The 58,294-nt window shown below is 37.6% G+C and overlaps 6 protein-coding genes and 1 pseudogene across 12 annotated transcripts; 3 read left to right on the forward strand and 4 right to left on the reverse strand.

The window, feature by feature from the left end:
* Positions 1-12,023: 12,023 nt before the first annotated feature.
* Positions 12,024-18,598, reverse strand: LOC125596303 (protein BONZAI 1-like). 3 transcript variants are annotated; one of them, XM_048771489.1, is made up of 19 exons: positions 18,447-18,598; positions 17,570-18,207; positions 17,408-17,483; positions 15,389-15,585; positions 15,254-15,301; positions 14,923-15,071; positions 14,758-14,806; positions 14,556-14,612; positions 14,266-14,451; positions 14,018-14,152; positions 13,858-13,919; positions 13,674-13,770; positions 13,484-13,598; positions 13,318-13,394; positions 13,090-13,227; positions 12,832-12,996; positions 12,640-12,753; positions 12,446-12,542; positions 12,024-12,333 (listed from the first exon to the last, which is right to left on the reverse strand). In XM_048771489.1, exons 4-19 carry the CDS (start codon positions 15,542-15,544, stop codon positions 12,236-12,238), a joined length of 1,743 nt encoding a protein of 580 aa, XP_048627446.1. In that variant the 5' UTR covers positions 15,545-15,585; positions 17,408-17,483; positions 17,570-18,207; positions 18,447-18,598; the 3' UTR covers positions 12,024-12,235. The 3 variants fall into 3 exon arrangements, with proteins under 3 accessions (XP_048627446.1, XP_048627445.1, XP_048627444.1); XM_048771488.1 differs by lacking the exons at positions 17,570-18,207; positions 18,447-18,598 and having other exon boundaries at positions 13,484-13,589; positions 17,408-17,504; XM_048771487.1 differs by lacking the exons at positions 17,570-18,207; positions 18,447-18,598 and having other exon boundaries at positions 17,408-17,504.
* A 60-nt stretch (positions 18,599-18,658) lies between these two features.
* LOC125596304 (protein FLX-like 4) lies at positions 18,659-19,946 on the forward strand. 2 transcript variants are annotated; one of them, XM_048771490.1, is made up of 3 exons: positions 18,659-18,858; positions 19,100-19,648; positions 19,718-19,946. In XM_048771490.1, exons 1-3 carry the CDS (start codon positions 18,665-18,667, stop codon positions 19,854-19,856), a joined length of 882 nt encoding a protein of 293 aa, XP_048627447.1. In that variant the 5' UTR covers positions 18,659-18,664; the 3' UTR covers positions 19,857-19,946. The 2 variants fall into 2 exon arrangements, with proteins under 2 accessions (XP_048627447.1, XP_048627448.1); XM_048771491.1 differs by having other exon boundaries at positions 18,751-18,858; positions 19,083-19,648.
* Positions 19,857-22,720, reverse strand: LOC106421851 (annotated as a pseudogene).
* A 543-nt stretch (positions 22,721-23,263) lies between these two features.
* LOC125596302 (protein MEI2-like 1) lies at positions 23,264-29,435 on the reverse strand. 3 transcript variants are annotated; one of them, XM_048771485.1, is made up of 15 exons: positions 29,048-29,435; positions 28,659-28,727; positions 28,257-28,421; positions 27,875-28,109; positions 27,291-27,688; positions 27,041-27,199; positions 26,823-26,939; positions 26,605-26,750; positions 26,351-26,433; positions 25,862-26,254; positions 24,735-25,389; positions 24,531-24,615; positions 24,349-24,417; positions 24,091-24,270; positions 23,264-23,885 (listed from the first exon to the last, which is right to left on the reverse strand). In XM_048771485.1, exons 3-15 carry the CDS (start codon positions 28,335-28,337, stop codon positions 23,733-23,735), a joined length of 2,754 nt encoding a protein of 917 aa, XP_048627442.1. In that variant the 5' UTR covers positions 28,338-28,421; positions 28,659-28,727; positions 29,048-29,435; the 3' UTR covers positions 23,264-23,732. The 3 variants fall into 3 exon arrangements, with proteins under 3 accessions (XP_048627442.1, XP_048627443.1, XP_048627441.1); XM_048771486.1 differs by lacking the exon at positions 28,659-28,727 and having other exon boundaries at positions 24,735-25,302; XM_048771484.1 differs by lacking the exon at positions 28,659-28,727.
* An 8,535-nt stretch (positions 29,436-37,970) lies between these two features.
* Positions 37,971-42,486, forward strand: LOC106421955 (signal recognition particle subunit SRP68). Of its 2 annotated transcripts, none has more exons than XM_013862787.3 (14): positions 37,971-38,140; positions 38,266-38,377; positions 38,499-38,565; positions 38,647-38,757; positions 38,959-39,154; positions 39,341-39,426; positions 39,513-39,708; positions 40,003-40,114; positions 40,305-40,432; positions 40,602-40,808; positions 40,908-41,017; positions 41,396-41,525; positions 41,681-41,830; positions 42,027-42,486. In XM_013862787.3, exons 2-14 carry the CDS (start codon positions 38,284-38,286, stop codon positions 42,246-42,248), a joined length of 1,809 nt encoding a protein of 602 aa, XP_013718241.1. In that variant the 5' UTR covers positions 37,971-38,140; positions 38,266-38,283; the 3' UTR covers positions 42,249-42,486. The 2 variants fall into 2 exon arrangements, with proteins under 2 accessions (XP_013718241.1, XP_013718242.1); XM_013862788.3 differs by having other exon boundaries at positions 38,044-38,140; positions 38,270-38,377.
* Positions 42,487-42,679: 193 nt separating this feature from the next.
* LOC125596301 (ADP-ribosylation factor GTPase-activating protein AGD1-like) lies at positions 42,680-54,002 on the forward strand. The gene is made up of 18 exons (XM_048771483.1): positions 42,680-43,337; positions 43,786-43,862; positions 43,969-44,069; positions 44,148-44,218; positions 50,061-50,123; positions 50,199-50,243; positions 50,330-50,395; positions 50,480-50,527; positions 50,635-50,730; positions 50,828-50,869; positions 51,006-51,209; positions 51,273-51,404; positions 51,481-51,792; positions 51,870-52,184; positions 52,258-52,385; positions 52,472-52,568; positions 52,631-53,127; positions 53,204-54,002. Exons 1-18 carry the CDS (start codon positions 43,293-43,295, stop codon positions 53,316-53,318), a joined length of 2,454 nt encoding a protein of 817 aa, XP_048627440.1. The 5' UTR covers positions 42,680-43,292; the 3' UTR covers positions 53,319-54,002.
* On the reverse strand, positions 53,790-57,274 carry LOC106421952 (pentatricopeptide repeat-containing protein At5g61990, mitochondrial). The gene is made up of 2 exons (XM_013862785.3): positions 54,195-57,274; positions 53,790-54,049 (listed from the first exon to the last, which is right to left on the reverse strand). The coding sequence occupies exon 1, from the start codon at positions 57,224-57,226 to the stop codon at positions 54,293-54,295; it is 2,934 nt and encodes a 977-aa protein (XP_013718239.2). The 5' UTR covers positions 57,227-57,274; the 3' UTR covers positions 53,790-54,049; positions 54,195-54,292.
* Between the last annotated feature and the right edge of the window lie 1,020 nt (positions 57,275-58,294).

Here is a 58,294-nt window from a genome sequence, read left to right on the forward strand (position 1 = left end):
TAGGAAACTACAGTCCGTCGGAATAATTCGACCGGGAATTCCGAGGAAAACTGTGTTCCTCGGAAAAAAAACCGATGAATTCCGAGGAAATTACAGCCGTTGGAGAGCCGTGGGGGATTTATGGGATTTTACAAAATTCCGAGGAAATTCGACGAACTAGTTTTGTCCGTCGGAATTCCGTCGGAATTTCCTCGGTATGTCGGCAGGATTTAAACTATAAATACAAGCACTCCTTCCTCTTCATTCACTTCATATCTTCATCATCCCTCTTACTCTATTTACACACGAATTTGATTCATAAAAAATATGTCTTCTTCAAATTATTTTCGTTCTTGGATCGATCGACCTCATTGGATCCGAACACGAGATTGCTTACGGAAGAATACCAACGAGGTATAACTGAATTCATGGGGTTAGTTCACCGACAACCGGAAGCAAAAACAGGTATGTTAAGATGTCCTTGCTCTAATTGTAAAAATAGAAGGTTATTAAAGAGTGGGATGTTTGGACTCATCTATATTTGAGTGGGTTTACACGAAGTTACAAAATTGGTATCATCATGGGGAAACTGATTATGAAACATGGTAGTACTAGTGAACCTCAGCCAGCGGTTAGATTAGAAGAACCAATTAGAACGGATGTAGATTATGGTGTAGGTACTGAGCAGATGGTAAATGATCATTTTAGAGGGGAAGATTTACCCAATGCAGAAGCTAGGAGATTTTATGATATGTTGGATGTTGGAAAGCAACCATTGTACGAAGGTTGCAGAGATGGTCATTCAGCTTTATCATCTGCTCAAGATTGATGGGCATTAAAACATATTATAATTTGGCTGAAGACTGTGTGGATGCGATTGCTGATTTTGTAAAAGGTATTCTACCCGAGGATAATGTAGCTCCTGGTTCATACTACGAGGTTCAGAAACTCGTAGCTGGTCTTGGTTTATCGTATCAGGTAATAGATGTATGCAGCGACAACTGCATGATGTATTGGAGGGCGGATGAACAGCGTGTTACATGCAAATTTTGTGGAAAGCCTCGTTATAAAGATACGAGTGGAAGAGTTCCAGTGCCATATAAAAGGATGTGGTATTTACCTTTGACGGAAAGGTTGCAGAGGTTGTATCTGTCTGAACGCACAGCGCAACCAATGAGATGGCATGCGGAGCACTCAACAGATGGTGAGATCAGACATCCTTCAGATACAAAAGCGTGGAAGCATTTCCAATCAAAGTATCCCGACTTTGCGTATGAGAGAAGAAATGTCTACCTTGGATTATGTACTGATGGTTTCAGTCCGTTTGGCAAGAGTGGAAGACAGTATTCTCTATGGCCCGTCATTCTTACACCATACAACCTCCCCCCAAACTTTTGCTTGCGACGAGAGTTTTTGTTTCTCTCGATTCTCGTTCCCGGACCAGAGCATCCTAAGAGATCACTTGATGTGTTTCTTCAGCCACTAATATATGAGTTGCAACAACTATGGGCTCAAGGTGCTGAAACATACGATGTTTCGTGTAAAGAAAACTTTTAAATGCGGGCAGTACTAATGTGGACAATAAGTGATTTTCCAGCATATGGTATGTTGTCAGGATGGACAACGCATGGAAGGCTATCATGTCCATATTGTCAAGATAACACTGATGCTTTCCAACTAAAGCACGGAAGGAAAACGTGTTGGTTTGACTGTCACAGGAGATTCCTACCACCTGATCATCCATATCGTAGGAGTAGGAATTTCTTTACGAAGAACAAGAGGGTGTTTGACAGTCCACCTCTGGAAATTTGTGGGAAAGATTTGAAGATACAACTAAGAGATTTTGGTGCAGAAAGGACGCCAGAAGTCGGTGGACATGAGCGTTTTCCGGTAGATGCTGTTGGAGAACTACATAACTGGCACAAAAAAGTATTTTCTGGGATCTGCCATACTGGGAGGATCATCTGCTAAGGCATAATTTAGATGTCATGCATATTGAGAAGAACTTTTTTGACAATCTCATGAACACGATCCTTAATGTTCAAGGTAAAACAAAGGATAATTTGAAGTCAAGACTGGATTTAGTCGATATATGTGCTCGTTCAGAACTTCATGTTGATGAGAATGGTAGGGCTCCTTTTCCCATATACCGACTTGATGCAGCGGGAAAAGATGCGTTCTTTGATTGGATTTCAAACGATGTGGAATTTCCAGACGGTTACGCATCAAATTTGCGTAACTGTATCGACAGAAAGGAAGGAAAGTTTACTGGCTTGAAAAGCCACGATTGCCATGTAATGATGCAGCGCCTCCTTCCGTTCGCCTTCAATGAACTATTACCACGAAATGTTCATGAAGCAATTGCAGGGATAAGTGGTTTCTTCCGCGATTTATGCACGAGATCAGTGACTCTTGAAGGTATTGAAAATTTGAAGACTAACATAGCCGTGATTCAGTGCAACCTTGAGAAGATATTTCCTCCCTCATTTTTTGATGTTATGGAGCATCTTGTTATTCACCTGGCAAGAGAATTGGAACTTGGTGGTCCTGTGCAGTATAGATGGATGTATCTGTATGAGCGGTATATGTTCCATTTGAAGAAGATGGTGAAAAATTTAAGTAGGGTGGAAGGTTCTATAGTCGCACAGATGATCAATGAAGAAACTTCAAACTTTGCCAAGTACTACTTTCCAGCAGAAGTTCAGACCAAAAACAGAAGACCTGCTCGGCATGATGATAGAGGCGAACGGGCAACATATCATGTTACGGTTCCAGACATTTTCACAGACGTTAGACGACTTAGCGGAAAACCAAAGGACCGTCGACTTACTGAGCAGGAGCGCAGTCATTTGCAAACATATTTGCTCACCAACTGCGAAGACGTTCTTCAATATGAGAGGTAAATAAATGAGCTTACAAATTTTTATTTTAACAAGTTGAAATTTAAATCTTAATTAATTACATTATTGTCATCATATACAGGATTTTCATGGCAGAAAAGCGGTTCGAGTATAGATACGCCACAGAGGACGAACTAGAAGAAATGAAGCAGAGAGAATTTACTGGATGGATGTTTACTTATGTGAGTGCTTTAAACAAATTAAAATATATTTTATCACATATTTATACTAATTCACATTTATTGATATAATATATATATATGTGCTATTAATAGGTGTCTGCTGGTTTGGCCAGAGGTGAAACATTTGACGATTGGATACGTGAGATGGTCGTTGGACCAAACTTTGTTGTGAAGTCATATCCGAGATTTTGTACTCGAGGATATGCATTCACAACTCAGAAGAGGAGACGTTCGAGTACGACTTATGATGCTGGCGTTTGTTCTGCATCAGGAGATGATGTATACTACGGACACATTCATGAGATTTTGGAAATCAAGTATTTGGGCATGGTTGGATTGCGCTGTACTGTTTTCTATTGTGATTGGCACGACAACACCCCAGATCGAGGTGTGAGAACAGATGCATTTGGTGTTACATCAGTAAATTCGAGGCGAAAGCTGCAATATTATGATCCTTTCATTCTTGCTTCCCAGGCCGATCAGGTAATTAAATGTTAATTATTCAGAATGATTCATCATCATGTGTATTAATTTATAATTTTTCTAAATGTTACAGGTTTGTTATATCAAGTACCCCCGGGTAAGGAACAGAGATGATCCATGGGTTACTGTTAGAAGACTCAACCCGAGAGGCCGAGTTCAGGGAAGTTCTGAGCTGGAAGACCCACTACAACCAAGCACATCCGGCAACTGTAGTGCAGCAGAAGATTTAGCTGGAGTTGGCCTTGTAGTCGATTTAACCGACTTTGGAGAGGAAGGCGTCGTTCACGTAGAGGATGAACCAGTGATTGGAGAGTTTCACCAAGATCCAGATTCAGATTCATCTGGTGATGATGACTCGGAAACAGACTACCATTGAACTTATTTTTTTTTTTTTAAGAAATACCGAGGAAATTCCGAGGAACACTTGATATAACCTCTTTCCTCGGATAATAGTTATTTGGTTTATCTAGCAAGGCAAAGCTGAATACGAATTAAAAGCTACACAAAACACAACCAAATAAAACAAAGAAACCATGTAAAAGAAATACGAACTCATAATTAAGAAACCTAAAAAAAAACTCAGTTCAAAATTAACAGAAAATAAGACCATAAAACGTTAGAATAGAAAAGAAAATAAAATAGCCGGTGATAGCTCCTACTCCTCGTCTCCTGCTCCAGATGTTCCTGCATCGTTGGGTTCTAAGGTTAAATAGGAGGGGATGAGAGTTCTAAGGTTTAGATCCAAAAAGGTCGGGTTTTGCCTTATAATTCTGTTTTCCGAACACGCATCGATCGATGCATTTTTGTTCTATAACGCATCGATCGATCACAATCTTACGGCCCGGTCCATCTTAGTAATCGATCGATTTGTTTTTGTTCAAAAACGCATCGATCGATGCGTTTTTAAAAAAACATACAAGATTTTCCGAGGGCATTCCGAGGAACAATTCAGATTCTCGATCGATCGATGGAATACTCTCATCGATCGATCACAATCTTACGGCCCGGTCCATCTTAGTAATCGATCGATTTGTTTTTGTTCAAAAACGCATCGATCGATGCGTTTTTAAAAAAACATACAAGATTTTCCGAGTGCATTCCGAGGAACAATTCAGATTCTCGATCGATCGATGGGATACTCTCATCGATCGATCACAATCTTACGGGCCGGTCCATCTTAGTAATCGATCGATTTGTTTTTGTTCAAAAACGCATCGATCGATGCGTTTTTAAAAAAACATACAAGATTTTCCGAGGGCATTCCGAGGAACAATTCAGATTCTCGATCGATCGATGGGATACTCTCATCGATCGATCACAGTCTTACGGGCCGGTCCATCTTAGTAATCGATCGATTTGTTTTTGTTCAAAAACGCATCGATCGATGCGTTTTTTTTAAAAAAATTACGTTTTGAAACCCCAAACACTAGTTCGTCGGAATTTCCTCGGAATATTCCGAGGAAATTCCGAGGAAGAAGAGGTTTTCCTCGGAGTTCCCTCGGAATAATCCGAGGAAATTCCGAGGAAATAGGGTTTTTAAACTGAAAACAACGTTTTGCCATTTGAATAACACCTATATAACCCTTATTAAGTGTCTTACGTTCATTATGAAGTCAAAAATTTGTTCCTTACCGTATAATTAACACTTTTCCGATTGTATGAACGAAATCTCGCAACATAAGAGAAACACTTATACCTTTTAATGAACGGTAAAGGGAATACTTTCAATTAGTTTTGAAATTTGTTATTTCATGGTTTATGCTCATGCATACAAAGAATCCTCAATGGTATGCATTACAATTGTATAAGAAATGAAATACGGCAAAAAAAATTGATGTTTTGAAACCCCAAACACTAGTTCCTCGGTATTTCCTCGGAATATTCCGAGGAAATTCCGACGGATATTTTACTATCTGTCGGAATTTCCTCGGAATATTTTCATTTTACCAGGCAAATATTTCGCGAAAATTGAAATTAGAATTCCGACGGAATTCCGACGGATAATGTCCGTCGGACCCTAGGTTTTATAACCACGAGCCCCTTCTTCTTCCCCATTTCTCTCTTCTTCCTCTGCGCGACTCCTCTCTTTCTCTCCGGCGATTTCCCCCTGAAATCCGACGATATCTCCGGCGATCTCCCTCTTCTCTTACACAAATCATGTAAGGACCCTATCCCACTCTCTTAGGTTCTATTTGTTAGGTTTTTGTGTAGTTTTGATAGATTTTTGTTAGGGTGATTGGTTAAGATTGTGATTTGGTTGTATAATAGGTTTAGAATTGTGATTTGGTTGAATAATTTGTTTTGTTGAATTGATTTAGAATTTTTTTATAATTTTTTTATTTTTTGTATTTATAAAATTGATTTTTGTATATAAAATCGATTTTTGTATTTTACAAAACGATTTTTCTATATAAATTCGATTTTTTGGATTTTACAAAAAAAAATTTCTATATAAATTCGATTTTTTGGATTTTACAAAAAAAAATTTCTATATAAATTCGATTTTTTGGATTTTACAAAACATTTTAAATATCTATAAAACTTTTTTTGTCATTAAATACTATTATTTGGGATTTAAAAATATTTTTCATATATATAAATCTTTTTCTGTGATTAAATTATTTGGGATTTTTTTTTAATAAAAAAAATTAATTTATATATTTCTGTATTTATTAAATATATTTTTTTAATTTACAGGTCTCATGATGATCAGACCCGGCCTCGACAGCGTCGTGGTCGTGGTGGTACGGGGAGCCAGTCTCGGGATTCCAGCCATTTTCAGGATTCCCCTTCGCCCCACAGCTCCAACCATACATCTTCCTCTGCTACACCCGCTCATGCTCCTCTCGCTCCCGCTGCTGCATCCGCTCCTGTTCCTCCGGGTCCTCCGGGAGTGATGAGGGTTGCGGAGTTGGTTCAACAGCCCGGTCGTGACCATCTTCCGTATCTCACTCCATATCCACATGGACGGGGTCAAACATGGTAATTAAACATTTTTTTTTCTTTAAATTTGGATTCATTATTAACCGTTTGTTCTTTTAATAAGGTTCAACCGATCCGGGAACGGGATCAGCGCATGGATCAACCGTATGATGTACTCGGCCCTCGACAGTGGACATCCGACTTTCACTCACTTCCCAACCGACAAGCAGGTTCTGTGGTTTCGTCAGTTTGCGGTAAGTATTCTAATTTTTTACTTATATTTTTAATCTTTAATATAAATTTTCTACTAATTGTGTTTTTTTTTCAGCAAGAGTTCAACTGGAATTCCGATGAGACGCTCTTTATCTATCACCACTTCGTCCATAAAGTAATGGACAACTATGGGAAGCAGATCCACGAGTGGAAGAAGAAGTGGGAAATCAATAAGGTTCGATTTAATTTATTAAACAATTTTTTTATTTATTAAACTATTTTTTAATTTATTAAACTTTTTCTTTTTTTTTAATTAAAAGGTCCCAAAGTCGATGAACGACACGGTCTGGAAGGAGTTGTGTGCGCATTGGGATAAGGAGGAGACGAAAGAAACTTCTTCCACCAACTCCACCAACCGCAGGAGCGACCGTAAAGGGAAGGGCATCTACAAGCATAACTTGGGTGCTCAATCTATTGTCACTCTCGGAGATCGCATGGTAAGTTCAACCGCTTTGTCTTCAATTATTTGAGTTTCAGAATTTAAATTTATTGTGCATTTCTTCTAATTTCTAATGTTTCTTTAATTTTATGTTTTTTTCAAGGCGGAAGAAAATGATGGCGAGCCGGTTGATGATCTCGCCCTAATGAGGAGGGCGTATACCAACAAGAAGACCGGCCAGATTGATGACGGTCTTGTGAGGGACGTGGTCGACCTGGTCCAAACTCAGGTGGTAGACGAAGTGTCTCAGCTTCAAACCGAGGATGACGCTTCGACGGCTTCGACCAACTTGTCCCGGTTTCGAATCAACGAAATCGTTGAATCCGTAAGTTCTTTTTTTTTAAAGTTCAATTCATTTATTTCTTGGTTTAAATTTCTAAATTTGGCTTTTTTCTATTCAATCGGTTCCAAAGAAGAAGGGACGTTTGGTCGGTTTGGGTCGTCGCACCCGGTCGGTTCCTCCTTCTTCTGCACCACCGTCCTTTGTTGATCCAGAAGTACTTACGGCTCAGTTGAAGGACAAAGATGATCGTATATCTTTGTTGGAGACCCAGATGGCGGCTCAACAGGCGGGCTATGAGGCACAGAGGAGGCTGAACCAGCAAATGATGGAGATGATGCAGAGGATGTACCCGAACGAGGTGTTCCCAGACGTGCCAGACCCGTAGTTTTTTTTTTCCCCAATCTCGGAATGTTTTATTTTTATTTGTGAAACTTTGAATATTAATTAATATGATTTCAATTTTACTTTTAATTTCATATTTTCGAATTTAAATTTCAGAAATTTTATTTTTTCAAAAAAATTAATATTTTTTACATTCCGAGGAAATTAATTATATTTTTCACTAGATCGATCGATGTGTTTTTGAACAAAAACGCATCGATCGATCCGTTTTTTTTTTTAAATATAGCGAGGGACATTTCCCTCGGAATTTTCCGAGGGACAACTCCCTCGGAAAATTCCGAGGAACGGATCCCTCGGAATATACCGAGGGAACAGTTCCTCGGAATAAACCGAGGAAAAAGTCCGTCGGTATACTCCTATCGATCGATGTATATATGTCCAAACACGCATCGATCGATGAACTTCCGAGGAATTATCCCGACGAAGTTCTCCCTCGGTATATTCCGAGGACTTTTCCGACAAATAAGGGATCCTCGGAATTTCCTCGGAAATTTATTTCCTCGGAATTCCGTTGGAAAATTCCGAGGGATTTCCGAGGAAAAAAGAAATTCCGAGGAATTATTTCCGACGACGTGTTTCGTCGGAATTTCGTCGGAATAACGATATTCCGACGAAATTCCGACGATTTTTTCCCTCAGAATCCTTGATGTTTTCTTGTAGTGCATCCTTCAGGTGGTGAACTGCTAAATCCCGGCGATATTCCGGTGGGCACCTGGCTGAGAGGAAATTCTTCTCCAATCTCCTCCTCCAGTTGTCTGCGGCAATTGGGTCAGCTCCCCCGCTAAACAGTTCCATTTGCATACTTTTCAGTTGCTTCATCATGTCCCAGTAGGATGGCACGGCTGGTTGATTCCCCACTGGTACAGCCACGGGTGGTGCGAGCCCTTCTCCGGCGGCTGCACCGTTACCAGGAAGCCTACCCCCGTAAGCTTCTCGGTACCGTCGTAGTTCCTCCATGGCCGCAGCATCCATGGCGGCCTAGTCTTGGCCCGGTGCCTTGCCGTTCTCTTGGTTCAGTTCCACGTTATCCCCGGCTTGACTCTCGGTCTCATCGGTGGCCTGTGATGCGGCCCGTGCAGCACGTCTCGTGGCCCTCTGGGCCGTCGTGGTGGGTTGAGCTTGTCGGGCGTTTCTGGGAGGCATCCTGTCATAATGGTAATAGTTAGATAACTAGAATGCAGGTAGTGACTTAATACCTAGTCGAGAAGGGCATGGGTCAGCCGGAGGAGTGCGATGGAAATAAACATAAAAGTTCCCCCCCCCCCCTTTTTTTGAAATTCTTTCCGCCAGCACCCATCCGGATAGGACCGGATAGGTTTAACCTGGCTCTGATACCAATTGTAACACCCATCTCTTATTACCACACTCGGGTATTTTGAGAACCAGCTTAAGGGCACACATGTCTAACTACCGACATATCCGTATGCCCTCTCATTGGTCCTTAACTAGATAAATAGAGTAACAACGTAACAAGGTTCATCAAATCCTTTTATTCCTCAAAATCTTGCAAAATGTATTCGACTCAAATCTTAAAGAAATGGTTCTTGAGAAAACAACTGAAACAATAAATAAATTCAAACTCCCAAACACCCCTGGCTGGCACCACTCCGTGCCTACTCCTGCGCCTCCTTGTCCGTACCTGAAAGGAGAGGGTGAGTATTTGGGAATACTCAGTGAGGACGGGTTCCAGGAACCCGTTAACTCATATCAAACACAAATAATTCAGCAAGCATCAGTTGCAAGCTAATAGGAACTAGCAAGCAACATTCACAAACACCTAGACTTAGGACCTACACAGCTCAAGCGGTTCCCTCCACCCCTTTTCTTGTTGCTTCCCTGTGAAGTCGCCTGCCCTGGTAGGCCCAACACCCGGTTCCTAGGGTGTGGACCGCCTTTGCAATGTATTACGACCCCTTCCCGCCAAGACTCGGCGTGACTCAATCTTACTGGCCCCTTTATTCTTAATCTGCCATTTTTACTGATGCTATGGCCCCGCATCTCCGCCATTTTTGAACGCTACGGCCGCCGCGTTTCTTTCCCCATCTTTCCCAATGGCTCTTATCTCAATCATTATCTTTTTCCCTAGTTCCACTAGGTTCTTTCATCAATCAATCACGACATGAAGTCTCATTCAATCATTCTTTTTAATCAAGTCATTATCACATTCAATCAACCCTAGTTCATACTAGTTACTTCCTAATACTATACTAGATTAGGAATCTTGATAAGAGTTCACAGACGGGTCCTCGCCTTAGTTCTTGGTGATTGCAGATCTGGTTCTAAGACGTGAAGGAGAGAGGGTCCTCCTCCGGATCTTACAGATCTGATCGGAGATGGTTACACGAGACGGAGTCGAGAAGGTGACGGCTCGGCACCTTGGATCGGCGGCTCGGGCTTCGCGGGTGGCGATCGGCGGCGGCGCTTCCTCGGCGGTTCGACGGCGGTGGCGCGAGACGGGAGGAGGTCAGCGGCAGGTCTAGTTCACAGGGCTTCGCTGTGTGTGGGTGTTGTGGCTCAGCTGCAGAGAGGCTCCTCCTTTTATAGGAAATGGGATTAGGGCTACTTAGGGTTTCCTTTTGTTGGACCTTTTGCACTTGAGCCTGGGCCGGGGTGTTACACAAAGAAACTCAGCGGTTTAAGTAACAGCGGGACAACGCATTCCAAGAACCATCTCATGCGTTGTCTCGAAAGAACCAATCACTACATGTCTCAGCTGCTAACTCCCAAGAGAAAGAAGAAGGAGAATCCAGCAACAGTTGCTACTATCAGTCTCAATGAGGGTCAGCCAAAGACGGTTACATTAGGCCTAAGTTTGATCAGGAGCAACATAGTGACGAGATTGTTGCTGCGTATGATTATATTGCATGGTTTTCCGCTACCTATGGTTGATCATGTTGCCTTCAAAGTGTTTTCAAGGAATCTTCAGCCATATGAACTTGTAGCTTATAGAACCATTAAGGAGACATGTATGAAGATTTACATTAAAGAGAAGAAGAGGGTGTCACATGCTTTGAGTAATTTATAGGGTAAGATCAACCTTTCCGTGGAGATGTGGTCATCCCGGGACAATGCTAACTACATGTGTTTGGCCTCTCACCATATCGATGAGGAGTGGAGGCTACAGAGGAATGTTGTCAACTTTATCACCTTGGATCCTTCTCGTATGGATGATATGCTCTTGGAAGTAATCATCAGGTGTTTTTAGGAGTGGAGTCTTTAATGCACATGCTTTATATTTGGAGTTTTTAGTTTAAATTGTCGTTATGCGTTCATTAATCAAATATTAGACATTGTTGCTCTGTTTTTAGGTACTATGCATCACCTTGGATCAATCTCCAGAGCAGGAAAACTACTCTAAACCTGTACTTTAGGTTGACAATACATATATCTTAGTGTGACTTTTCATTTCATGTAGACAATACATATATCTTTTGATTTTTTTCTTGATCAGAGCGACGAATCCATAACTTATTGTTTGGTTTTAACCTAATGCTTGCAGTTTTATAAATAATTTTCTACTTGCTATCACAATTAAAGTAGAAAAAATATTTAAAATAATAATGTTTTCATGATTTTTTTATATTTTAAATATTTTTTTAAAAATGTGAAATATACTTATGATATCTAAAAAAGTAAAATTTAATGTTACGATTGCAAAGGCTCATCAAAATTTAAGATGTTTATATATTTTAAATTCATTTATTTACCCGTCTATAGGGCGGATTGTCCCCTAGTAAGTATATACCGTTAACTGCAAAATTTAGTACTACTTGTCAACCGCAAATCATTACTGTTGAATGTCTTTAATTAGTCCGTTGAATGTCTTTAATTAGTCTCATTCATGAAGAGACGAACATTAAATTCATTATCATTCCTATAAAATAACAATGATTTATAAAATAACATGATTTAAAAAGAACAATTTTTTATTTTCATTCTTTTTCGTTCATTTTAGAGAATTATAAAATAAAATTGTTGTTTACCAAATTTGAAAAAAAAGAACAATCATTCATTTTTATTTATTTTTATTTTTAGGATGGCTACCAGTTAGATCTTTAGACTAATTCATTAGACTTAAACGATAAATTGATAATTTAAGACCTTTTAGGCTATAGCTTCCTCGGGTTTGTAAACTATAGCTTCCTCATGTTTGTAAACTGTAAACGTAAATCATTTGCATTTACAATATTCAAGACAAAACAAACCCAATGTGGTATTACAAGTCGCTTCATTCGAAACTTTTTACATTCAGAAAAAAAAAAAAAGAAACACAAAGAAGAAAGCCAATGTAATTGCACCGTGTAGAAGAAGTATATATTATTATGTACACTTTCCTTTGGCAAATCATTTACACAAACGATCCATCATATATTCACAGAGGAACAGGCTTCATATTACGGATTCTCATATACGTCAAAAACTGTGAAGGCAATTCTGCAAGAAGCGCTTGTACTACAGAGACCTGTCCATCTGCAAAGGAACAACACAAACTCATTAACACCCCCACCAACTCAAAGGAACTAACTAAGCCTTTGTCATACGGTTCTTGTGGGTTAAATTCAAGAATCAGAACAAAACTCACGTTGCACGTCTCGTAGTGCTACAAACTGAACGATATCACGTGACGCCACACGCCCGCTCGAGCTCTCCAGTCGTTCACCTCTGTCCGCGTCTAGTATCTACAAGACCACACCAAAACCAAACACACAGTTTACACAAAAATCATATATAGTTGTAAGAATCTTACTATGTCTTCTTCTTCCATAGACTTTTTACCTCCATCTCTTTGAAATCGGCTCCTCCAACTCCTACAATGAGCATTGATAACGGCAAATCCGATGCACTGACTAGTGCATCTTTTGTTTCTTGAAGGTCTGTTATTACACCATCCTGAACACAAGTTTTTTGGTTATAAACAAATGTTTGATTTTGTTCTGATGTTGGTTTATATTTATTTATAATACTCACTGTGATGATTAATAAGACGTAATATCTGCGTGAACCTTGAGCTAGAGACTGGCTGGCTATCATTGCAGCAGAATTTATCACCGGACCAAAAAGGGTAGGCCCTGCTAGAGAGACGTTGAAGAGCGCACTTGTGTATGAAGTCATGATTCCTTGAATCCCATCCACCTGAGAGATAGAAAGAAAATAATTAGATTTGTGAATACAAAAACATAAAAAATTCTAATAATATTTGATAAACGAGTTGAGTTTTGGTTTTACCTCAGAGTATGAACTGCTTCCATTGAGGTTAAAGCAATGTGAAACTGGAGAGTCAATTGGACGAGCTCCAAATCCCCAGGCAGGGAAACGTTTGTCTGAGTCATAAAACTGCAATACTTCTCCAACATCCACTATTGCCTGTTTCAATAATAATAAAAAAAAAAGAATTGGTTCTAGTCAGAGTGACTGCTAGTTAAGAAAAATGAAATAACATGATCAAGTCCTCACTCTCTGGTAAGCATTTAAATGTCCTGAAGGATCAATGTAGTGCAAAGAATCAGGGAGGCGTGGATTTCCATTTGAAGCTGCAAGGACAATAAGAGATATTTATATTAGTGTCCAAGAAGCTTAGTTTTTAATGATTATCTGCAGTGGTGGTGTAAGACCTTATTACCTGTGAAATCGACTGCTACCATGAAGCTTAGTTCAAACCCAGAGGCCAAGTATTCCAGGAATGTGTGCTGGACAGTCTCTGTAAACTTGTCCACAAAAAGCTGGCTCTTTAATACCTTTAAAAATAAGGAGAAATGTTATCAGATAAACTTGCATGAAAAATGCATTTAGCATGTTTTGGACCTTCATACCTTGCTTTGTCCAGCACCAGTAGTAGGCAAAGATAAGTTGATTCCTTGGCCAGTCAAATGAAGTTTCTCCAAGTCTGAAAGCGATTTTTGAACTTTTCTGGCCACCCAAAATAAACGAGTACTTATGTCAGTTAACAGATAAGAGTTACTCCGAAAAAGAAATAGTCTGAGCTCTAATCTTTACCCGATGAGACTGTGTTTTCCATTGGAATTAAAGTCTGAGCATTCTATTATCAGTGGGCTGTCCTGCAAGATTATAGGGAGAAAATTTGAGACATCTTATCTCAGACAGAGAAATAGACTTTCTATTACATATTCATGGATATAAGATTATTCTGATATACCTTACTCCCGGCTTGTTGAACACTTAGAAAGAGTGGTTTCCAGATAGGGTTAAGATTGTTCTTCAGGACTTCAGTTTTAGACACTGGGATTGGAGTTCCTTGCTCCACAATCTTTGATACCACCAAAAACGGATCCTAAACATGAGCAATAAAAATGTAATAAACGAGTTATATTTTATTTTATGTCTAAACTGTGTTATTTTAGGTAAAAAAAGGCTTAGGAGGAGAATGAATCCACAAACTCTTACACTTTTTGAGAAAAGATCTTTAGATTCCAAACTCGAACATCTGAATACAATCTCCGTCGTAATCTTAGAAGCAAGGGACTCCTCAGCATGGATAATAAGCTTCCCATGGTGATGCTGAGTCTGTGCAGCAACGCCTTCTTTACGCTTTAGCTCTAATGTAATCGTCTTAGTTGATTTTGTGATTATCTGCGTGGTTAAATAAGTAAATATTTAAAGTCCAACACATGCCAAAACTCAGGTCTATCAGACAAGTAAAAGGATAGCATTTAAATTAAAGCACTAGTTGATACCTCAGACAATACACATGTTGCCTCACCAAGAAATTGCTGTTGGTCAAGCTTAAGCATCTGAAAAGTAAATCTTCATCAGTAATGAATGAATGTTGAGACACAAGCATGTGGGTGGTGGTTGTGGTACCCACATTTTAAAGAGACAAAAAAGACTCATCAGGAAAATGGAGGAGACATAACAAGATGAGGTAGAATTAGTTACCTCCTCTTTTGAATTTTGATACTGAGTGTCAACATCATACACACGAAACCTGTGTAACAAACAAACAAACCAACAGAAGGTGTCAAACTACTTTGATCAAGTAAAGGTTTTTTTTTTCTTTTTAAATCTCTCTCAGCCACATATTTTGTTTAGAAGCAATCTTACAAGAATGTCTGGACAGTCTCGAAATGATAAGCGAGTGTAAATTTCTTAATCCATTTAGGAGCTAAGGAGTTCAAAACAACTTCGCTGCGGTACACTTCCGAAAGTGTCTCATCTTTTTCCTTTCTATAGACAACCACCATAGGATCACTCTGCAATAAAGAAAATTAATATAAATGTGATGCCATGGCAAATACTAAAATAGCTCCATCACTGATAAGACCTTTGGTTAAGATATCAAATGACATAGCTTTGAGGCCATTGCATAGATACACTGCCTTCAGGCAAAAACATCAAATTAAACAAAACTAGAGGAGCCATTACAACGAATTACCTTGGAAAGCACGTCACGGTCTCGCAAATTGGAAGCACAAAACGATAGCTGCAAGAACAAAAGACAAGACATTAACAATTATGAAACCCTCAGATAGAAACAGAACGATGAGATAAAATGATGTAAAGAGGGAACCTCGATATGAGAGAAGAGACCGTTGAAACCTCGAGACTTGAGATAGTAATCAACGGCGTCGTTCGTAGTGCCGCGAGCAGAGGAGATAGCAGCAGTTCCACCAACGCCAGCTATAGCCCCAGCTCCAGAGGAAACATCGGAGCAGCAGTTTCCCATAGAAACGGTTTGGATGAACAACACACAGACAACAGCTACACCTGTTTTTTTTTTTTTTTTCACAAAGAAGGAAGACAGAAATATTCAGACGCAGTAAAATGGGACCCCACTTATGCCAACGCGGCCTTTTATTTCGAATGACTGGCTCCCTCGTCTTCCCCTTTTAATACTTCTGTTTACACGAAACATCCTAGAAACTTTCAGCTACTTTCTCAGAAACTCTCTTTCTCATAAAGAGTCTTAGTCAATTGTCAAAAAAAAAAAAAACTTATTAACGTGTTTATTAATTTTAATCAAACGTCAAGTTTGAGTTACTAAAAGAAAAGATTAGTTTAGAGGATTCAGCTTTTGTTTATTTTTGATTAAGGGGTCATCATTAACATTTTTTATTTACCAGTCTTGGTGCTTTTATAAATTCAAGGTGCCAATGTCATGGCACATGCTAATTGGTTTGATCACAACATAATTTTATTCTGGGGAAATATGATAGCTCAATACTAGTTGATCTATATGATCTACCTTCCATTTTTTAGCAATATAATACTATTGCAAACATTCGTTGTCTGTTTACACCAATCGAATCATTATTTATTATGACACATCATAGGCTTGTGGTCAATAAACGATATTTCCTGAATAAGTGTAACTTTGACACTTTTAACATAGACTAAGAAAGTAGCGGAAATATATGTAAGTTGCTATTAACTACATCTTTTTAATCAATAGTATTTGAGATAAATAAAATTATTTATAAAATCAATGCAGTTTGTCATTAATTTTCAGCTGAAAATAACTATAATTTGCATTGGAATTGTAAAATGACACTTATTATGAAACAGAGAGAGTACTAAGTAGAACCGTTGATTTCCATCTAAAGTACATAATTAAGAAAACTATAATAGGCATTTTTCTTGACATTATTGGGTCAAGAAATTTTTTCAGTGTAATATCTATATTCTTTTCATTTTATGCCAACTGCAATTATCATTCTTCTACTGAATAATTTTGTACAGAAAATTATTATTTCACAGAAACTTTTGAGAAATTTTCAGACTACATTTAAAGCTGTTGCTTTTGAAAAATATTCAGACTAATTGTTTGGTGTAACTTGTAGTAAAAAACACGACAATTGCCATTAAAGTGACGGTAGGAAATAGTTAGGGACTTTCACGTTAGAATATTTTACATATTTGGATAATTACTCTGAAATCTTGGGACTTTTCACGTTATTTCATGACAATTCACCTAGGCAGATTTGAACTTGATTTTTCCCCATTTATGATCTGTGACACAACAGCAACAACAAAAAAGGCAGGACCAGACCCTAAGTACATAGTGTACCTAAGCAAATGTAAATACAATATGGGGAAAGAAAGATAGAGACAGACCTCTGAATCAAAATATTTTTCTTTAATTGGAGAAATAAGTTAGAAAGAAGGAAAATAATTCTTTTTAAAAAAGATAAGAGAAGACAAAGAGGAAAAGCAAGAGAACATGTCATGTGAATTACAATGCAAGTGCTCAGTCATCATATACATAGTGTGGGAGACTTTAAGACCCCCATAGATTAAACTCAAAACCAAAACAAAAAAAAAAACAAAAAAAAAAGCATTTCTTCTACCAACAGGTCTTCGGGTTAATCTTAGAGTCAGTAAGCATATTCTTAATAACAAATCCAAAATATCAAACATAAAGAAATGGTTTAGGAGAGCTTGTGATAAAAGAGTTTTAATATGTTTTTTTTTATTAATTTGTATCTCAGTCAGAATTGCACTTATGAGTAGGGATTCGAGCACAGAAATTAAAACCTTATATGGATAGCTTTTTTTTTCTAACTTACAGCAAAGGAGCTGGAGACTTTACCTCTTATGTCAGTTTTTCCTTCTTTTCCAGTGAGTTGCACTAGTTTGCGTCCACCACGCACAAGTTTCCCCAGATCCTGCAAAGACGTTTTCAGCATCAAACAGTTTCCCAACTGAATATAAAACCATGTTTTTCAACCGAGTTTGAAGATCCACTACGTACAGGGGCATGTGTTTTAAGATGTTTGATTAGGCTTTGTGGTTGTATCCTATGTCTGATGGTAATAAGACTGATTCACCGCATTCCGATCTGCGGTTGAGGAATATGCCTGGCTTGCAGCATGCCAATCAGTTGTCCGAGGCCAGGAGCCCCCTGATATAGAACCTTGCGTTAAAGCTTGCTGAGTGTATCAATCAGCTTGAGCATGTGATTCTGTTGTGAATCCAACTGTTTGAGCAAGTTCTTGCTTAAAACTTGTGGCCGCCTTTGTAATTCTCTGATAGATAGCAGACTTGAAAGGCAGGATATTTCTTGTCCAAAAGCTTGTGGTTGTATATCCTCCAACTTGCCACCATAAAGAAGTCTCTTCTCAAAGTCATAGAGGAAAAGCTTCATCCCTGGTTTGATTACTCTCAACAATGACTCTTCCTCCTCTTGGTATCCCAAAGACACGGTAACGGTAGCAATCAGGTTTTGTTCTCCCGTTACAGATAAAGATGTAACCAGGCAGCTCTTCATGTTCCTCTTGATCCCATTTTCTGATCCAATGGATGAGTTCCCACAAAGACCATTCCTTTTATACTTAGCACTAGTTTGCACAACATCGGAGAACTCCATCTCCATCTCCATAGCCTCTGCCACTGTATTTCAGAGTACAAGTAAGCTTCCTTTTTGTGACAAAGAGAAGCAAAACAATAACATATATATATATATATATATATAGGAAGACAATACAGGAGGAAGCAACGTAGAAAGAGGCAAGACTGGAACTGAAGTTTTAAAGCTTTAAGCGACTGATGTAAAATCAAATCTAAATGATAAAACCCTAATGTGGGTGCACTGAAAATGACGCGAGAGGAGCATAACATATTCGACTTACCTGAGAAGGTAAATATTCGATTTTGAAGCCCGACGACAGGGATTGGATACGAGGGCAACTGAATTCAGACAGCGATCAGCGCATTTGTCTGCTCTCTTTTTTTAATTCCAGATCATTAATTTCAGGTGTGAATCTGAAATCTGAAATTTGATTCTGCACAAGTTTGTTGTTGTTGTTCATGAAAGATGGTGTGACTTTCGCTCACGTGACAACCATGGATGAAACTAATGGGTCAGAACCTAATGGGCCTTGATGGATTAGCATCAGCCCACTTTGTGATTGCGCTGCAAGAGCAGAAACAAATAATAAATTTAGTTGGAACAAACAATCAATCAAGCCGAGACCAAAGTTGGTGGTGTAATCCGATCCTAGTCTTCTTGTGTTCGATTTCATCTCTTCCTGTGAATTTCAGGTAGGTTCGTTCGTGTGAATTCGTTGTCTTCTTAGCTTGTTAGGGTTCTGCTCTTGTTGTTACCTTGAGAACGCTGGTTCTTAGTTTCCTCTCAGCTTGTGTCAATCCAAGGATTTGCCATTGATTTGTGCCCACTTCTCCTATTGCCACTGAAAGTAGCTAGCTTCTTGTATTGAATTGTCAGTTTACTCTGTCTTTTCGGCTAAAACGGAATACTTTTAAAGCTTTTTCCCCCTTTCAGAGATATGTCTTCAAGGGAGAGGCTAGGTTCATCTAAGCATTATAGCCGAGGCATGTCAACTAGTGGTTCATCATCATCCCGGCACCACGAGACCATCTCTTCCGCTTCTGACCACCGGGTTTCCCATTCCGACGTTCTTGAAAACAAGATTGCAGCTCGAGCTGCTGAGATTGACCGTCTCTCTAGTGACAACCGCAAACTTGCTGCTAGCTACGTAGCTCTCAAGGAAGACCTATCCCTTGCTGACCGCGAAGTCCAGGGACTGAGAGCTCACATCGTCAAGACAGAGACAGACGGCGAGATTCAGATCCGAGGTGCACTCGAGAAGATTGCGAAACTTGAGGGTATTGTCAACAACAGGGATAACATCAGGAGGGAGCTGCAATCAGCTCACATTGAGGCTCATACATTAGCCAGAGAACGCGAGGAGCTAGCTGCACAGGTGAAGGCGGCAGTAAAGGAGTTGAAGAAGGTTTGCCTCGAGTCAGAGGGTCTAGAGTCTTCAGTTCAAGAGCTTGAGCGGTTGAAAGAAGAGCACCAGAGATTAAGGTAAAACGAAACGTCTTTTACTTGTCATCATCATCAGTTGGTCTAATCATTTTGGTTTCAATGGAACAGGGAAGAGTTTGATGCAGAGAAGAGCGGTAACGTAGAGAAACTTGAGCAATTGAAAGAGATGGAGAGTAACATAATCGGAGCAGTCAAAGCTATTGAGAAGCTGCGAAGTGAGATCGCAACCGCAAGGAGTAGAGCTTGAGACTCAAAAGAGGGTCTTTCTATTTAGCAAAAGAAACAAAACTGTGTTCCTAATTTTCGCAATATATATAACATGAGTTTATCTTTTTCACATCAACAGTCTCATAGAAAGGTCAAGCAACTAGATCGACTTCATCGCGTTGAGGGTAAACCACATCGAGCCTCATCAGTCATCATACTCTTGTACTGTTCAGGCACTGGTGCACCACCTCGCACACACAACTCCACAACCGCAGGAGCTTTCCCATAAAACCTCTGCAAGCTATTGTCAAGAGCAGAAGCATCTGGATCCCGAACATGCCACACATAGTTTGGACCGACCACATCATCAATAGAAGCTTCCTGCCACGCGTGCATTCCATCTTGTGGCTTTACACAACCTCACTTTGTGTCCCTTTGGACCCACCTGATCCACGCTTTGTATCTCTCCATCAGCTTCCTGAACCCTGAAACCATTTCAAACCATCGTTGAGATTCCTTCAAGCTCTTCTTCTCTTCGTCACGACAATCATCTTCTTGTAAAACTGTAGCCGTCGTAGGAAAATCATTGACGTCCTTCAATGCTGTTCACAGGTTTGGATCTTCTCTTCGATGGGAACTTCTCAATCTCAACCTACTCCTGCTTGTATGCATAACTCAAGAAGCGCAGAGATTTTAGGGACGGTAAACCTCTCGACGTAGTGGACAACTCTAGGTTTGACAGCACGGTCATAAAGGTGAACAAGACCCCACAAGATCTCATGACCTTCTTTGCCAATGTGAACCTCAAAGCAGAACCTGAGAACAAAAGAACCTTCATTGAACACTAACGTCTGTGATCATTTAAAGAAAACACATTACTATAACATAAACATGAAAAATCATAAACAAAGCACACATAGTTTCACAGGGTTATTGAGAAAGTAGTCCCCATATGATTCCACACTCTAAAAAGCTAATACGCATTGTATCTGCTCGGAGATGATACAGAAGAGTGAAGTAACCTGCAGCGATGAACCTCTGAATATGGTGATGAATGATTGTAGAGAGGCCGGAGAGTAACGAGGCGCGGCAACGGTGAACTCTGTGAGCCACGTGGACGAGTTCCGGCACGAGTAAGCCGTTATCCGGCGGATCTTCCAGAACTCGACAGGGCTGTGATTTCCTCTCCTCCTTGGCGCGCCGAATCAGCTCCTTCATCGGAAACTGTGAGATTTGCACAACCAGCTTTCTTCTCTGCATTTTTTTCCCAATAGAAGAAGAAGGGGTTTAAACCTTAAACCCTGAAGCTGTTTATGGTTTTATGCTAGGAGGACCCAATAGCCTAGCCTTTTAAAAAAGAGAAAGAGCCCATTATGAAGACAGAATCTATATATATGAAGCTGAAGAAGACATCTGCATATAAGCTTATGACTAGTTCTTGTGCTGAATTGTGATGCCCAGATCTTTGTTGATAAATATGTCATAGGTTGTTGGTAACCGGAAGAATGTGGTCAGATTCTGTGGAGACAGGCCAGAGATTCTGTTTTATGAAGCTGGTCGGTCTGTGATGGCCTAACCGCTAATATCATCAACATGGGATAAACCTAGCATTAAACTGCTGGGTAAACGGGCTTATTCATTTCCGCACTATGAAGCCAGAAAAAATACATACTCAAACAATATTAATGTGCCAAAACATTCCTAAACTAAATAAGAGTTTGAATTGCATATCTAAACTCATAATAAATAGGTAAAACATGCCGATAGCCGGTTATATGATGATTTAGACTATTTTTTTAAATTTTTTTGTAGTTTAGTCCCTATAATTCTATTTTTTGTTAATATGCCTTAAATAACTTAAATAATCAAATTTATCATAATTATAATTTTAATTTGAAAAGTACAATTTTATTTTTTTTTACCAGATTTTAATTAAATTTAAATAATAAATTTAATTATTTATTTAGATAGTTATCATATACAATATATTAATTAATTTTTTTTTTGATGACCCTGGTATCCGGAGCCTCGTTAGGATCCGACTAGCGCCAATGACCGTCCACCTGAGCTTAGCCGGGGAGCCCGCCGAGGCATCCAGGAGGGCTGGTGATCACCCCATTTAAATCCCACCAGTGACCACACGTTAGCAGGCTTATCCGTATTGGGTCCGAAGGTCCCTCAAGATAATCACCTCCCAGCGGCGTTCGAACCCATGACTTCCCAGGTTGAGTTTAACCACTGGACCACTAACACCCAATTAATTTAGTTATCAAAAGTATGTTATATACCTTATTAAAACATGAGAATTAATTATAAATAATCTTACTCATATGTAATATTTAGAAGAAATACCACTCAATTTATATTTATATTAAAAAAAATTTACAAATATAATCATTCAAATTTTAATCAACATAACTAAAAATACTCTTTAGAAATTTGATTTTACAGTAGAGATCTTTAATAATATTACCCTTACTTAATAAAAAGAAAAGAATGGCTAGTTAACCAAAAATAGTTTCGAACGCAGCATCTCAAGAAAACAAATATCGCACAAAACCACTAGACCATATTACATTATTTTTATTTTGCTACAAAACTAGTATGTAATATTAATAATACACAAAAAGTTTACAAAACTATTTCCCAATTAATTCTCGTATAATTACCAAATAATTGATTCGGCACTAGGTTAGGGTCAAGCGCATACATTATGCCTAGTGTAATTAACATTGGTTTTGATAACTACAAACAAAAATTACAAATTTTTAATTTTATTTATATTATATATATCACGCAAGCACATAATAAGATTTGCAACTAAAATAACCTAAGAAAATATAAAAAATATTTTATAAAATTTAAGAACTAGTGAGATTAAATCAGGCTTTAAATTATGATACTGTTTTTATGTTGTTTTCTATTTATTTAAATTTTTTGTATCAAATATTTTAATATGAAATAATAATAAAATAATATATTTATATTATTAAATCTATTTTATTTGATAAAAAAATATTTCTATTTTATATATCACCATATATTAAAATTTATTTCCAATTTTGAAATTATAAATAAGACCAATTTGATGATTTTAATTATTTGTGGTACTTTACAAACAAATAAAATGGCAAAAACTAAAAGATAATAATTTAAAAAAATAAATCAATATATTTTAAAATGGACTGACACGTGTCAGTTACGAAGCATGTTTTAGCTATTTATTATGAGTTTAGGTATGCAATTCAAATTCCTATTTAGTTTAGGAATGTTTTAATACGTTAATATTGTTTGGGTATGTATTTTCTCTGGTTTTATAGTGCGTGCATGAATAAGTCGTTCTTCACCGTCTCTCACTCACTTCTCTACAGTTTTTGACCGCTCAATGTCTCTTAAAAAAGAGTTGCATTGTGTTTCAATACATACAATCATGTTAAAACAAAAAGATTATGAAAATTTATATTATATCCAAAAAGGAAGCATTCATTAAAATCTCCAAAAAAGTTGCAACATGAAATGGCCACAAACAGCCAGCAAAGAAGTTGAATGTAATCCAAGGCTTGTTACATACTACATTGATAGCAAGAAGACAAAAATCCTTGAATAACCCCAAACAAAAACAAAAAAAAAGTAAAGAGAAACTCTTGAAGATTTCTCAGGGGATATTGATAATACAACAAAAACTGGTGAAGCAACCTGTGAAGGTTTGAGGTCAACAAAGTTTAATGATCTCTCCAAAAATATATCTTCACCGCAAAAACAGTTTTGTCAGGGTAAATTTAACACCCCCGATTTACAGAACTCTAGGGTGTGCTGATGATATGATTATAATAATATAAAACTTTTGTTATATCTTTAGCTCTTCATTTTTCCTTAACTTTCTTTTACCTCTCTGCTTGGTTTTTTTGCTCATTGGTTAGTTCTCCTTCAAGAAAGGATCGGTTCCATTAGGAGGTTCTTCTCTGTTTTCTGAAACGGAAGCGATGCTAAAGCCGTTGTGGTTATCAATGCTACTGCTTCGTGGCTTTCCTGGTCTTGATCGTATGTTGGTTCCCATTGGAAATGGTTCCTGCAAATAATAACAACAAAGGTGACAAATATGAAACAAATCAATCTCTTATTGAGTAACTGAGCATCACCACATCTTTGAACTTATGAGATCTCACTAAGAACCCATTTCAATATGTGCAACCAAAGGGAGAGCGAAATTGAGTAACTACTACGAAATGAAAACCTAACAAGATGATGTTATCTGATGTGTTACTAACATTCACCTGATCACCAGCATTTGGACCATCGGTGTGGAAAAGAATAGGCCGGCAACGTTTGTCTTCGTTCATTAAGCTTGAGTTCTGGAAATGGGCAATAAGTGCTACTTTTCCTTGGATTCGAGCATATGTCAGAGTTGCCACCTTCTCGCTGTTAAACTTTTCCCACTTTTTTCCATTAAAAGCCTGCAAGTGTTTTTAAAACTTTTAACCAATGCTCTTCAAGAGAAAAAGCCAAAAAAATATATAAAAGGCAGACTGTACCTTATAAAATGGTACAATCTTTTCAGGTTCAATAAGGTTGATGAAAGCGTATCCCACATTGCATTTGTTCTGAAACGAGAAGGTAAAATTAGGTTAGTGAAAAAACACTGATACTGCAAATACCAAAGCCCATTTTCTGCATAAGACTATTATATAAAAGGTTAGGACGGACGCCTGCTTGCCTTGAAGTCAATTGGCAAATAAAGGAAATCATACGTTCCTTTACAATGCTCGTCAATGGCGGAGAGAAGCATCTTAGAAGTATACCTAAACCATAGCAGCATTTAAAAGAGTTCAGAATTGAAAAGGAATACAGCAAACAACCTACGAAGCTAACAAAAGATATGTGTAACAAGGAATGAAGGAGAGACACTGAATCCACTTACTTATTTGGAATGTTTTTAAGCATCAGTGTTGTCCTGACATCATCCCCACGTAATATACGGTCAACATCAAGCTCAAACAGTTTCTTGTCAGCATGACTAGAGCTAGACTCGCTTCTACGGTGTGAGAGATTCCTGTATCGTTCATTAGGCGAGTCAAACGAACCCGCCATTGAAACCATTGGGTTCCTCCCGGGGAAGAGATGAGACAACTGTTGGGGAGATCGCAGTACAGCATTTTGGGAATTTATATCCATGCGATTCCCAGCAACATGGGAAAAGGACTTATGAGAACCAATTTCCATTGGATGTGAGGGTGAAGAGCCAGGAAACCCCATGCTACCATGAGAACCTATGTGGAAGCCAGGCGATTCTAGAGATTCAGCTACATAGGCTTGTCTTCTATCCCAGAAAGGCGAGTTTAATACCGGCGCAGATCCAATGTGGTGGTGCACAGGGGAAGATGCCATATTCACCATAACAGGAGGTGCTCTAGAGAATACGGTAACAGGTGGGCGCTGACTAGTAATGCTGTTGAGGTGAGACGGCGAGCTAGGCCACATCATGCCACCTGAAGGATTTTGTTGCTGAGTATTAGAATTGCTCCATAAATTAAGGTTAGGGCGGCGGGAGTTTTGGTTCATGGGAGACCCTATGCCTACAGTCAAAAGACCACAACAACTAAAAGTGAGAAAAAAAAAACAATATTATGTATGACAGTAGAAGAAATACTTCCCACAATCTTCCAAAATTAAAATTTTAATAGCACTCAGTAATTGTGCAATTCTGTTGACATACACAACGAATGTTTCAGCCACTTTCAAATTCAATTTCAAACCCAGCACAGTGATCTGTCTATATGACTGCAATTAAGAACATAATACTAATAATATTTTCCCAGGATGACAAGTTTTACACCAAGAATGCTTTAAAAAAAAGTTGTCTACAGAAACAGTACCTAGAATTTTCATCGCTGTAGCACATTTCAGATTCCACTAAAATTGTAAGGACCATCCTAATAGTGTGCTACGGCAGACATTCTTCTTAAACTCACAATTGTCAACTACATATCATCATTATTCTTCGACAAATTTATCAAAACAGTAGCAATTTAGAGATAAAGAGCTTACCCCCTCCGTTAAAGCCATCCACTCCACGAACATTATGTATCATAAAGGCATCATTTGCTTTCGAGCCATCACTAACGACTTCAGAAAATGCTGTCGAGGACTTATATGGACTACCATTTGTAAAGTTGTCGAGGTACTCTGAAAAAGAATGAGGATGAAGGTTTGGCATGCTTTGGATCCCCATATTTGAATTGTCGAGAGGGTGGACATGCTCCTGAATTCCGGGCTTGCTGGCTGAGATGACGTTTGCCAAAGGTGGAAATCCAATAGGAATGCTGAGACTCCTATGACGTTCAATGAAGGAGTTCACAGGTGATCCAACAGAACTATGACTAATCCCCATAGGTCCACCATCAATGGAGGTTGAAGGAATTATTCCTGGGAAATGTCTCCCTGACACAGGGATATTTAACGGCAGTGGTTTGAGTATCAAGATGACAAATCATTCAATAAAAAAAAGAATTACAAATGCTGAATGCAAAAGCATACCCATGTGCCCAGATGATGTATTAGTAAAAGACATTTTAGGTAGAAACCCTTCAGCATCATGTGCAACAAACTGTGACATGTACCTGAAATAAAGAAAAAAGAATGGGTGAACCCCATACATCTACACAACTGGCATCCTCGTAAATACTTAACAGCAAAGCACATGTTCAAATCATTTTGATTTAGGATTTTGTATTCATTCACAGCCCACAAAGGAATATAAACCAGGGAGAAAAAAACAACCAGTCACCCACCTTTGACTCTCTGGATAGGTTAACGCAAGTTTAAGCTGCTTCCCAGCAACCTCGAGTCCATTCAGGCCACCAAGAGCAGCCTCTGCCACTCGGATGTCAAAGAATTCTAAGTATATCTGTGGGTTATCGTGCATGGTTCTACGAATCTGCAAACCACAGAAACATCATTAGAATCTACCTCAGAAGAGTAGCTAAACGGAGAATCTCAATATATCAACCTCTTTGATTTCTCCATACGATTTGACCATTCGATTGAGTTCTTCATTTGAAATAGACGAATCAATATTAGTAATCAACAGGGCTCCTTTACTGGCGTCTTTTCCTGAAGGAATTTCCTGGTACCAAGAAAATTATAAGATAGATACAAATCAACATAAGTCACAAGTACTGTCCACATAGCAAAGACAATATCTTTCATAAGAACAGGGAATCATACCTTGGGGATAGAATAACGAATATCAAGTTTCGTTCCTCTTAACAGCTTATTGTGGAGCGCTCTCGCCGCATTTTGAGCAGCCCTTATATCATAGTAGGATACCATGATAAAACCACGATTATTGCAAGCTGTATGAAGAGCCTGGATGTCTCCAAATTGCTGAACAAGTAAAAGTATTCTCAGTACGAAGTAATCAATTCCAGATTATATAAACAATCTGTGGGGGGGAAACGCTGCTGGAATAAGGTACCTCAAAAAGGACCTTCAGCTCATAGTCTTCGACATTGCTACTGATATTTCCGGCCAAAATTGTTCTGGATGGAATTTCCACTCGATGATGTTCGCCAACAGAATTATTGCGGCCTCTCTCTCCGTTTCTGGGGCCCATAGGAGGAAAAACATCTCCATCTAGCTCCATGCCACCAACACTGCTGAAAAGGTCAAAATCATCTAGATCATCTCCATTGGCACGAGATTTACGCCCAACGTCACCCATCACTTCTGCAAAGAGGTCATCCTCATCTGGCAGAAGATTTCCAATAGTTTGCGCCTCAATTTCTTCTAAAGATTCAGAGGGTTCTTCCTCACGGTGGGTAACAACTGTGTTCGCAGACATAGGAGATAGCATATTACTTCTCTGTAACCGTACTGCAAAAACCAAGAATTTGGAGACGCATTCAAGTAGTTAAAGTACAGTAAGTTAAAGGAGAAAGAAACAAACTTTCACGATCGTCTATGATGTACTAAATTAACAAACGGCGTTTCTTTACCGTAGAGGATTAAACAAAATCAACATAATAAGTAACAATTCATAAAAGTGAACCAGAAGCTTACGTTTTCTACTAAATGTATCAGACAGTGAGCTGGAAAATAAACTACTTTCCCACTGGCTACCATTTGTGGTGTTTCTTGCGCTAGGGCTAACAGAGGGGTGCACCTCAGACAAGCTAGATTCTGGCTTCAGCTGGTGACTTTCAGGTGTCCAGGAACTCTTTGGCAGATTTGAAAATCTTTCACGACCACCTTGGTTTTCAGGCATCAGGTCTGTTTTCAGAAACCCAAATTGCCTCTGCCAAACAAAAGAACAAGTATACTTGAGAAACAAAAAGAAAACAGTTTTAAACATCATAGAAAATAGTGGCAGATAATGTGACAAAGATGGTGCTACAGAGTTAAAACCCCATGAAACAATTAAGAAAAAAAAAAAAAAAGTTACCTCTGAACTAATACGAGTATCTTCACGAAAGTGGGAAGGTGTTGATACACCTCTCTGTTCCATTATATCAGACGGCATCATGCAGATGACAGCAAAATTTGGAATAATAAAACAAAATCTCTTTTGTAGCTTTTTAGTCTTTTTCAACGGACCATATCACTTCCCCTGAAAGATGAACAACCAGTTTTAGATTCAAAGCCATTAAGTCTCCAAAAGAAACAAAATCCACTTTTCATTGCAAAGAAGGATCTTGCCAGAAAAGGGCCCAATTGTTCACGTATCAGCTAGTAGATCAAGCAAAATAACTCAAAGGAACACAAAAAAAAAGAAAAAAAAAACATAAGAATTCAATTAGAACTAAGCAAAATCCAAGTATGAAACAAAGTCAGCAACTTTACGCACTCTGAGAAGAAGTTCAATACGAGAAAAATCATCTTAAACCTCTCTCCTTTTAAAGCGGAGTAGAAACACCTGGAAGACAAAGATTAGGTATTTCAAAAAGCCATAAGAGACTACTACAATTTCGCCTAATTCATGATCCTTGTTCAGCTCATTATATGCAAACAGGGAACCAACTCCTACCTAATTCACAAACTTGGGCACCGAGTTTAACTTAATTTAAGAAAATAAACCTAAATTACTCACCAGCAAAGAAAAAATAAATACAAAGAGCTTACCTAATTACAAACAAACACAATTACGCTTCCTCCCAAACATATTTTCCACTAAATTAAATTAAATTAAAAAAAAAAAAGAACCTTGTGAAGAATGGATCTCGTGAAATTCATTACCTTCAAAAAATATAAGCGATGTTCGACACAGAAGAAAGAGAGAGAGAGAGAGAGAATAATTCGCCTTCTCTTTTATCTTCCTCCTTTCCTTTTTGTTTCCTTCTATCCAATCACATCCATCGCAGAATATTTAATTCACACAGATCAATTAAAATAATCAAAAAAAAAAGTGAATCGGTGTTTCTAATTTTTTTTCTTTTTTTTCGAATTTCCTCTCCTCTCACGACGCGTTGTTTCCAACGAATAATCTATGCGACCGGCGGTAATTATAATAGTTCCGGCGAGACTCTTCCCGTCGACGTGCGGTTCCGGTAGTCTCTCCTAGAGAGAGAAATGGAGAGGAGAGAAAGAGTTTTTTTTTTTTTTGTTTTTTTCGGTTAGTTGGTTTAGACTAAAAAAAGAATGAGAGGAAAAAAACAAAATAGAGTTGAGGAGAACACTCTGCTGTGTTGGATGTATCGTGGATCTAGTGGTTTGGTACGATATTAAATCTGGACCGTAGGATTATAATTAAAACTGAAAAAAAAATTACGGTCTCGCACGAGAGTCTCGACGGCAGTGAGCAGTCGACGAGCGCGGTTTTATAACTTACGAGCAGAGCAGCCTATTGAACATGTGGACTATTTGATTTTTTTGCTTTTCAAAGTGTGATTTGTTTTTAATATACAAACTATTTATTATAATGTTCAAATGAAGTTAGGAAATCACACTTTACTATTATACTAGGGGTTTGCCGGTTTTCTAATATTATTTAGTCATTTTGATACATAACTTAACTATATGGTTTGGTTGTTAACACGGAGTTTATGTTGTTTTATAAATTTAGAAAAAAAAATTCATGGTATCTTAGAAAAAAGTTATAAACTTTTATCGAAGACATGAAGATATATATTAATTTGATTATCCTTTCAGCATAATTGATGTTAAGATGATTGCAAAGAAATAAAAGTCTTAAAAAAACATGATAATTTATTAAAAATATACTTAAGAATATTTTTTACTTTTGTATTAAAATGTTGAAAGACTGTACTAATTAGATATATTTTTATATTTAAAAAAAAAATACACATCACACATGGATAATGGACAGCTACATCTCATTTATCATCAAGAGGAATGCATTAGAATTGATAGAAAAATATAACGCATATTTTGCTTCCTTAACCGGGGAAAACTTAGTTTTTACAAAACATTGATGATTAATGATCTAATATGATGTATATTTTGTGTATACCATTCGCAGAACATGTGATTTTCACATAAAGTCGTACTTCAGTCTGATCATATACATATTAATTAACTGTGTTTCATTTATGCACTGAATGAGAAATTTTTGTCTGAGATATTTTATTTATTTGATATTTTAAAGCATTTTAGACTGAGATGAATTGTCTGCCTGAAATTGTATTATTATTATTTCTTGTTTGTTTTTGTTTTATTTTATTATTTCATTTTATTATATTTGTATAATATAAAATTTTAAAATTTATTTTATGGAATTTTCTCAAAAGTAATAAAGTTTGTTTTAAAAGTGTAATAGTTGAATTGTTTATTATTTGACTGTAGTTATTATTTTTATTATGATATAGGCTTCAATTATAAATTTAGATTTCATCATACAACAAAAACTTAAATGATACAAGCTTCATTTATAAATTAAGTTGTGTATAGTTTTTACACATAATATCAACAATGAGAAATGATATTAAACATACCTAAAATCTTAAATTTCATTTATTTTGCATTATCATTTGAAATTAGATGAAATTCTTTTTTTGTCATTCTCAGACTTAACCAGTTTTTTATTTAAAGCCAGTGACTATCTTTTCTCCCCCTCTCGTATTTTTATATCAAGATTTGCTTACAATATTTTTTGAAACATATGAGTTTTATTTGGTTACAAATTTTTTTTGTGACATTCACAGATGCTCCAAAACATATAACAAACCATAATACATTGTGTAATCTTACAGTGACGAGAAGTAATCTTATAATGGATATTCATAGTTTGGCTTTTATGGTGATTTTTGGTCATCTGCACTTGTGTTGGCGCATATTTGATTGTTGGAAAATTTGCAACAATCATCACCTGATTTCAGCTATGGGTCTGTCTTTAGATTAAAACTTTATACTGCCTTACATAAAAAGAATCACGATTAATTAGACATCACATTACAATTGTATAAGTAAATCTCCTACTCAACAAAGCCAGGTAATCAACACCATTAGCATATTTGAGCAATAATTCTTATCCACACCGAGAGCACAAAATTATTGCATCTGAAAGCTTCAAATCTACTTGCATAAATAGACACGAAGCATTTACAAAATATGGAAATTTCTCAGAACTTTCAAAGCGAAAACATATAATTGAAAATCTGATCTGTGAATTTTAAATCAAGATTCAGTATCAAGAAGTGAATACACACAAAGGAAAATGAAGAACTACCCTATCTAATTGACACAGAGGTGAATACTACGGTCAATGCAAAGCTCGTACATCTAACCGCTATCCAAAAGCATTTTCGTGAGAATACATAATGGTGTGAAGGGCATATGGTACCTGGCGTACATTTCCCATAAGATTCTTGTTAGTGACTCACATAATCACTTACATGATCAACTGAAAACCAAAATCAGCATTACAGAATCTGGAAAATATAATATTTTGTATACCATGTGGGAACTGCTGCACATACTCGAGTTGCCAAAACCCTCTTTCAAACCTTCTTCATGTAAACAAAAGTAAAGATCAAAAAGCATTCTCTCAAAAACCAGAAAGTGAGACAAAGCAAAAAAACATTGAGAGCTATTTAAAGTGTACCTTGAATTGAGGTAGAGAGCCAAGAATATGAACAAAACCTTTCTAAGAGTAAAGATTCTTCCCTTTTCAAAAAATAGAATCAGCTCAGAATGAAATGAGCAAAAAAATTCAGAAGAAAGTGAGTGTACCCCCAATGCTCTCCAATATATTGACCACATCATATATAAGCCAACGTTCAACTCTTGCAACAACCACACAATTTTCTTAGTTTTGGAATCCAAATAAGGTTTAGATATATTTACTGAGAATTATGAATCTCACCTAATTTGACCGCGGCATCATCCATGCCAAACAAATTAACATCATCTCAGTTATATAGTCTCGGGAAACTGGATCGTACATACACACAAAAGACAATAAAAGTTACACAGAAACTCAATTTGGTGGAAAAAAAAAATATATATATATATATATAGAGGCAGGGAGAGATATATGTAAATACTTGGACAGAGAACGCCTAGAGATTTGTCCTTGCCGCTTAAGAACGTGGGAGCGAGAGCATCCACATCTTGAGACACAATCCTAGCCTCCCAAAACCTCAAAAGATAGACCTCCGCCGTGTTTGAACAGCGACCGGCTTCTAAGTCAGCAAGAAAGGTGAAGGAATTAGCCATTGTTGGAGCTGGTAATTAGCAGAGATTATAGTGATAGATTTCGTAGATACGACGTTCTTGATCAGCACTGTAAACATGCAAATTTATAGGAGACCTTCCACCGGTTACATATGAAAGGCAGAGCTCGAATTAATGATACAGAGTGGGGCGACTGGGATGAAGATGTTAATGGTCGGATTAAAGCAGGAAATTAATGGGAACCGAAGGCGTTACAGGAAGTCAATCGGAGGCAGCTTCATAAGGATGAAAAGGGACAATTTACTTATTTACGGTGAGTTTATTGTTGTGCTCAGACACATACACACATGGGCCTGGACAAACAACCTGATATAAGCTCAAATAAAAGAATCAGTCTTGGTATAGTTGAGAACAAAAAGTTAGTTTCGTGAATTTTTTTGGTTTGACACGTGGCGCAAAACTCCCCTAGGTGCTTGATGACGTGGACAGCCTAATAACACAGATACTTCAATTTTATAGTTATAGATGAATGAAAACACTAATAAAAGTTGTTAGTTTATATTGATATACAGTGCCTCTATAAATTAATAATTTTATTATATTGATAATTCTATAAGTGCAATTCTTGATTAAGTTTTTAATCACTGCGGATGTTGAACTCAAAAGGAGCAATTTTAAAAAGAAAAGTTGATAAGTAAGTTTTTCTAGCTACACTCTTTGTTGAAAAAATACAAAACAAAGTGTGAAACTATATACTACGAGAAATTATGTATTTAGCCACGAAAAATATTGTGGCTATCGACTAATTTTCGTGGCTATTTAACACTTAGCCACAAATCGCCACAAAAGCGGATGAGATATCCGTAAGTATTCGTAAATATCCGTAAATATCTATTTATTTTTCGGATATCCGTTTTTCCGGATATCCTTATTTTTCCGAAGCAAAACAAATCGAAAAATTAGATATTCGTAACATACGAAGCAAATCACAAATACCTTCAAAAATCCGGATATCCGATCCGTGTCCAGCCCTAGATATCTCGCAAGTCTCATCTTTCAAATTACTAGTTAAACAAAAGTTTATACTATTTATGTGTTATGATGTGTATAAATGCATTGCTTAAAGATTCACGAAGTGTTTTGTATTGGGATCTCCGTCGAACATTTTTATCATTCGATTTCGTAGAATACAATATTTGTATATCATTCTGAAAATGTCAAATAGAGTATTTCCCCTCCCCCCCCCCTAATTGCATATGTATTTTATAAGATAGTAGTGGTCCACTATCTTATAGTATAACGAGTAGATGATTCACATTAATACAGTATATGACTTGAACCGAGCTAAGCTGAGCTGACTGGTGGACGAAACTGAGAGTCGCGTGAGAGAGAGGGTCACTGTCCCATATTTTAAATGCTGCTAGGCGCTGTGTAGAGGATTAGAAAAGCATTTATTTTTGAAGATGCTCTTCTCAACGAATCCACGTGTCAGTATTTCGTTAGTTTACACAGCAAAAGATGAACTAGCAAATCTTACCTCAGGATGTGATCATCTACCCCACTAACCATCTTAAATCTTTGTGCACCTTTTTCATATGAACCGTTGGATTCACCGATCCACTTGAGGTTAACTGTATCTAACCGGCGTTGAATTACAACCAAGACCAGACTGTCTTCCAGCTTTTAGATCAACAAGCGAGATTTGATTTGATTTTTTTTTATCAACAACGAGATTTGATTAGAGTTAGTATTTTTGTCCCAAAAAAAAATTAGAATTACTCTGTTTGTTTCATAATACTACAATTCATTCCAAACTCTCTCTCTAGATCCTCTGACCTCTTTCTAGAAAAAACCCAATTATGAAATCGTGTTCTCCGACCGACAATGTGGTTTCTCTTTGCCACCGTCAATAAGGGAGGGTCCCTGTTTTTCTTTGTTTTGTTTCTCGGCGTATCTTTTTTGCTTAAGATCAAAGTTGCCCTATTGGTTTCCTAGATCTAGATCCGCAGATTTGGTTAGAGAAATTTAGAGCTTTGTCGGTGTTGGTTTGATGGGTTTCGAGTCATCGGATATGTTGAGTCTCGTTGTGTGCTCTGTCTCTCTGCTTCCCTCGGTTGGACCTATGGTTTCTCGGATTCTAGTGGAAGGCTTGTCTTTTGGTCTGCATGTGTGTTAATGGTCCCTTCTTCTAGAGGATCTTTTGAGATTTCGAAGGATGTGCTTATCCTTGATCTTGTTTGCAACGGGTCAGCTTATGGTGGTCTTTGGTTCTTCCGGCTCGTTTTCAAGGATTTGGGACTTCGGTCTTTTAGCACTTGGTGTGGAGGTTTGAATGATAAATGTTGGTTCTTCTTCCTCTTGGGTTTCTTCTCTGCAATTTCTCGTGGCTCGTCAGATGTTCGTCGTCGGAGCAGTATAAAGAGATGCGGTAGTTCCCTGAATAAAGTTCGCCAGTGGGTGTGCGCTTATCCCTTTCTTTAAGTCTTGATTTTTCTCTCTAGTTTGATTGTGATTTGATGTTATGATCTAGTCTTTCTCATCAGTGTCTTCTTTGATCCTTGTTCATTATGTTATGGTTTTGTTTCCTGAGAATTTCTTCAATTCTGCCGGCTTTAGATTTCAGAGGAATGATTTATGTCATGCTGGCTTTAGACTCTAGGGGTTGTCATCATGTTATTCGCTAGCTTTGTGTTCTACTTTGTATATCTACTTTGTTCGTAATCAATGAAATCCTTTAGTGTTTAAAAAAAATATGTTTTAGAAGATTTTTGTTGTTTCAAAATATATTATGTTTTGATATTTTTATGTTATTTTAATTTTACTGAAAAATGTGTAACCAATTAGATGCTTCAGTCATTTCTGTAATTAATCGAATGATTTTAAAATTATATTTTTAAAACTATTTTTTAAAGAAAAGTAAATTTCTTAATATTTGTGTAATAAAACAAAACATATGTATTGTAAGGACTAAGAGCATCTGCATTAGTAAATTTATGGGGGGTTCACACATATTCCCAAAAAGAAAAAAATATTAAAATAATGTACAGTGATGAACATGCCTCTCCTCAGTTCTCCTCAGTGAACATGCGTCATGCGAGTTCATCACTATTTTGCGGGTCCCACGACACGTGGCGGTCCGCGATTGATTCGATTATTTATTTTTTATTTTTTAAATCAAACAAAAAAGTTAATAATAAAAAATTATAAACTTGAATCTCAAGAGAGGGTTCACTAATGCAGATACTCTAAGGAGCAGCATTTAATAAAATCCTCTTTTGTTATAGACTTCGCAGTGTCACGCTGGTCTCACATGCCTACGTTCTTGGAAGTTTGGAATAATTTAGCTACAGTTACCAATATTAAATATTGTTAACATCTAAAGATATTCAAAACTTGTGTATGAAATCATTGGTAAGAGATAATTAATTTATTTTATGGAATCCTACTATGTTACTATATTTCAGTTATTTCAAGTACATATAATGGTTATAACTTATAAGTCCCAACAATTCAGTGTTTCATATATTTTTAGTTGGTACCAATACATGCTAGTATTGATTAAAGAACCACACGCAATTCAAATCAGCAACACACTAGTTTGGGTTTTCACGAATGAGAAAACAGTATGAATTCTATATTATCATTGAATTTCAACCTCAGCTTGAAAGATCAAAAACTAATAGTAACTTTTAAAAATTTGTATAAAGGCTTCACGTGCTAAATCTTGAAGAACACATTGGACAGAAAAGCAAGACAGATGCAAGTTGATAATAAACAAAAAAAAAAAAAAAAAAAGACAGATGCAAGAACCAATGGAATTATGGCACCTTATATAAACCTTTTATACCATTGGATAAGTTCACTAAAATATTTATTATAATGATTTTTGAATTATTTGGTTGTTAATATGGTCCACCCGGTCCTTTATATTATAGATTTTTCGTCGGTCTATTTATTAATTATCTACTGATTTTCAATCATTAAAAATGTCAGAATTTTTTATTATTCTCTGTTATTTTATTTTGTGTCAGCAATCTACATTGGCCTGTCTTGTGTGTACTCCTGTTCGAAAATGCCTTAAGCGTAACGCCTAGGCTTGGACAAATAATTTAATGTGCTTATATAAGTATTTATGGGTTTACATATTAAATATGTGAGATAATGACAATATTGGTGCATGGTGTAGTGGTCAGCGACCTCTATTATGTCTCACCAATCACAGATTCAAACTTTCTGGTGCATTTTTAGTCTATTTAATCAGTTTTTAGGTTAAATGAAATAGAAATTACAGAAATAACTTTATCTTTTCCTCACATCTGCGATTCTCAGAATAAATTACAGCCACCTCTTTTTTTTCTTTTGCGATTTCTATTGTTTTTATTGCTAATCTTATATGTTTAAATCAATATATAACTAATTTATTAAAGAATAATCAATTTCAGATTCCAAATCGACAATAATGATGAGTTCTAAAACTTTTCCGATTAAGTAAGTGCGCGCCTAGGGTCAAATCGTCACGGTTGAAGACCACACCACGTTTTTCCGGCGACTTTCCGGCCGCCTCAGCCGTGTTTTCGAACATGGGTGTGTACTTATATATTGACCTTAGCTAATCCAAGTTTAAAAATGGCATCCAATATGCGGCAAAAAAATTTATAAGACAAAACAAAATTGTTTTTAATAATTTGATGACAAAAGTAATTATGTAAATTAAGGCTGACTTTATATTATAATGATAAATACAATGTTTATTGCATCTCCAACCTCCTATAGTTTACTTTAAAATAAAATTTAAAAAAAAAAAATACTTCAACCACACTCCATATAGAAGGGATTTACTTCATAAATAAAATAATCATTTTAATTTTTGTTCATTATTTTGTTTTTCATTCTATATAGAGTTTATAGTTGGAGTAAACTGAACTCCATATAAGATTTACTCAATTTTAAAGTAAAAATAAAGTTTTACATTGGAGATTTTTTTACCAACCACCTATTTTTTTACCTATTTTTTTACCATTGCTGTTGAAGAACTAGTCAAACTCAGCTATAAATAATAAATATGGTAAAACTTATATTAGACAGCCAACAATATAAGAAATTGTGTAATATACTGATATTCTAAAGTGATTTTGTGTAGTATGAAGATGATTACTTTTTTTTTTGTCAAACCATGAAGATGATTACATAAGTTGATATAGCTTTAACAAATTTTGTAATGGGGTTTGTACAATCTTTTCAGAAAAGGTAAACTAATCCCAAATTAATACTCGTTCAGTCTCATGGGGCACAACTATTAAAAAAATTATTTTTTATTTAAAAAATATTATTAAAATAAAATTTTAAAATTATTCAACCAATCACAAAACATGTTACAAAATATGATTGGTTACACAGTTTTTGATAAAGTTAAAAAACACATAAAAATATCAAAACATCATCTATTTTGAAACATCAAAAATTCCATAAAACATCGTATATTTTGAAACGGAGAGAGTATTTGTTGCACTCGAAAGATACACTTAATCATACGGTCCTGGGCTTTGAGGCCCATATCTGCCCAGATAAAACCAGAATGGACTAGGCCAGATTACCAAAACTCCATAACATAAGCTTCTTCTACCCACCTGTTCGCCCTCTCGCCGTCGCCATCGCCATCGCCAGGCACTGCCGTGAAATCCTCTCACCGAATTAAAAGTAACTGGTTGAGCTAGATCTTTCTTGCATTTTTACGATTTAAATTCGCTGTGTTTTGTTCGATGAATCCCTCAATTTTCATATCGTCGTGGTGGATTTATCCGTTTTGGTGTATCTTTCTTTAGCCAGGGTTCAGTGGATTGATGGGGAAGAAGGAGAACGAGATGTCAGCAATGGAGATCGACGATCCCAAATCGGACGGCTCTGAGCAGATCCTTCCGAGGTTCTCGATGAATGGTTAGTATATTCACGAATAAGTATCTGCATGTCTGTGAATCTCGAATTTAGCAATTGGTGGCTTACTTGAACCGTACAACAAGGCGTCTAAGTTTGTGAATCTACGCATTTGGATTTTCAGTTCTGCAGCTGATGAAAACTTCTCAGGCGCAACATGGTCTGCGTCATGGTGACTATGCTCGCTATAGGTAAACCCTAAGCTCATTAGCATACATGGTCTTTACAAAAAAAATTAGCTGATGTGTATTCTGTGTTATCTTGTTCTGTAGGAGGTATTGCTCAGCACGGTTGAGGAGGCTGTACAAGTCCTTGAAGTTTACTCATGGTCGTGGTAAATACACTCGGCGAGCCATACTTGAATCAACTGTCACTGATGTTAGGTATATATCCTTCCAACCTGAAGTTTTTTTGTTTGAGATGTTTTATTTGCCTACAGAAATTAATTCCTGGCTTTTTTTTTTTTAATGTTTAATCTTAACATTAAAAAAGATGTGAAGGCTCAGTTTATGCTTCCACTACAAGTGGTTTTGAGGTACTCTACTCACATACCTGTAATTGAGTTAATGTTTTTATTTGAATAGGTTTCTCCATGTGGTTTTCTATATGACGGAGAGAGCATGGAGCCATGCAATGGACAAAAGACAGCTACCAGATGGGCCTAATGCAAGGCAGCGGATATATTTAATTGGTAGGCTGAGGAAGGCAGTAAAATGGGCTTCGCTTTTCTCAAGTCTGTGCTCTAATAAGACGGACTCCAGGACATCTTTGGAAGCTGAGGTATTTCGGTGATCCCAAATGTTGATGTGTTTTCATGAACATACATCTCTGCCTTGAATGGAAGAAGAAGAGTATTCCTCAGTTTTAGGCTATTAGCTTAGTTGTTTCGTTATTTCCTGTAAAATGTATGTGTCCTCTATAAACAGACTGACATGAGTCTTCATACTTCATCTTACTCTTTTATAGGCATATGCTTCCTATATGAAAGGCACCCTGTTGTTTGAGCAAGATCAAAACTGGGATACTGCGTTGGCATGTTTCAGAAACGCCAGGTTTGTCTTTGTTCAGGATCCTCTTTTTGCAATTTGGTAGGTTTTGTTTCGCTGTTTTCGTTTCTGATAATTAATCGCCGTCGCAGAGCTGTTTATGAGGAACTCGGGAAATACGGTGATCTAGAGAACCAGGTTCTTTGTCGGGAACGGGTTGAGGAGCTTGAGCCCAGTATTGAATACTGCAAACACAAAATTGGCAAATCAAACTTGCAGACATCTGAACTACTTCAGATTGGTGAAATGGAAGGTCCTGCATTGGATCTTTTCAAAGCAAAGATAGAGGTACGCACACATATCATTTCTGTTTAGCCTCACCACCGAAGCAAGTGATTAACTATGTATATACATGTTTCGATAGTCCGCATAAGCATAACATTTTTGTTTGTTGGCTTTGCCATCTGTTATTGTGAGCTTAGAGTCCGCTTTTGACCTGTGACCAACACACACAAATACTAATTACATGTATACGATCTTGGATACTCTTGAATGATTTGCAATGGTTTAGTGGTTAACTCTTTCTCAGATCTCTCAGACATTTCGGATTAATATGATGCATATTGCTCGCTTGTCATATAGGCTGCTATGGAAGAGGCCAGATCTCAACAAGCTGCATCTCTTACAGAGTTTAATTGGCTTGGCTACAGATTTCCAGTTTCCAACCCAAAATCTCGGGTTTCTATTTTAAAAGGTTCGAGTAACTTTTTCCAATTCTCTCTTTTTGAACTACTATGTTATGCTGACAAATTATGATCTGGCACAATTATGGTTTACCTTTACTATGTAGTTACTGTTATGCGTTACCCTCTTAATATATAACCTGCTTTGATTGGACACTGAGCACTTCTCTGCGGCTCACTCTTTGTTCCTTTTTCGCTCAGCCCAAGACTTTGAGAAGGAGCTACAGGGTCTAGGAGCAGAATCTCTCCCTGCAGAGAAAAAGCTGACCATATATGATAAATTATTCACTGCATATCATGATGCGCGGAACACCATACGCAGTGACTTGGTGAGTGAGTTTACAGGAGATGGCTAATTTATTGATTTGGTTCACCCAATAACCTTTTGAAGATTTTTGGAAGTCTAGACAAGTTTGTTAAAGAGTAAAGAGTATCTGTTTTTTTTTGGTGCGTTGCTGTTCCTTTGATTGATTTTCACAAGGAGTATATTATTTTTAGGTAAGTGCAGGAAATGCTGAATCTGTCAAAGATGATCTAAATGGTCTGGACAAAGCTGTTGGAGCTGTGCTAGGACAAAGAACCATTGAAAGGAACCAGCTGTTGGTTAAAATAGCAAAGAGTAAACTGAACAAGAAACGTGATGATAAAACTGAAAAGGTTACTAAGCCTGAGGAGCTTGTTCGATTGTATGACCTTCTGTTACAGGTTAACCACTGTGTACCTGTCTTTTTCTCCAGAAGCAGATTTTGTGTGCTAAACCATCGAGAAGACCTCATCTTTGTTTCTTTTCTTTTCTTTTTTCAGAATGTCGCTGATCTTTCTGACCTCATTAGCTCTGGAAGAGACAGGAAACCCGAAGAGATTGCCTTCGAAGAAGAGTGTCAGCGCAAAAGCTTAGCCTTTCGTGCTGAAAGGTTTAGTTCTTCTTCCACGTTATTGTATTTTTTGGAGGATGATTGCTATTGAGTTGTGGCCTCGCTATATTTTTTATTTGATTTAGCATATTTGATTAGAGTTAAGCTCCTCAAAGCCGTTGATCCAATCCTTAACATGAGTCTATACTATTTAGTTAGGAATCTCTTTCCCAGACAGTCATCTCCTCACCTATTTCTTTTGGTCTATACTAGAATCACTTATTAGATGCTTTAGCTCCTGTTTAGAAATATTCACACAGTTTTTTCCATTTGAGAAAACGTAATAAGAAGAGTTATTTTCATATACTAACTGCTGCGTTCAGTTTTCGTCGCCTATGATTAAGTTAGCTGATGATATCTTCTTAAATCTATTTTCAGGTGCTTCTACTTGGCAAAGTCATATAGCCTAGCAGGAAAAAGGGTTGAAGCATATGCCTTATATTGTCGAGCTCGATCTCTTGCTGAAGATGCCCTGAGCAAGTTTCAGAGCATAGCAAACAAAGATGAGGTATCAACGTATTATTTTACTTTTTTACCTCATACATAGTCATTGGATAGCAAGTTCTATGTTACCTCCTCATGTCGATTGGATAAGGTTAATATGTTGATGGTGTCACTAAAGTATAGTAGTTTTGACTAATTTTTTTTTCCAATAATTCTCAGGGAACAATCCAGGAACTGAAGGCAGTGAGCAAAGAATGCAGAGCTAATAGTTGCATAGAACATGCGACCGGGATCATGGAGGAAGAGAAGGCGCCAGAGAAGCTGTCAAAGAAAATCTCAACGATATCACTAAACGATACAGCCACTAAGGTACAATCTCATTATTTTACCTCACTTTTCCCCGTCACTTACTTGGTTGTTTGGTGGCAGATGATATAAACATCCCCAGCATACGTTATGTGTCTTGCTGTTATGTTATTTTGTTAATCTTGCAAATGTCTCATAATCAACAAATTGCACCCTGATGGGGTTTTTTTTGTCCTCTTATGTCAAACATCGATATCAGGTGGAGAAATACCTGGTAGATAAACTGGAGGTGTATGAATCAGCGGTTGGAGATGCAAACACAAAAATGGCACCAAAGATCGAACGGTTCCCACCTGCATTTCAGTCTATACCTCGTAATCCAATTGTTCTAGACTTGGCCTACAATTGCATTGAGTTCCCAGTTCTTGACGAAAGGAAGAAGAAAGTCCAGAGGGGATTTATTAGTCGTCTCTGGGGATGAAGAAGTTTTCTTCCTCAGGTTAAAAGAATCTCTGGTTCAGTTTCCCTTTTATTACACATACTTCGGAACTCCCTGTTGCTCTTTAGCTTCTGAATAACGAATCCAATTGCATGAGTTTTTTTTTGTCATTCTGTCGATTTTTTTCCAAAGAACCACAATTTAGATTTTAGACCGAGATTACATTTTGCTGCTCCTTTAATGACACTTGAAGTTTTGGATATATAATTGTTTTCTGCAATTTTTGTTGAAAATGCCACACTGGCTGAGCATTGATTGGAGTAAGATCGAAAGCCCGATTTGGTTATAGAATGTTTTGACCGGGACCAAATTATATTGAATATATAACTACTGTAGGCTCTAGTTTTCTAGTCTAACCAAAAATAATAGACTTTAATTCACTTTGCCTTAAATTCTTAGTAGCAGAAGAGAAGCGGCGGGGATATTCGTTGGAAACCAAAAGTGTTTTCTAATACTCTTGCCGTTCTATAAAAACATTAAATTTATAAAACTAAATATTTTTGTTTATTTTTAATAATTTAATAATAAAATTGTAGATTTATTAAAAAAATGATGTGATTTATCAAATTATTTTTTTTTTAATAGTTTCTGACACGATTAAGGATTTATAAAGTCAACGGCTTTGGATTTTTGCTGGCTCTTATAAATTTATTATTATTGAAAAGTGAATACTTAAACAAATTTGGACTCGCCTCATGGATGCCTCATGCCTCTAAGAAAATCAAATGAGTCCCTTAATGTCCAGATTAAATTGGATGTTATAAATATAAGAGTGGGAGGCATGGAAGGTTTCAAAGGTTTTGTACACGATCACCACCACCACAAGAAAGAGAAAGAGTAGTAATTTGTTTTCTCCATGGCACGATCTTCTTCGTTCCCTTATTATGCTCACATTTTCCCACTTGTCAACCAACTCCCCCCCCCCCCCCCAAAAAAAAAGAGTTTCCCAATAAAAACATTTCTTTCCTTATATAGCTATCTCTGATCGACTCTCCGGTGGAAGACAGGAAAAAGAAGAAGACGAGGATGCATTTCGCTAAGCTCGATGATTCCCCCATGTTTCGTCAACAGGTTTCTTCTCTTTTAATTCTGTTAACCGTTTCGAACGTTCATCGATTCCATTGCTAACGAACAAATGATTCTCTGTACGTAATCTCTCTCTCGTGCCACATTCCATGCCCTGAGATTTAGTAGTGGGATATAATTAGTTTCAGATGCATTGTGGATGAAGCAATGTATCAGTAACACTTGCAAATTTGAAGATTGATTTTGGGGGAAATACTCTCTTTTTAAAAATATTATTTTTTGTATAAATTATCGCGCCATGTATGACGTTGCTTGTGATGTACTTTTTTGTCTACATGAGAGCTTGAGATGTTACTTTGATCTTATTCTCTGATGTTTAGAGTGGTCTTTATTTTTTGTCTCTTTAGCTAGTTTGTAATCGTAAGCCTTTGTTGATTCTCTGCACCAGAGTTAAGAGATATAAACTAAAGTTTTTTTTGTGGTGCAAGTACAGATGCAATGTATGGAAGAGAGTGCAGACTTGCTGGGGATGCGATGCTTAAGGTTCTACAAAGACTGCACAAAATACACGTAAACTAACTAACCTCTTCTTCTTCCTATTGCAACTATATACTCTCTCTCTCTCTCTCTCTCTTTTTTTGAATTGTGATTTTTTTTTTCTTTGGTTTATTATTAGAGAGGGACTCGGAGAAGGGTATGATGGAGATATTGACTTTGTAAATGCACTTGAATCTTTCGGTGGTGGCCATAATGATCCCATCGGCGTTGCTTTTGGAGGTACTTACCTCTCTTTCTTCTTTTTTTCTCAAATCTCATTATCTCAAGGAGATATGTTCCTTTTTTTTTATTCTTCAGGTCCTGTAATGACAAAGTTTACTGTTGCTCTTCGAGAAATTGGGACATACAAGGAAGTTCTTCGTTCCGAGGTACTACTTGTTAGAATGAGAGAATTATTGAGAGTTTATTTCTCGGGAATGAATAACATGAAGAACATAGAGAGAGAAAGTAGATCTCAAAATATAAGAGAGAATGAGAGAATAGTTTTCTTGATTTAATTGTGGATCTGGGTACAAGTATTTAAAGACAAGTTGTCTCAGTACACAATATAATAAAATATTCATTGTTTTAAAATATCTTCAACAGTCTTCTTATCTCTTCTTCTCTTCAATAAAATTCGAGCTTATAAAAACCTTACAAAGCCTTATAAAACCTTATAAAGCCTTATAAAAGCTTTATAAAACTTTATAAGTCTCTAGCATAATTCTCAAGTCTGGCATTTTACTTCTCAAGTCTGGCAGCTTAATTCTCAAGTCTGGCAGCTTACTTCTCAAGTCTGACAGCTTACTTCTGCTTCATGTCAACACTCCCCCTCAAGCTTGACCATATGGAACAAGTGAAGCTTGGAAGCCATGAAGTATTCTCTCATTAAAACCTCAACTAGGTAAAACCCTTTGGGAGAAAACCCAAGTCAAGGAAAGAGTAAAACACTTCAGGAAGGAGATATCAGTGACATGAGAGGTCTATGAGTCCCAATTTTGGATGAATGAACTCACAGACTTTAGTGCTTGCTGCCTTGGTGAAGATATCAGCTAACTGATCTTCACTTTTAGTATAACAGGTAGGGGTGTTCAATCCGGATATCGGTTCGGTTTAGGTTCGGTTTTTTCGGTTTTCGGTATTTCGGTTAGTAAAATATAACTACCATTCTAAATCCATATTTACTTCGGTTCGGGTCGGTTTATATACCGTCGGTTTTCGGTTTAATCGGTTTTATACCAAAAAACATAATTATTTAGTTTGAGATCATATAAAATGAATTTTAGAGTCATATTGTCAACACAGTCATTTATTAAAAATATATTACATGTTCAAATAAATGAACAAAAACGTAAAAATGCTTCTACCATCAAATAAAATCATCAAATCTATAATTAAAATCAGAGCCTGAAATTTTGAAAATAAAAATATGAAACAAAACAGAAACATGAAAGAAAAGTTTTTCAACTCTTCCATATTTAGTGTTCATTAAAGTCATGCTTTTTCGATTGAACACGAAACTCTGTTTGTTTATAGATAAGAAAAAAGTTGTGAAAATTTTCCATTAATTATTTTCCATCAAATTTATCATCTTCATATTAATTTAGTGAATACTAAAATAAAGCAAAAAGATAAAAAAAAAAGACTTAGAAAATAAGATGTATGAATTGCGATGTATTCAAGTGTTTTACAAATTATATAAGGTTCTTTATTACTATAACATTATGGTAATAGTTATTAACACAAATTTAACTTATATAACAAATAGATTTTCGTGTATTGTTATAAAATAGATACATATTTACATGTTTCTACTTTTAATCGGTTTTGTTCGGTTTATTCAGTTTAATCGATTATATACCAAACCATATCCAAATCCTACGGTTTTTATAAAATTATATCCATTCGGTTTATATGGTATATACCAAAACCAAACCATATTGTCTATTTCGGTTCGGTTCGGTTTTACCATATTGAACAGCCCTAATAGCAGGGTAAAATGATCTTCTGCTCCACAGCTTGTCTCACCTTGTGACAGTCAACTTCAATGTGCTTTGTCCTCTCATGAAACACTGAGTTTGATGCTATATGTATGGCCGCCTGATTGTCACAGTGCATTGTGATTGGTGTTGTTGTCTCTATGCCCAAATCCTTTAGTAAGTTTCTGATCCAAATGAGCTCACTAGTAAGCTTCCTCATTGCTCTATTCTCTGCTTCAGCACTTGAACAAGACACCACCTTCTGCTTCTTGCTCTTCCATGTGACCAGGTTTCCTCCAATGAAGGTGCAATAGCCTGTAGTTGATCTCCTATCAACTCTGTCTCCAGCCCAATCAGCATCACAATACCCAACAACTTCAGTACTCTTGTTACATGCCATCCATACTCCTTGGCCAGGCGCCTCTCTTAGGTACTTTAAGATCCTCTCCACCATATTCCAATGATGCACCTTAGGAGCTCCCATGTGTTGACTCACTTGATTCACAACAAAACACACATCTGGTCTGGTGATGGTTAGATAGATGAGCTTGCCCACCATTCTTCTATACTTCTTGATATCTCCAAATGGTGTAGACCCATACTCCCCCTCTCTCAGCACCTTGTATCCTTCTTCTAATGGAGTCTTGGCCTTTTTACTCATAAGGTTTCCTGCCTCCCTTAAAATATCAAGTGCGTACTTCCTTTAAGATAAGAATAACCCCTCTTTAGAGCGGAAGATCTCAATCCCAAGAAAATACTTCAACTCTCCCAAATCCTTGATATCAAAGGCATTTTTAAGAAATGTTTTAGTTGAGAGAATACCTTCCTTGTTGCTACCAGTGATGATGATGTCATCCACATAGACTAAGATGACCACAATACCTTGCTTACTAGTTAATGTGAAGAGGGTGTGATCAGCTTCTGACTTTACAAAGCCTCTTCCATTGAGTGTGGTGCTCAACTTATGGTACCAAGCCCTTGGAGATTGCTTCAAGCCATAAATTGCCTTCTTTAATCTGAGAACATTTCTTGGCTTCACCATGTTCTCAAGACCAGGAGGTGGTCTCATGTAGACTTCATCCTCCAATTCTCCTTGAAGAAAGGCATTCTTCACATCCATCTGCCATAAATCCCACTCAAGGTTGACAGCAAGAGATAAGAGAATCTTTATAGTGTGAAGCTTGGCCACTGGTGCAAAAGTGTCTAGATAATCTTCACCATACACTTGAGTATATCTCCTTGCAACCAGTCTTGTCTTCTTTCTTTCTGGTTTTCCATTGGCTCCATACTTGATAGTGTAGAGAAGCCGGCTTGTCACTGCCTTCTTTCCTTTTGGAAGTTCAGTCTCAAACCATGTATCATTCTTGATCATGGCTCCCATCTCATCTCCAACAGATTCTCTCCACTCCTTGTGTTGCATAGCTTCTTCATATGTTCTTGGAATGTATTCCTGATCCAATTCACTGATGAAGACTTGATGATCTTCTGGATATTGAGCAAGGGAGCATACTGCACTTATTGGGTGAGCTACAGCTTCAGCATTGAAGTAAACTTCTGTGTTGATCCACTGTGAGGGTTTTCTGATCCTTGTACTCCTTCTCAAAAGTTGTATCTGCTCAGGTTCTGCTTCATTTCCTTCACTTGGCGCATCTACTTGAGTCTCAACATCTGATTCTGATGGCATCTCATCTTGATCATGAGCTACAGAGTTCTCTTCAGGTTGAGCTTGTGTAGACTGCTCAACATTTCTACTGCCCCCCTCATGATTAGGATGAGTGCTCTCAACACTATCAGCTGCAGTAGATGATACATTTTCAGGGACAGGTTCCACACTTGGTAAAGAGGGCATACTGATTCTCAGGCTCTCCATTACTCCCCTAAGGTTATTTGCTCTATCTGAGGCTGATTGAGAAAGATCTTTGAGCTCATCCCAACTCTTTCCATCATAATAGCCTCTAGATTCTGCAAACTTCACATCCCTCGAGACAAGAACCCTTCTTGACTCTGGATCATAGCACTTATACCCCTTCTGAGTTGGAGAGTAACCAATGAACATAGCTTTTGAGCTTTTAGCATCAAGTTTGTTCCTCAGCTCCCCAGGTATCATCACAAAACAGAGGCATCCAAACACACGCAAATGGTCCAAAGATGGTTTGGTCTTATTTAGAACCTCAAAAGGAGACATGTCGTTGAGGACTTTAGTTGGAGTTCTATTGATCAGATAAGTAGCAGACATCACAGCATCACTCCAGAATCTTTTTGGAACATTGGTGTGGAACATCATTGATCTTGCTACCTCCATCAAATGTCTGTTCTTTCTCTCAGCAACTCCATTCTGTTGAGGAGTGTAAGGACAGCTTGTCTGGTGAGTAATCCCATGTTGAGCAAGATATTGCTTGAATGCATGACTTGTATACTCTCCACCATTATCTGACCTTAGAATTTTCATCTTGGCATTGAAATGGTTGCAGATATGGGTCTGGAAATTCTTGAAAGCATCCAACACCCTGTCCTTAGACGGAATCAGTGTCACCCAAGTGTACTTGGATTTCTCATCAATGAAAGTGACAAAGTATTTGTGGTTCTCTCTGGACACACATGGAGCAGTCCATACATCAGAGTGAACTAGGTCAAAACATCTTTCATAGATGGTGCTAGACTGTGAGAAGACTGTTCTACAATGCTTCCCCAATATGCAAGCTTCACAATCATCATTCTTGAAGACCACACCTGGAAGCATCAAGTTTAGGGCTCTTGTATGAGGATGTCCCAACCTAGCATGCCATAGTGTGCTATCAACCCCGCTGGATGTACTAGCCAAACACTGAGAAGTGGATGGTCTAGACATCTCTGTCTTCTGAAGATGATAGAGTTCATTGTGAACGTGCCCCTTTCCAATCACTTGGCCTGTCTTTAAGTCTTGAAATTCAACCTCATCTGGTCTGAAGACAACCTGACAACTCAGATCAACAGTAGCCTTTCTCACAGATAGCAAGTTTGATGTAAACTGAGGCATATACAAGGCAGTAGATTCCCTATCAAACAACCTCAGGTTCCCTATCCCTTCTATCTTAATCTTATCACCATTTGCTATTTGAACATTCCCTGAGGCAGGCTGGACATCACTCATCAAGTTTCTATCACTAATCATGTGATGGCTTGCTCCTGAATCTATAATGATAGGTTTAGGGTCAAGAGAGTGTGTACCAGCCTTCTTGGATGAGATAAAGGCTTGGATAAGGGAATGTAGGTCACTCATGGTTGCTGGACCATCAGTGTTGGCTGCACTATCAGTACTTCTCCATGTTCCTTCTTCATTTGAACCACCAATGACAGATGAATACATGGTTCGACCTTGAATCGATGGATGCTCAAACTCTTTGATTACATTCCTGGCTTGATTCAAGTCACTTCTTCTTGGCATATTGTGCTTCTTATGTTGTTCCTTAGCCTTCTTGTACTCTGGAAACAACACAATGTTGGAGTTCTCCCTCATGGAGAGATATGGACCAGTGGACAATAGATTGTTCCTACTGATTTTGAGATAAACTGGACTTTGAAGAAGCTTTTCTTGATATGGTTGAAGCTTTCTTGAGTTCCAGAGAATAGGGTACTCCTCTATCTTGAGTTCTGGTGAGGTTCTTCCCTTTTGAAAGACCTTTGGACCAGTGGATAAAAGGATGTATCCAACAGATTTTGAAGATAATCTGAGAAAGAAAGAAAGAAATTTGCGGAAGCTTTTGTGAGATTCAGGAGCTTAATGCTCTGATACCATGTTAGAATGAGAGAATTATTGAGAGTTTATTTCTGGGGAATGAAGAACATGAAGAACATAGAGAGAGAGAGAAAGTAGATCTCAAAATGTAAGAGAGAGAAGGAGAGAATAGTTTCCTTGATTTAATTGTGGATCTGAGTACAAGTATTTAAAGGCAAGTTGCCTCAGTACACAATATAATAAAATATTCATTGTTTGAAAATATCTTCAACAGTCTTCTTCTCTCTTCTTCTTCTCTTCAATAAAATTCGAGCTTATAAAAATCTTATAAAGCCTTATAAAACCTTATAAAGCCTTATAAAAACTTTATAAAACCTTATAAATCTCTAGCATAATTCTGACAGCTTACTTCTCAAGTCTGGCAGCTTACTTATGCTTCATGTCAACACTACTACAATCCCTTTTGCCTGGTTTGGTTAATTTAATCAGTTTTGTTGAACAAATGCATAACTAACTAGCCTATGATCGATATATCAGGTAGAGCATATTCTGAATGACCGGTTGGTTCAGTTTGTGAATGTTGATGTCCAAGAAATTAAGGTACACTTGTACTAATACATCCTTTCAAATTGCTTCCGACCTTATTATATTCATCTTTTAATTGTCTCACACCAGGAAGCACGTAAACGCTTTGACAAAGCCTCCATTACATACGACCAGGTGTGTTAACTGACTTCATAATATCATGTCCCCACTATTTTTGAAAAATTGTATCTTCATTTTATGTGCATCTCTGAATGAAACAGGCGCGAGAGAAATTTCTTTCATTAAGAAAGAGTACGCGACTGGATGTGGCTGCAACAATCGAGGAGGTATGCACACACACATCCTCGAGAGTCAATAGATAACATTCACTTCTTTTTCAAAACTAATGTTGGTAGAGAGGCATTTTTCAGGACCTACATAGCGCAAGAGCGGCATTTGAGCAAGCCCGGTTTCATCTGGTAACCCGGCCACTTTTATTTATTTATTTCTAATGCTACTAGCGATTCGCTTATTGTAACCGTACCTTAAATTAATGTTTGCTTTGCTTCGCTTCTTCCTGGCACAGGTTAGTGCACTCTCTAATGCGGAAGCTAAAAAGCGATTTGAGTTTTTGGAAGCAGTCAGCGGGACAGTGGATGCTCATCTCCGTTTCTTCAAACAGGCAAGCTTTACTATATTTAGAACACAAATTAATAGCTTTGGTTTTACAAGGAAAACCTATGTTACCTAATTCGCTTTCTCACAAATGATTCTTTCAGGGATATGAGCTACTACAACAAATGGAGCCTTTTATTAATCAGGTATTGAATAAATACACAAAGACTCCTTGTACCATATGATTCTTTTGATTTTTATTTTCTGCCGAACGTTACGTTTCTTATCCAAGCAAATGCAAATTTCATGAGCTATCTGTGTTTGATTGTAATTTGAATGCAGGTGTTGAGTTATGCACACCAGTCTAGAGAATGTACAAACTATGAAATGGCATCACTTAACGAAAGGATGCAGGAGTACAAAAGGCAAGTTGATCGAGAAACTAGAAACTTAAATGGTTCGCCAACAGGGGATGGCATGAGACACAACTCAAGAAGCTCACAAAAAGTCATTGAGGCTGTCATGCAATCTGCTGCAAAAGGAAAGGTTAGAAAATGCCTCTGAGGCTTAAGACTGCCCTCCTATCTTTATACTGTTTTTGTCCTACAGGTTCAGACTATAAGACAAGGGTATCTGTCTAAACGTTCGTCAAACTTGAGAGGTGATTGGAAAAGAAGGTTCTTTATCCTTGATAGCCGTGGGATGCTATACTATTACCGCAAGCCATGGAATTGGTCATCTGTAAGTTTCAAAGTAAAAAGAAAGAACCAATTGTGCTTTTTGATCCTTCCCTGATCGACAACGTTTGAATCTTTAGGGAAATGGAAACAGGTCTTCTGTTCACAAGAATATGACTTCAGAAAACAGTCCTGGGCTGCTAAGTCGGTGGCTGTCTTCTCATTATCACGATGAAAAACCAGTTGCACGTCTCACTGTGAACCTGCTTACCTCAACGATCAAAGTTGATGCGGACCAGACGGATCTAAGATTCTGCTTTCGGATTATTTCGCCTACAAAAGTCTACACATTGCAGGCAGAGAATGCGCAAGATCAGATGGACTGGATAGAGAAGATAACTGGAGTTACTACTTCTTTGCTAAGTTTCCAGACACCTGAAAGAACAATCATGGTGAGGTTTTTATGTGCTGAATCTTTTATTGTCTGACCCCATTATCTAAAAATATCATTTACTTGCAACTGTACCAGCGTCTTTCTACAATGGACGGAGATACTTTCTCCGCAAGTGAGTCCGGTTCGGTAGCAGATCTATATGATATCGACCATGCGGAAATTGGAGAATCCACTGTGGAAAATAATCATCACCGTTCGAGGTTCTCAGGGTGCTTGCAGCAACATGATATGATGGCAAAGCCAATTGATGTCTTGACCAAGGTATTGGGGAATGAGAAATGTGCGGATTGTGGTGCTCCTGAACCTGATTGGGCCTCTTTGAATCTCGGAGTACTCATATGTATTGAATGTTCTGGTATACATCGTAACCTTGGTGTTCACATTTCGAAGGTCAGCCATTGGAACTCTTCCCATTTATTTCTACAAAGTTGGTATGAAGTATATTCAAACTTGTCAAGTGCAGGTCAGATCGCTCACGCTTGATGTTAAAGTATGGGAACCATCGGTCTTGACGTTGTTCCAGTCGTTAGGTAACGTATATGTAAACTCAGTGTGGGAGGAGTTGTTGAACTCAGAGAGTAGATCTTCAGGGTAAGTAGTGGCTACGTATTCTCATCAGTTGTATCTATTTTACACACAGTCGTTAACCTTCCTTTTTTTTTTCCTATTTTATTTAGCACTCCCATGTCAGATCGACCAACAAGAAAGTTTCTTGCAAGGAAGCCTGGTCTCAGTGATCCCATATCTGTGAAAGAGCTGTTCATCCATGCAAAGGTATTTAAATCGAGAAAAAGTTTTTGTGATAAAATCTCATGTCTGTCCATTGCTAATTACAGTACTCAGAGAGGATATTTGTCCGCAAAGAAACAGACAGCCAGCATTTTCCGGCAGTTTTCCAAGAGATTTGGGAGAATGTGCGTGCCAACGACAAGAAATCAGTTTACAAACACATTGTCTGCTCTGAAACAGATGTGAATGCTCTACGTGGACAAGCAACGTACACGGTGTCTTTGTCCTTATGGAAGATGATGCAACTGGAAGCGAAGGAGGAAACACTCAAAGCCAAAATCAAGAGAATTGAAGAGGAGTTTCAGGAGAACCCTGAGGGATATTCTGACTCGAAAATGGAAGGGGAAGAAAGTATGGTCAGAGAAGAAACTTCAAAGGACTGCTCTTTGCTTCACCTCGCTTGTCTTTATGCTGATATCGGTATGGTGGAGTTGTTGCTTCAGTATGGTGCAAAGATAAATGCAACAGACTCAAAAGGTCGCACTCCACTTCACCACTGTATCATCAGCAGGAGATATGCAATTGCAAGGCTGCTACTTATGAGGTAAAAACTCCATATAAATTCATCACTCTACTACTTTGACAAAAGTTATAAGTGTGGTGCAATGATTCAATCACAGGGGAGGAGATCCAAATGCTGTGGATAAAGAGAGTAACACACCGGTCAAATATGCTTTAGAGACAGAAGTCAATGACAGCGAACTAATTGCATTATTAACAGACTCCAAAAGATGATAATATCTGCTGAAATAAAAATAATAATCATTTGATTTGCTTTATCACTTTTTAAAAGCAGAAGACGGTACAGCACTAGAAAAAATGTTGCTCTAATTGAACACTTTTCGCCTGTTAGTTCGTTTTGTCCATGAAGAGCCTAGGAGAATACATGTAGATTTTCTTTGGTGCTTGCTAGGTTGATGATATACTGGTTTATACTCTGCTGTACATATGGTCTTTTTTATGGGGTTGCATGTTCTGTAAGATGGAAACCTCTGTTTTTGTTGTTCGTGCAATGAAAAGACAGACACGGCATTGTTGTGTCTTCTTTATGTTTTCAGACTGCACTTTGTGGTTTTGCACATCCGAGAACCTGCTTTGATTGCTCGACAGATTTTCAATTCATCAATAAGACAAATCCGATATTATTTTCATATGTTTGGAATGTGGATCGGATCCTGTGTTTATAGAATGTTCTTTGTTCATCAATTCTTCACCGAAAATCTGTATTTGCAATGTTAACGACTTCAATGTAACATTCAGTACATCTTTTAAAAAACCTGAAAATGCAGATTTAGTGACGCAAAACATGGTCCTCTTCTCTAAGAAATAGAAAAACTGCGGTTCATACATCTTTTAATGCAGAGAGTTTCTGGGCAGACATAAGCTTTTCCAATAACAACTGGAAATTCTCAACGGCAACTGAACAAATAAACAATGACATATCATGCCCACCCAGCTTGCCTTACCTGTATCCAGTCACACAACGAAAAAGTTTGACATTCAGAGATAGACTGACTAGATTCGTCTGGTGATACCAAGTTTAAGAAGATCAAAAAAGTGAAGAGGACGAAGCTTTTAGAGAATAGATCAGGTTAGGACTAACGCTACTACCTTCGCGCAATTTCAAGTCGGTCAAGACATTTGCCATAAACCAGCCGTCTCTCTTTTAGCTACATTGAAGAAGGAGGATTTATAACTGCTTTTGGCTTTTATGGAGCAGCATCTGCTTCCATTCTTTCGTTTGAGGAAGTACCCTCATTAATCAACTCAATGACACTCGAAGAATCGGGAATATATTTGAGACGTATCATGTTCTCCATAACCTTCTCAGCTGCCTCCATTCCTCCCACTTTAGCAAAACCAGAGAGTAGAGCCCGGCATGTCGATATACTTAGCTTACACCCGTCCACAGCAGCGTTCTTGGCAAACATTTCATCCACGAACATAAATGCTTTTGTCTTCATCCCTTCTTTCAGGAAAGCAGTAATGATGACACTGTACATTATGCTGTCTGGTTCAATTCCTGAGGCAATGGCCTCGTCGAATATAGCAAACATTTCCGATCTCCTACCCATTTTATCACACCCGTTTAGAAGAGATGTGTAAGTTACAACACTAGGCATCAGGTTTGCCTTCTGCATGTCCTGCAATAGCTCCTTTCCAGCTTCCAAATTTCCTTCCCTGCATAAATAATCTATCATGATGTTGTATGTTACGTCATTGGGCTTGCCATGCTTATCAAGCGACCCATCCATCACCATATTTATCAGTTTTGTTTTTAATTCTGTTTTTCCGAACTTCAAAACCCAGTTGATCAAAGCATTGAAGGGGGCGGTAGAAGAACCACAACCCATCTCTTTTGTCTCGAAGATGGCTATAGCTCTTTCCACATCGTTCCATCTGCAACACCCATCCACAAGTGTCGTGTACACAAAACTGTCGGGAGCTAATCCCTTTGGTTTCATCTCGTCAAATAACCGAAAAGCCTCCTCTAGATCCCCATATTTGCAACAAGCATCTATGATTGTACAGTACGTCACTGCATTAGGGGGGAAACCTTTTCCTGACATTCCGTTGAAAATTTCTTTAGCTCTTTCGATGTCACCAGACTTGCAAAAGCCACCAAGCAACATGTTGTATATGATGACATTAGGAGTCACACCTTCTTGAACCATCTCATCAAAAATACGAGAAGCCGTTTCCATATTTCCCAACTTAGAAAACCCATCAATGAGTGTACCGTAAGAGAATACATCAGGTGTTATACCCTTTCCACGCATTTCCTGGAAAATCTCCTCCGCATCGTCTACTTTACCGTTTTTAACGAGACCATTCATAAGAACAGTGTATGTCTTAGCATCCCCTGGAATCCCTTGTTCAACCATGGATCTGAATGCTGAACACGCCTCAATTACTTTTCCCTTTTTGCAGTACTCACTGATCAGACCCGTGCACAAGACCTTATTTGGAACCACACCACATTCCACCATCTCTTTCAAATATTTCTCTGCGGATGCAAATTCCCCTGCTTCTATATATCCACTGATAAAAGCCCCGTAGGTGAAAGCATCAGGCTTTAATCCGTTTTCAACCATTTCAACCAGATAAGACCTTGCTTCGTCCGTCCTTTTGGCCTTTGAAAGACCAATTATAAGGGAATTGTAGCAAAATGTGTCTGGTGCAATCCCTTGTTCCTTCATTTCTTTCAGCACCCTCACTGCATCTCCAAACCTACCTTTCTGGAGAAAGGTTTTGATCAATGTTGTGTATATAACCACATTGGCTCTGCAGCCGCTTGCACCCATCTCCTTCACAATCTTATAAGCTCCATCGATATCCCCAGAAGAACACATGCCCTTAACTGTTGTACCATAAGTATATGGAGATATGACAATGTTCCTCGTTTTCATTTCAACAAGTAACTCATAACCCTTTAGTGCATTATTTCCTTGAACGTATCCCTCGACCAAACTAGCAAAAGCTCGAGCACCTGGTGTCACTCCAGATGCGATCATCCCATCAAAGAGAGCCTTTGCCTTCTCCATTGCTCCTTCCTTTGACATGACACAAATAAAAGAATCATAAATCTTAGGATCAATGTTCATCCCAAGAGAAACCATCTCATGGACTAGTCCATTTGCAGCGGCTGCATCCCTCCCCTTCAGTAAACCCTCGATCAGTATACTGCAAGTGAAATTATCAGGAAACACACCGAAACTATTCATCTCTACCACCAGCGATTTAGCATCATCTAGTCTCTTCCGCTTACACATCCCATCTACAAGTATATTAAATGACTGCTTCGATGGCACCAATCCTTTGATAATCATCCTCTTCTTTAGCTCAAGAGCTTCATCCACATCTCCCTTCATACACAACGCTTCGTTTACCAAGCCATACACAGCCACACTCACCATCCCAAACTTTTCTTCGGCTTTAAGAAGAACATCTTTTGCCAGCTGAACATTCCCACCTCTGCAATGGGCAACAATCAACTTTTCATAAATGTGAACATCAAACACTACACTTCTCTCAGCCATCTCATTATACACATCCCAAAACAAATCCAGACGATTCCTCTTCAAAAACGCATCCAACAAAACGTTACATTTTGACGAATCAAGAACCAAATCCTTAGTGTTTGTAATCACAAAAGCAGCTTCGTCTAAAAACCCGTTTTCAATATACACATCAATCAAGATCCCGTATACAACAACTCCGCCGCCATCACTCAACTCTCGCGAACATCTCGCAACCGAGCTCAAAACCTCAGATACAGGCCACTTCCTCTCAATCATCCGGATTACAACACTACGAGCTTGCCCTAAACTACCGAAGCTACACAAACCTAAAGCGAGAAACGAAAACGAATCAAGTTTCTGCTCCGTGACCTTCTGAGAATCCACCCAATTGAAGAAGCTCAGAAGCTTAGCGGGATCATCGACGCGTTTTGATCGCAAAACGGAGAGAACGACGTCTGGGTTTATCTCCGCCGCGAGATTCGAAGACACCAAGGCGTCGCGCCAGTTCGCCTTATTGAGGATTCCCGCTATTTCGGCTGATGCGTCCGGAGGTTTCCCGATGTGAACGGACAACGATCGGAGAAGTAAACATCTGCTCCTAAACAACGTTGAGCCTATCATCTCCCGATACCGGAGATTCAACAACCTCGTCGGCGAAGATTAAATCGAGATACAAAACAATTGTTAAAATATATATCCAGTAGGCCCGTTTAATTTGGGCCTTTGGGCCCAAACAGTTACTGGGGCACGTAAACAAAGCCTTTAAACCGCCAAAATGTATGTCCGGTAGTTTGAAAGTTTAGATCATTGGTATGAGTGAAAAAAAAAATAGAAGTTCATTGGTATGTTTATTTTGCATTTCCACGTGATTTACCGATTTTGATAGAAAGTTTTAAAATATGGTTTTACGAAGTGCTACGTTACTATTGTCGAATTAAATAATAATATTGTCTAGGTCTCAAGAAATTTATTCATATATGGAGAGGTTATGGGAGAGATATGATGAAGATCCCCACCCACTAGACTACTAGAGTGGGAATTTCAAATGGTGCATGAATGTGTTTACCCAAATACATAGTGTATGAAATGCATGGTTTGACCAAGTTTCTTTTTTATTTTGTTTTGATATGAGAGCCAAACCAAATCCAGAAATGTCGACGGGTATGGGTAAACATGAACTAACACTAAAACGTGTCCTAGTTAATTCCACGACAGTGGGTTATAAATACACGACGGTCGAAAGAAATCGTGTGTTTAACCGCGTTTGTAATATAGTTAGCGAATTTTAAAGGGATAATTATTATTCATAAAACTCATCTTAAAAAATATATACCAGATCCCTTAAACAATCACTTTAATCACTAATTCAGATTGGCTAGAGCATTACCATTAACATTATGTTTTACATTATCCAATCAACAATTGCTACGAAGCATTTAAAATAGCATTTACTATATGCTAGTGCTCTTCGAATGCTTTCCAAATGCTTTCTGATAAATGCTCTCATATGAAGCTTTTAGAAAACCATTTGCATTTATAATTTATAAAATTAAAATAATATATAATTAATTCATTTTATTTAATAAAATCATAAAAAAAAAAATTTATATCCATAAAATATAATTTTGATTTTTAAATTAATTTACGACAAAATATTTTTTTTTTAATAGGCATTTCACATTTAAAACA

Source organism: Brassica napus, unplaced genomic scaffold (genome assembly GCF_020379485.1).
Source record: "Brassica napus cultivar Da-Ae unplaced genomic scaffold, Da-Ae ScsIHWf_1175;HRSCAF=1682, whole genome shotgun sequence".
NCBI lineage: Eukaryota > Viridiplantae > Streptophyta > Magnoliopsida > Brassicales > Brassicaceae > Brassica > Brassica napus.

Excerpts from the sequence above, each read along its gene's own strand:
- LOC125596303 (XM_048771487.1), bottom strand. The coding sequence starts at position 17,504 with ATGCTGAAAACGTCTTTGCAGGATCTGGGGAAACTTGTGCGTGGTGGA. Across the intron at positions 14,613-14,757 it reads ATCAAAATTCAAAAGAGGAG|ATGCTTAAGCTTGACCAACA; the intron begins GTAACTAATTCT and ends TTTACTTTTCAG. Across the intron at positions 12,543-12,639 it reads CCGATTTCAAAGAGATGGAG|ATACTAGACGCGGACAGAGG; the intron begins GTAAAAAGTCTA and ends GTGGTCTTGTAG.
- LOC125596304 (XM_048771490.1), top strand. The coding sequence starts at position 18,665 with ATGAAACTAATGGGTCAGAACCTAATGGGCCTTGATGGATTAGCATCA. Across the intron at positions 18,859-19,099 it reads TCTCTTCCTGTGAATTTCAG|AGATATGTCTTCAAGGGAGA; the intron begins GTAGGTTCGTTC and ends TCCCCCTTTCAG. Across the intron at positions 19,649-19,717 it reads GAAGAGCACCAGAGATTAAG|GGAAGAGTTTGATGCAGAGA; the intron begins GTAAAACGAAAC and ends TCAATGGAACAG.
- LOC125596302 (XM_048771484.1), bottom strand. The coding sequence starts at position 28,337 with ATGATGCCGTCTGATATAATGGAACAGAGAGGTGTATCAACACCTTCC. Across the intron at positions 24,616-24,734 it reads CTTAAAAACATTCCAAATAA|GTATACTTCTAAGATGCTTC; the intron begins GTAAGTGGATTC and ends GCTATGGTTTAG. Across the intron at positions 24,271-24,348 it reads AGATTGTACCATTTTATAAG|GCTTTTAATGGAAAAAAGTG; the intron begins GTACAGTCTGCC and ends AAACACTTGCAG.
- LOC106421955 (XM_013862787.3), top strand. The coding sequence starts at position 38,284 with ATGGGGAAGAAGGAGAACGAGATGTCAGCAATGGAGATCGACGATCCC. Across the intron at positions 39,155-39,340 it reads GGACATCTTTGGAAGCTGAG|GCATATGCTTCCTATATGAA; the intron begins GTATTTCGGTGA and ends ACTCTTTTATAG. Across the intron at positions 39,427-39,512 it reads GCATGTTTCAGAAACGCCAG|AGCTGTTTATGAGGAACTCG; the intron begins GTTTGTCTTTGT and ends TCGCCGTCGCAG.
- LOC125596301 (XM_048771483.1), top strand. The coding sequence starts at position 43,293 with ATGCATTTCGCTAAGCTCGATGATTCCCCCATGTTTCGTCAACAG. Across the intron at positions 44,219-50,060 it reads AGGAAGTTCTTCGTTCCGAG|GTAGAGCATATTCTGAATGA; the intron begins GTACTACTTGTT and ends TCGATATATCAG. Across the intron at positions 50,244-50,329 it reads CCTCCATTACATACGACCAG|GCGCGAGAGAAATTTCTTTC; the intron begins GTGTGTTAACTG and ends TGAATGAAACAG.
- LOC106421952 (XM_013862785.3), bottom strand. The coding sequence starts at position 57,226 with ATGATAGGCTCAACGTTGTTTAGGAGCAGATGTTTACTTCTCCGATCG.